Below are 63,784 nucleotides of genomic sequence, written 5' to 3' on the forward strand. Positions count from 1 at the left end.
GCCCTTCGTGCTGTGAAATGCGTAGTGCTGCAGTGAGAGAGAGAATGCAGCCACGTCTGAAAAGATGAAGCTGGAGACAGGATCGGTGGTGGAGAGGTAATGAGAGGGTCATGAAAAGCCTGTGCTTACAGCCTGACCGCACGAGGCAGTGCTCCTAAACACCAGACACTCCGTCTGCTCGCAAGCAGTGAGGAGTTACACTCACACCTGTGCATGTATGTTTGTGTGTTTAATATGAAAAAAATGCTGATAATACATCAGAATAACAACTCATTTAAAAATGTACAATTAGGATAAATAAAGGAAAACTTCAAATTGTAAAACAGTTAGTGGTCTACTATTCTGGCATACTGAATGAGAAGCTTATAAGACCATATTTAAAACTAACTTTTTTTTCAACATTTTAATATTGATTTACAAACTCAACGCATCATTGTATCATATATCACATTATTAGACAGGTTATCGCATATACCACTTACTCCAATGTTGTTCCGAACAGATATGACATATTAGAAAAGCAAATGTCTCAATTTGCACTTTCTTTAATCTCACTGCTATCTACAGAATATTTAGATGTTAAAGAGAAGACCCATTTGTAATTCTACTTTCCAATAGTAACTCTTCAAAGAGCATTTGTAATGAATACACACTTTGTAATTTAGAGCTGGAAGAAAGAGAGAGAGCAATACTGTATGGCTCGGACATAAGTGGCATATAGCTTTCATGATGTTTTATACACTTTGTTTGTCCTTGTGTGTCTTTTAAGCATTTCTAAAATTACTCTCATTTTACTTTAAAACACATAAGTGAGCCTATTTTCATAAATTTCCTGTGCTTTCTCTCTCACTTCATCTTGCACAAGGCGAAATGGAGACATTGAGCTAAAAGCTCCAGTAGGAGAGATTGATCTACTAAAATATTCAACACAGCGCGTGCACAGCAGGAGGGCTCTGTCAGTCACTCCCCTGTGACCTTGGTGAACGTACATGTAGGCAATGATCGTGAATCGTATTGTTACTAATGGATCTGTATACAACAATAAATAAACCCTAGTGAAAAAGAAATATGCTAAAATGTGTTTGAAATACATTTATTTCATGCTAAGTACACTTATGGCTACTTAAGTATATCTTATGGCTACTTAACAAAAAAAAATATTTGCGATATACTAAATTGGTCTTCTAAACTGGTACAACAATTTTTTTACTCAATATACTTTAATTTAAAGCACAAATAGTGGCGAAGTAAAACTTAAACCCCGTCTACACCGAACGCAACTGCCACATCCAGTGTGGACAAAATTTTTGTCTCTGTGCATCGCGCCGCCTCTGGTGTAGACACGGTGTATAGATATAGTTAAAAGTATTTGATTGTGCTAAAGTGGAACTATTGCAAGTATACAGTACATCAGGTACATAATATATATCTTGCATTGAAAGGTTAATTAAAAACATCATAAAATCCTTATCAAATGTGACATTAGCACAGATGTTTATTAAAACACAGGCTTAATATAAAGAAATGTGCATTGTGTAAAAGTAGTACTCCAAATAAAATAAAAATGTATCAGTAAGTCGTGTCAGTAAATACACTGCTCAAAACAAAAAAATGAATCATCACAGTTTAACAACAAGTCAGTTAACCTTCAGGAATATCAATCAACCCGCTAGGAAGTATAAGTGATTGTGAACCATTCCAATTGGCCCAGCCCTGTACTAACCACACTTAACAGAACTAATAGAACAGTATCCACAGTATGTAGTATGCACAGTATACCAAACAACTACTGCCGCTTCAAATACCATATCCCACAATACAATGATAGGTGCACATACCATTTCCTAAACCAATTATCCAATATCACTATATCAAAGTATATAGATAAAAAATCATTACATTTTATAATACATTTACGCAATCTTTATGCAAGTTTTCTACAAAGATGGTAACTGGGTAAAGGGCGGAAACAAAGGATCTGACAGCGTTGCATCCTACAGGTACTACAGTTTTGCCAGTCCATACTGCATTCTGCTAAACACGCTACTTTAAAAAATATAGTATGCAACAAGCAGTATGCTATTATTCCATTTCAAACATAGTCCACGTCGCACTAATATGCTTTTACCTATAAACAACCTGTGGTTCTATTGCTTTGTACAGAGAAATGCCATTGCTGTGCAGTAAGCCCTGCCAATTAGCCAAACCTCACCCTGCTTCTCTCAAAATGTCCTGTGTTTAAACAAAAAGCACTGGCTGGCCCCTCTTTCCCGTATACTTAGCGACTACTCCAAACGTTTCACATTCAACATTATGTACACATAAACATTCATATTTCCCCCTTGAACACACACACACACATAAACACAGTATGGCAGTTATATTTGGGTGCTTCACATTGTCCAGACCGCACACTGTCAAAGAGTGAAATGAATGGCTGTTTATATTAGAGCCCTAGTTTAATGAATTAACCAGCTGCCTGGCCGTGTCAAACCAGAGGCTCATACAGAACAGACACCCTGAGCCAAGCCCCTTCACCTCTCCTCTCTCTCCCTGCAGACAGTAGCACACCGTGATTGCGTCCTCGGGGACCGGAGAGAACAAGATGCCCAACGCCCCTTCGAGGATTCACGTTCATAAAGGCGAGGGCATCTGGCAAAGTGTTGCCCCCCATCACTACTGCTGCATTCTTTCCGTCTGCCTCTGAGCCTGCCTCCATTTTTCAGGAATTGGCATATTTAAACAAAAATATGTATACAAGCAGGGGGGTCCCAAGGCCGTCTGCTCATTGCACCAAATTTAGATATTTTCTATTTGCAACAAATCTGCTCTTTTAAGATGACTGTGCCACATTAATATCTACCCATCCCCAAGCAATATCCACCCATCCCCAAGCAATTAATTTCCATCTTCTTTATAAAAACCCATGATAAATATCCATGGTTAGGGCGTGTGTGCAGAGTGGCGGTGGTGGTTGTAACGGGTGGCTTTAGGGAGGAGAACTTCATCAATGGCCTCAGGACAGACCAGAGGAAACAGATGTTACGCACTGGAATGATGGGATGGTTCAAAAGAGAGAGTGTCAAGTTCATTATTCCTTAACATATCGGCCGATAATCACATTTTATGACTCGATCGGTTCTTACTAACTTGACCGATCTCACGAACCGATCACGTTTTGATGACGTCACCGTGTGCTGACTTCCGTGTGCTGACGTTTCGAGAAACAATGAAAAATACACTGCAAATTGGAAATTGTTCAAAGAAATCTCACGTGGAGGAGCATTGTCCAAAGCGGAAAGGGCGCATGTTTCCCATTCATTACTCATGAACGTCTCGCCCATTCAGGAAAACCAACGCGGGATCTGAGGAGACTCGCGGTGTGGAGCCAGGCACGTGTATATAAACAGTGAGCGGCAGAAGCAGCACATTCATAAGCAAACAGCAGCTTTAAGTTACTTGTAGGTGAATTAATAAATTATTAAAAACAGCGTTTGCAAGCACCTGTCATTGTTAATGACTGGACATATGATTATAAACATTTGTAACATCATTGTAAAAACATTTTATGTCGGACAACAAAAACATTAAATATGTGAACGACTTTCACTTTATTGGGTTTTCAGTTCAGAGACTAAACGCGTGTACATAGTAATGATGTCACAAACATGCAAATTAGCACGTAACATCACCTTGCACCATAGTGATGGGTAAACAGATTATGACCTTTCAAAATGACGGACTATGAAAAAGTCTAGCGCAACCTCTATGCCGAATACGAAAAACTGGCAACTGCTAAGCCAACGGTTAGTAATGTTACTCTCACTCCGCCATCCATTACATTACATTTTTCATAAATCAATTTTGTCCAGCTCAAACTTGTATTGGACAATGTTTAAACTTCATCAGACTTCCCCATTTTAGGAGATTAAATGTTTTTTTGTCTTCCACAGTTTTCTATTGGACAAATCTTGTATGTTGCATCAGACCGGTCCATTTTGTGTCTGTTTATATTGTCTACATTAAGTAACCTGACATGGATATTGCTTTGAATATGTCTAATTTTAAAGTCATATTAAAATAATCACTGTATAATGAATCTTTTTTGTGATTATTTAGTACTCTGTTAAAACAATAGTTAATATATTTATATTTAATATATTTATACACATTAATATATATTACATAATTACTGTCAAATATAACACAATTATAAAAGGCAACATCTATAGTATGAATTTAACTGAAAAAAGGTTAACGGTGATCAGAGAGCTTACATATCAGTTATATAAAGCTTGAAGCATCGGAATCGGTATCGACCGATCACGATGACAAGAAATCCTGATCGGAGCGTCCCTATCAGATATCTTGTTGTTTTCGAAACTTTTTTTGACCCATCATTGAAATATGCCTTCACCACCAAACCAGAAATGTCTATTTATATAAATTATGCTGAAAGTCTTTTTTGAAATCAATAATGTTAATACAATGTATAATTTTACCAATCATTAAAACTAAATCCAATCTACACTATAGGTGACACTGTACAAACTGAAATATCCTACACATCTTTCACAATCACAACTGATTCAAACAACTGAGGAACAGTAAATATGTTATAAATATCAAAATGAGAGAAAATGTATTTAATTTTAAATCCTATGACAGCCACAGACTTTAAAATCATAATTTCTGTTTTACATAGACCACTTCGCAACACTTCCGGTTTTATGTAAAAATGTTTACAAATAAATTCAGTTACATTCATATTCAGTTATAAATGTCCTGTTAGTTGTGTTCTGTTCAAATGTTTGAGCAATGTTAAAAAAATAAAAACAGGAAGTTCTTCCAGACCACCATTGGACCAGCATTGTTAATACGTTTTCCGAAGTGGTCTATAGATTTAGGAAATCAAATCAGAATAAGCACAGAAGTTACACAAGATCACAGTACTTACTGAACCCTGCCAAGTACCCCCGGTGTTATTTTTGGAAATAACTGAAATGGGTCGCTTGAGTTTTAAGTGGTTGCTGGTCAGGTCACTTCTGCACGTGGGATTTTTTTGCCTGTTTTGTGGCGTTCCAGATAAAAATATAAAGTAATAATTCAAAGTAACTATACAGGTCTCCTCAATAAGCTGCACAGATACATGCTGAATACTTTGAGTTAGTGAAATGGACAAACCATATTACCCCAAGTATAAAAATCGGTTAGCCTTACACTTAGTAGCAATCAAGGGAAAAGTCAAAACTTTAATACAAAAGCATCTGCCTAAAACACATATGTATTTTGAACCTTCATTTTATCAGAAATATTACATGTAAATTGCTCAGGCTCTCGACCAGTTTCAGTAGGCATCCATGTTTTATCTCCACCATGAACACACACTTGTCTACCAAATGCATCTCCAGCATTTAAGCGCTGCAGCATCTCAAGCATTTACGCGCTGCAGCATCTCAAGCATTTATCTAAATGACCGATAATAGCCAGTTACTACATTTAAATCTTTCTGTTCAGTCTTCTTTGTTTTCCTTTACAGTGTCTTCTGTGTACTCCTGCCCTTTCTTTCCGCCTCTGCAGACTCCTGCAGGGCCTGGTTTCCTTAGTCCTGTTGGGCTTTGTGTGGTCCAGACTGGCATATGCATGTGCGTGTGTGTTTGGGAGGGGGCTGAGATTGCTGTAATTACACAGACTTACCTGTTCATTAAGCGCACAGTTGGACCCTCGCTCATAAGCATTTAGAAACCAATTGAAGCGACGCGGGCCATTAACAACTCCTGTAATACAAGAGATGGGGAGCGAAGAAGAAAAAACGAAAATGAGTCAACATGATGATGAAAGATAAATGGCATAAAGACATTGTGTGCTAATTACGCAGGCCACTTCAAGTGATGCTGGATGCAGAAGAGAAAGTCAAGATGGTGCAAATACAGGGGAGAAGAGAAGACGGGGAAGGGGAGAGTAGAGTAGAGTAGAGTAGAGTAGAGTAGAGTAGAGTAGAGTAGAGGAGAGGAGAGGAGAGGAGAGGAGAGGAGAGGAGAGGAGAGGAGAGGAGAGGAGAGGAGAGGAGAGGAGAGGAGAGGAGAAGAGAAGAGAAGAGAAGAGAAGAGAAGAGAAGAGAAGAGAAGAGAAGAGAAGAGAAGAGAAGAGAAGAGAAGAGAAGAGAAGAGAAGAGAAGACCAAAAAAAGAAGAAAAGATAAATGACAGGAGGATAATGAAACTTACAGGAGGAAGCTGATGTGTGTGAATGAGAGTGATTATGACACAATGGCTCACGGTGTGCTGTCTGATTACACAGGTATCCTCTCATCAGTAGGGGGTGGAGCTCAGCCCACAGGGCCAGCAGAGGGGGGCTCACTTTCACACATATGATACAGAGAGACAATTACATGATTCCTTCTCCAAACAACTCGCAACTCAACTCTTAAACGCTTAAACAATAGGCAATGATTTCATACTACATAGACAGCCGCATGGAATCATTTCTCTTTTCTAAAAGCTAAGAAAAAATATCTTAGCTTTGTCTGCTGTCTTATAGAGGTCAAAGTTTCATCTGTCTGCCAGTTTCAATTTTGCATCAAATAATACAGAGTGCCTGGATGAAGGCTGGGACTAGAGAACTAGTTATCCAGGCTGATAAAAAAACAGTATTAGCAAAAAAAGCTATAAAAATGTTCTCATTCACATAGCTATTCATATTTTCCATGTTTTAACAAACTAGGTAGATGCAGAGACAGAAAAAAAGCAATGGAAAAGGAATCTATAGCAAAGTAAGTTGTTCTGTAAAAAAAAAATCAATGTGAGGTGCAGATGGAACTTAACCCCTTCACAATCCCATAACGCCGCCATAAATCTGCAAAGAGCAATTTGATAAAACTGTAATTATGAGAACTGTGTGCAAAAAGCCGGCATGATAAAGAACATTGTCTGTTTCTTACCCCGAGGTTTTCTTCCTTTAAGACCTCTGAATTCACTTTTTTGATCAAGTTGGGCTTTGACCTATAGGTCCTATAGGTCCACAAGTCGAATGGCACTTTGGAAAAAGTCCCTGTGCTCCGTGCCAGTCCATCCTTATTGCTTTGATCCCATTGTGATTCTGTCAAAACCAGGTCATGACACATATGACAATAATGAACCTCGTGACATTTATAGAAACGCACATGTATAGGGAAATACATGCAATTGACTGCATAAAATTAGTTCTTCGGTTTCAGTTTAAAAAAAATCCTCAAGGGATGTTTATGAAAGTAACAAAACATCATTATAGGGAGGAAAGTAAGGCCGTTAATAATGTGCCACAGCTTAGAGCGGAAACACAACATGGTAGAAAGAAACTTTGCATGGCAAACTTTTCAATCACGCATCATCAGTCCTCCTGTGCCATCTTTAATACGTCTCAGATAATGGCCTTGGTAATTGGTCACAGCGCGCACGATTGGGAGGAAACACGCCGCGCTATTGTACCCGTCCCTTTTGTTGTTGTTAAAAAGAGGGGGGAAATAAGATGCAATTTAGGCACTTTTAAGAGGTGATCATTTCTCGCGCTTTTTTCCTCTTCGCCGCCAAAATCACAGTGAAATTGCTGCATCAGGAAGACTGTAATTAAACTCAAAGTGGCTCTCCTCTGAGGCGCACGCCAAGCTAAAATTAACAGGGCCCTATTAGCGCCGAGACGCGCAACGCCATCGCTGGTGAGCGCCTTTGGTTAAAAAACGTCCCGGTTATGTGACTTGCTGTGAGAATCCCGACAATAACACGAAACGCTCTAGCTGCTAATGGTTAGGTTAGCTGTTTTAACGCTAGCTGCGTCAAGGGTTTGATTGCTCTCTCCGCAGTTAAGTAAAAGTCGCACATTAAGCGTAAGCTACTTAACTTTACTGCGAGGTCGACAAAACGTGCGACTATCCAAGGGTGTCAAAATAGCTCACACAAAACTGAAAGTTCTGTCATAACTTACCCTTATTGTACACGTAGATGAAAATTGCCGTGACGTCATCGTATACAGGACGCGAACGGTTGAACGCGCGTTACCTCGAGCGGGTAAATAACTGCTCTTCTGAAACGAAACAATTTCGTTAAAAAACTACTTTTAGCTAATTTAACGAAAACCAAGAGGAAAATTCGTGCTAAAAATTACAACATGGCTGTCGGTTTGTCAGCAAATATACAACAGCAAGAGCCATACACTGATCTGAGACGAAGGGCAGGTGCACATACAGGTATGCTTCGTTCGCAGTACAGCGAAAATATGAAGATTTGAGGCAGACATGATCCTAATTTATTTTTGAGACCAATGTCCAGCCCGTGGGTATTTAAGAGCTTCAGGACTTTAAAAGGTACATTCTCGTTGCCTGCCCTTATTCTGATGCTCAGGCTGATCTGCGCATGCTCCTGATACAAACCAGCAGCTGGCAGATGTTCACCACATCAAATTCAGAAGCTGTCAGATTGTCTTTATAAATATATAACAAGGTGCCTTCTGGAAAAATCAAATCCTACTCATATATATATATATATATATGATTTGACTTTTCCAGAAGGCACCAGTGTGGATATTCACGTTGATACTCTTGTTCTGCAGTTGTGTATCACTGTCTCCACCATGAGGTTTGTTTGCTAACAACATGATGTGTGCTCGTTCATTTAAACAGCTGTATTGATGTATTAGGATGATTGAAAAAGAGTAAACACGGCTCCCTCTGCTGGACAATGTAGACGTGAAAAGACATGCGTTAGAAGTAACATAAGCGACAGTCAGTAAAAGATAGCTTTATTTAGTCTGGGGCAAATCTGTGTTACATCAACTTGATAATGTTATAAAATACCAACCAACATTTTGAAATAAAAGCAATGTTGCTTTGAAATTTGCTGTTTAGCACATCACTTTTAATAAATACTCTGTTTATACAAGAACAACAATTGCTAACAAGTATGCAAAAAAAACATTATTTTAAAAGTTAGATGACACAGAGGACAGTAACCACACATATAAAAAGCAGTTTAAGACAGCTGGATTAATGCTTCTCATTAGACTAGTCATTATGTTTAATGTCAAACGTCATAGTAGGCTATTGCACCATCTAAGATGTTGACTACTACCTAATACTGCAGGAATCAATGGAGTGGTTCAAATGGATTGCTCTGTTTAATTTCAAGTGCAGCTCACTGGGGTTCGTTTTGTTTGTCATTGACCCTTGAGGATATCACACACTGAACTTGCTTTTAAGAATAATTGTACCTGTCTAAACTGAAACTCTTTTCACCTCTATGATTAGTCTCAAGAGCCATCAAAACTGGAATGTGAAGCTAATGCTGTGAATGTGTTTTATTTAGTTCTTGGTCCAAGGGTTGGTGTAATGGTTACATGTCTTGCACACACTTGCACGCATTTCTTTATTTTAAAGGGGACATTTGTGCTTGCCAGGTTTGAAATGGAAACTTACGTTTTAGTTTAAAGCTACATCGTCTAAAGTTCCTTTAACCACCAAATGCTGTTTGTGGGTGTTTTCCTCTTCAGCAAATGTTTTGTTATTTAAGGAACACTTATGGAGTCAGCACACATTCAGTTCAGACATGTACTGTACACCTTCATAGTTGCAGGATAACAACCAGGGCAAAAAATATATTTAGGACACATTTTAGGAGCCCGCAGGTCCAGGAGAGCATACAACATATGGCCCCTCTCTCGAACAGCTCTAATCCTCTGTGATAAAAGAATGACAAGATAAAGACATACAAATTAACAGTTAATGTAAAATCACATAAAAAGGTTTAAAATATATTAAAAACAGTGTTTAAAGGGTTGTGGAGACAACACAAGACAACAGAAAGTGAAAATGTTATGCCTCGTTCTTTTCATTCAATTTTACACATATTATATGAAGTGTTATACATACATATATTGAACATATATGATCATTTGGTATTCACATAAAAATTTAACATTTCACTCTCTCAACAAAAGAGTTTGACATCAACCAATATTAAGGTTATCCCATTTAAACACAACCACATGAACACCTCTGGCGACTGAGAGATTGGTCACATTCAGAACTTGTACCTTTGAAAGTCTTAAAAGCACCTCACGTTCATACACACTCTGTACTACTATGCACACTTCTATGTCTATCATAAGACAAAAATATATTTTTATATTATATCTCACAAATCTATTCTGTAGCTCTTATGGAAAGAAAAGGTGCAAACATCCAGAATGATCAAAACTAGTCTATTGTAAGTGTAACAGCAGTCTTCCATGTCTATCACAACACTGTCAAGTGTTACATAATGCAAAGACATTAGTTAAAATTCGATTTTTCAGTCAGTTAGTTTTTTATCAAAGAACAGGCAGTAATTCTTGTCATGTTAAGTATATACGTATATATATATATATATATATATGGCGAACACGATTCCAGTGGATTCAATTTCCCATAATTCAGAAGCCATTCAAGGCAAGGAATCTGTGTTGGAAATGATGGTGACCTCTTCACCCATAAAGTAAATCAATTTGCGCGTGTTTCACATCGGTTTCCCGAACAATCCCAGGAATGCGTGCTTGATGGGATACATGGCAAAGTCTTCCGCACAGATAACAGATATATGTGGTGTAACCAAAGCTGGTTTATCCCATAGAGAATGTTAGAACAGGCTCAGTTAACACTGTGATAGAGCGCTGATCTGTGTTTTAACAAAGCCTACTTATGTTCCTCCTGCATTCTTAATGAGCTGAAGATGAACACCGTCACGTCCCTGCGTGTAGCTGAAGATGGAAGATGAAGATTTTGTTTCCTCAGACAGAGAGGCACTGGATACGTCTCGTACATGCCGGACTGGATAGGGCTTGGGGTGCTGTCAATCGGTTTGAGTGATGGCATAGAGGGAGATGAAGCCCGAAGGCATGTTGAACACTTGAAAGTGGAGTATTGGAAATGTGTTCATGCTAACCTGAGGAAAAAAATCTCACACTTTGGTGAGGTGGTTATCACCACTGTTCTGCAGTCAACACTGACGTTTATATTAAATAATTACATATTTAATAATTAAATCTTTCGAATTCATTTTCCACCCAGCAAATTGCAGGGAGTTAACTAACAAAGTCTTCTGAAATGTTACAGCAATGTTAATCATTCCATTAAAAATCTGTGCTATTTTGCATGCCGCTTGTCATTTTTTATAAATCGCAAAGGAATTTGCTTTGATTCCTCTCGTGTCCTTGATAGGAACATCCTACTGGCCATCGCTGTGCTCGAAAAACAAGCAATGAAATAAACAAAGTACAGATGTCCTTTACTGCCGTTTGTCCATCTGAGACACGTACACAGCTGGTCATCTGTCGGCCCAACAGTCCATCCATTTTGGACATTCATGTACTTATTTCTCCATGAATAAATACTCTTGGATTCCCTCAGCATGTCTCTATGGCTTAGATGCGACCGTTGCCATGGCTACTGCCACGTCTGGTGGACAAGCCATGGGAGGTGTACTGACCATCAGAGGTCAATGTCAGGCCACACGCCTCACAGGCTAACGCCAGCTGCCTCAAAGTGTCCAAAGCATCTATCTTAGCACTGCGCAGGAGATCACACTGCCCCTAAAACAAAGAGATATGAATGATCGTTCAGAATTCTTCACTCATTCATCTGGTGATTTTCAATTAAACTAATGTTACGGGTTTCTGATTTCAGAGACCAAATTTAACTGACTTCAAGTATGCAGTCTGTCTGTGAGGTGTTTACATTACACAGTAGCAAAACAAATCTGCAGAAAGGGTTACCAACAAAAGTCAACTACAGTATTATGAACATTATTTTACACAGTATACACTACTATCTGTCTATCTAGGTATTATTTTTATACTTCAAAATCAGTACACAGTACACAACAAAATAAAAGCTACAAAATGTATTACTGCAGTTATATATGAATCAGTGCAAAAAACAGTTTTTCCAAAGGAAAAGGTTTTCCACATGCTCTTAACAAAAAACTGTGTAAACATCAAATTGAAACAGAACCTGAAATCACATTATATTTTGATAAGGTCAAACAACAGAATCCAAAAGCGGAATGAAAACATCATTCAAAAACTCAAGGCTGTTTTAAGGGAGGTAAGAAAAGCTCACACTATTTACCTTCAGCACAGTGATATTCCAAGTGAAGCTTTCCAAAACTTTACACTGTTTACGGCCTTTAAGATTTTCCTTCTCCCCTAACCTGGGCAGGTCTTCATGAAACACCATGCCTGAGAGGACATAATATAAAACATTTTCGTACAGTAACATGGCTTTAAAATGCCATTTATGGAGTGAACGGGATTCTGTAAGAACATAGCAGCCAAATAATAGATGCGTGTACTGGTTAAGAGATATTGTGCTCCTCTTGATTAATTCTGTCAAGGCCTGTGCAATGCTCTACATTCAAAAATGGTAGGTATGGTTTTCAACATCAATGTGTCCCTTATAAAGACATGAAAACAAAGTATTTTCAATAAAATGCAGATGTGTGTAAATGGGAATGAATAATGTGAATGAAATTCCTCAGTGGTTTCTAACAAAAGAGCCACCATAAGTGAAATCATTACCCACGATATGGTTCCTTATATTGTTAATTGAATAATTCATTATCATTTTACAGAAATCACTAACTAGGGAAGACTAGATTAATCGCATCCAGAATAAAAGTTTGTGTTTAAATAATATACCGTAAGTCTGTTTACTATGCGTATACACTTTGTATTTATAAAATGACCAGACACATGCCTATATTTAAGAAGAAATCTATATATTGACATTTATATGTTATTTAAATTATTGGTAAATATAAACAAATACTATAGCTATAATACTAGCTATATTTTCACCAAAATACATAGTAACTGTTATGTCGTTTTGAGCTCATGCCAGTACCTTGAAATTTCTGCGTACAAGTAATAATACAGAAAAAAAATGATGTGATCTTCGTATTCAGCATGTTAAACTTCATGGAAAGTACAAATTAAACACAACTTAATTTTTTTTATTTGTGTAATTTATAAACTGTTTCTGATATCGACACATCCAATAGGGACTAATAGTGGAAAAGTGGAAAGACTAAAATGAATCATACCCCTCTCATCTGCTCCCACCTCCACTCACCTTCCTTTTGCACTTGTGCGATTCTCTCCTGCACTCCATCTGCGTTTTCAATCAGCTGCTTGTTGGCAGAGATCATCTGGGGAGGCCACATACATGAACAGGATTATTGTCTGCTTACAATGCACAGACAATTTATGGCAATCTGCTTAAAAGCATCCAAACCCACAGGAAAACAAGAGATCCAATTGTTTCTTGTAGACAGCGATCCAATTAAATAGCAAACCTTACCGATGCTTTTGTGTTTCAATAAGAACAAACATCCTTATTAATGCCAACAGGTTTTCCACTAAATGCTCGAGCACATATGGATTCTATTCACTTACATTTGTGTCTATTTTTATCTTTCCTGCATTTTTCTGAGCATCATTTGAGACCACATTTGTGTCTATTTTTATCTTTCCTGCATTTTTCTGAGCATCATTTGAGACCACATTAATACTTTAAGCGCAACTGTGAACTCAATTTCAGCTCCTGGACCATGAAAGTGGAAATTTTTGGAAATACCCTTGTTGCCCTCTCCCACAGTAAAGATATTTATAAATTGTCCTGCCAGTCAGTGCTGTCGAACCCTACCCATCCCAAACACCCAACAGAACCCAGAGTCAGAGACCTACTGTATGCCAAAAAAAGTCAGAAAAAGTTGTTTAAGACCCAGAACATGTTCCCTCCATGTGCTGCCTGTCATTTAACCCCCTGCAACAACAAACTTTGATTCAACATTACAATTAAAGGCGGGGTGTCCGATTTCTCTACGATGTTTAAATCACCAAACAAAACACACCCCTACCCCATCTAATGTCCGTCCTGTGCACAGTGCACCTCACTGCTGATTGGCTACAAGGTTGTTTTGGTACTCGCCCGACTTTCTCTAAACAAGCGTAATTTGGAGATCGGACACCCCGCCATTAAATCTCACTACATTGTGTGACTTGCATAATGCGTAATAATCTCTTACTGTGTCATAACCATTTAGCAGTTTACGCGTGACGTCTGTCAAGTTTCCGAGGGGTTCCAGGTATGGGTAACCCTCCTTCAGTGTGAGTGTGGCTCCTGGGGGTCCGTCTGGACTCTGCAGCCGTGTGGCTAAGCTCTGAATGCACTGCTTCAATGTGGCCACAGGGGGGAGCCCACACTGCTCTTTAAAAGCCACAGTGGCACACTAAAGAAAGAGGAAGCGTGAACAAAATAGTTACACTGGGTAACCGCAAATATTTCAATAACAGCAAGTGTCACCAGTAAAGGGAACTAATACTGTATGGAAAGTGCGAGACAATTATTAAAAAAGAACATGCGGGGACTTTCTAATTTGTTACATATGTTGACAGTAAATACATAACCTGTGAGTTATTCAAATCAACAAACAAATCAATTGAGAAAGAGAGGCAATTAAAAGGCAACAGCAAAAAATGTGCTTACCACCTGTAAACAAACATACATTTGCATTATGACCGTTTTTGCGGGCTGAAGTGGCTGATTTGTGTGCATATCTGTGTTTATATGTACGCAATAGACAAGCTATGGGGGTGTGCTGAAAAATTAGTCAGCGGTGAATGAAGAGGACACTGCTGTTGTTCAGTAACACCAACAGACAAGTGTTATACAGGAATAATGCAAATGCAGGCCTACAGTTGGACAAAGGAGAAAGTAAAATGTGGAAATTCCTTTATTTTTAAGTGTGACTTAATGTAACTGGGGGGGACTCACTGTATGCATGCACTCATATTCCTATAGAAGGTCTTTGTGAACACAGTCATTTTGGAGACTCTTTCTCTCTTGTCTGTGTCTCTACACCTAACACATGGGTGGCATCTGATCCCAACCCCGTCACCTGACCCCACAGATACTCTACCCCTCAATATCTTCCTTACCCATCACACATCCATCCCAGAGTTTCGACCAGCAGGACATTTGTTGCTTGTTTTTATTTTAAGTTTTTTTTACAAAACAGCTGAACAGCTAAGTAAGCAGAAAAAGTAACCAGAAAAAGTAAAACCCAGAAATTGTTATTAAAACTGAGGTTTGCCACAATGGATGGGAATGCTCCATGGCAATTGCGGAGGTGTGCTCTGCGTCTGGTTCATACTTGTTTAAAACCGAGACTTAAAAAAGAAAACAATAAATATACTTCCAACAATCCAAATACTTTCCCACTGTAATATTGGTTTTCAGTGTCTGACATGGTCATGTTATTAAAGTGAGGAAGTTATATTCACCAAACCAAAAGTAATCAGGTAGAATCACCTGGTTGTTGCTTGCCTAATATTGGAACAATGACATTACAATTGTTCTTTCTCGCTGACGTTTAAACTTGTGACGCATCACCCTCCTTACCAGTGCATCTTCTCGCAGGTCCGTAGCCTCTCGTAGAGGTCCGCCAGCGGGGCGGAAAGCGTCATCCAGAACTTTGATTCCAGTGTTACGGAGTGTGACATACTCTCGTCCACGCCGTACCCCTCTCCTGACAGACAGACCCCGTCTCTGAGCCTTACCCCCACCTCTGCGGTTAGTGATGGCCACATGTACAAACAGGCTGGCGTGGGGCAAAGGGTCTCCAGCAAGGCCTAACAGGGGTACATTGCGGTAGCCAGGCTGCAGGCAATCGAATGCAATGGTGTACTGGCCAATGAAGTCATCACCTATGTAATCGTCATCCAGAACTACAAAACGTAGCAGGGCTAGCTCAGGCATGTTAACCTGAAAGAAGAAAACAGAATATCATATGAGAATTATGATATTTTTAGGTGTGATTTGCAACACTTTTTTAACAGCAACAATACAGTATATTAAACAACAGGTTGATTCAATACATTAAAGGTCATGAACATGAACATAAACATATGACCAAACCCTTGGTTAAGCATTGTGCTGCATGCAAAATTTACTGCAGACCACTGAGCCAAGCATACCATTATTTGGACACAAAATATGCATTTTAATTTGCATAAAGTGCTTAATGCGTATAACTTGAACATGGAAACAATTTTGCATTGACGCACACATCATCACTTGGGCATCTGGTTATCTAGGTGAAACACGCAAATACTGTAAGCAAGGACACAATTAAACACACAATCATAAATCCTATACAGCAGGAACACCTGAGGGACTGGTATATAAAAACTTACCCATGTATGTTCAGACACTTGCAAAATTTGCACAACACTTTATAAGTTCCAGTACCTATTGTAAGACATGTTTCTGTATATAGTTAACAGACCTAAATAGTGACAAAACAGACAAAGGTAATGGAGATGAGAAGGAAGTCTATAAGTCTTTACGTGAGAAAAATGGGAACAGTTGCACCCAATAAATCTAAAACCTAAAATCTAAACTCGGACATCATTCCCCCATTGACTTCCACTGTATGGACAAAAAACCACTGTGAAAAATTCTCCACAGAAGAAAAAGTTTTAACATATACAGGTTTTAACGATGTTTACTAGATGACTATCACGCCAAATAACTACTCATTTCAAAATCTTGACAAGTCAAAAATGAGTTATTGAAGTGCAAACATATTCAATGTATCCGAATGCATGGGTATATATTATCGCAATATGTGCCGACACACATTTCATGATATAAAACTAATATGTTGTCCCATTAAATATACATCTCAAATAAAAGATAATGCCTCAAAACATGTAAACAACATTAATATTCTGTACCATTGTATTATGTCTGATACATCACTGTAACACGGTAACATGACAGTACTTTTATGTGGGTTGCACAGAGAAATACACCTATGACCAAAATATGTCACACACCTGGCAGAGACGCTGATACTGGGGCATCATTAGGGGCACATGTCTCTCAGTGACTAATGCGTTCAGTGGAAAAGGCCACAGGAAGAGACGCAAGAGCATTCTATCAGATCCCACCAGGGGATGTACTCTTTCTCCTGTGTATGCGTGTGTGTGTGTGTGTGTGTCTAGGGCTCAATCTACCCGTCAAATCTCCTCCCATGACATGTTATTGTATGACGTCCTCAAGCTCCAAGCAACAAGACAAACAGATGCAAACAACAAGAGGAACTAAATCCCAAAGGATCAAGAAAGTGTGTGCGTGGGAGATATATTAACGATTTCACTGAACCCCACAAAACCTGTTCTTCAGATCACCATACGGTACAAGCCATAGGTTAAATCCTAATAGCAGGTATTAATACAGTACTGTAAAATACAGTAAGGCCACGTCTTACATGTTTTACTGTCCATTTACTGTGCAGATGAATTAAAAAAATAATGTCGAAACATCCAATGTAATATTTCCAAAGTGCTATAAACCATTATTCTTAACAATACTGCCATTTGTTTTACCCTTCAAAGGACACACTCAAGCATACACATCGCGTGTCACAGGTAAAAACAAGTGTCCACCTGTAGCAGGAAACTACCTTCTGCATCTCTTTCTAAATTTGGCTTGCAAACGTAATTAGATTCTGCTGAATGAAAGGTCAGCTCATTGAAAAAGAGCCAAGCTGGGAGAAACTGGCACCCACTTATAGTGGCAACAAGTAACCTAGACTGTAGTCTAGAACTACAATCCAGGGCAAGAACATTACTTTTAGCAGGCCATTAAGTTTTGACGGAGATCCTAATTACAGATCTAGGAAGGGGTGTAAATTGCACACACCTGCTTCACCCCATTGCATCTATGGAGACATACTGCATCCATTAACCTCATTCTGGTTTTGGATCAAAGCTCAGCAGTCCTCTAAGCATGTATGTTTCATGTAGAATACATGTATTGTATGTTATAGTGGCCAGTTCTGTTTGGGTTGGTAATGAAGACAAATGCAAGAGTTAACTTTATACAGAATAAACTCGGAGTTCTCTTGAAATATGCTTCCACCTTATTGACAATAGGGGTAGATCTACATTTACTTCAACTAATAAGAATTAATTTCTTTTTACAGATTTTTAACGCATCATGCTATTTTTTACAGATTTTCCAACTATTCCTGAAATACGGTAAAAAATATTTAATAACAGAGAAAGACAAATTTACAAGAACAACATGTAATTTTATGTAAAACTGTTAGATAAACACACATATAACTATAACAAGTTACTTATTAACATGCAGATTATTAGAATACTGCCTGTTATAAGTATTTATAAATCACATAATCTGCATGACCATATACATCCCTAATCCTACCCAATACCTAATCTCACAACTGTCATTCTAACTATAAATAGGCACCAAATTAAGAATTTTTGAGGCAAAAGTCGTAGTTAAGGGTTTGTTAATAGCGAGAATTGGACCTTAAAATAAAGTGTGATCAACTGTTATTGTCCTGTCTTTTTTTATGCCACAGAAGAGCCAATTACAGTCTTGTTTTAAAAAATCTAAATTAAGTGTACATGTAAAAATATCCGCCCATGAATGGGTTTAGAAAACTACATTTGAATTAAGTTTGACCTCTTTATTTTACTTGTTTTAAGCATAAACGTGCTTAATTTAGTTAATTTACTTATAATCGATTATTATAACACAATAGTTCAAATCTTAGCTCACTTTTCTTGTCAAGTAAATGTGTCTTGATGTAAGAATTTTTAGATATTCGTACTGGAAAACAAGACAAAATAATACTTTTTGTAATCCATAGATTATTTTTATAGCTTTCAAGCTCCTGCTTTTAATAAGTTGTTTTGCTCTTAAAATGTTTCTGCCAGGCAGAACAATGTTTTTGTTAAAGTCACAAAGTAGTCAAACATCAGTAAAACATCACAGTCTGTGTTTGTTTGGAAGCACTCGTCTGAGGGAGGTTATTGAGTGTATGTATGTGTAAGGATATGAGAAAGGGGGCTGTTGAGCTCAGTGTTAATATTGCATGCAGAAGGTAATCAGTGTGCCTCGAGACATGGCCCAGCTAACTGTTTTTATGGACTGAAGCCTTCTGATTAAGACATAGGAATGGACATTTGCCCTTAAAGAGATAGTTCACCTAAAAACATTAATTATTTTATCATTTATAAGCCCTCAAGTCATTCCAAGCTTGTATGACTTTCTTTCGTCTGCAGAACACAAAAAATATATATTTTGAAGAACGTTGGGAACCAAACAACATTGGAACCCTATTTTCTATTGAGTCTATTGAATATAGCAGTCTATTTTCAGTTCCTCATAATAGCGATGGACCAACAATGTGCCTGAACACACCTCTTTTTTAGACCAACACGCTTAAACCCTTGCACCGGGACCATTGACTTCCTGTGGCTCAGTGGTTAGAGCATGGCGCTAGCAACGGCAAGGTCATGGGTTTGGTTCCAGGGGCTTGCACATAGTCAGAAACAAATGTATAGTACAATGTAATGTAAGTCGCTTTAGATAAAAATGTCTGCCAAATGCATAAATGTAAAAAGAGTCATAAACAGGTTTGGAACGACATGAGGGTGAATAAATGATGACAGAATTTTAATTTTTGGGTGAACTATCCCTATAAGACTGATACGCACACATAACCTTACCTGAAATTCAAATGTCTCATCAAACAGTGGGTCATCTTGGTTCTGTGCAGCGGTGCGGGTTCTCTGTTCAGCGCAGTCTGCAGGTACACCATGCAGTTCCAGCACCACATAAGGGTCGATGACCTCACCTTTGGCACCCGATCCCTGTGGTTTGGGCAGGCTATGGGCACTGATGACTTTTACCCTGAGTGTCTGCGGAGGCACACCAGGTACACAGCCTTGCGACTGGGCACTAAAGTAGGAAACCTCCTCCCGCATGACTGCCGGACGCAAGACATACCCACATCGTCCATTTTGCATAAAACGGCCACGGGTCAGGTCCAGCATGGCACCTGGTGTCTGCTGGTTTAGTGCCACTAGCTGCACACCTCCTTTCCAGTAGCCTTGTGGGTTTGGGTTGCTAGAGTCAAGCCTTACTGAGCTGGGCCTCACACGGGTCAGGTTGCGTTTGGTAAAGCTCACCAACTCTTCTGGGCTCTCGCTAGCCAGCCGGCCGGCCTCCCCTTCCCCAAGAGAACACATGGTCCAGTAGGGAGAATCAAGGGTAAATGGTGTTCCCGGTGTTGAGGGAGTGGATGGGGGCGAGTGCTGCTGAGATGTCTGAGCACTTGCGCGGTGAGCATAAAAGGTACGACTTCCAGTACGCGCGATTGCAACTAGATCAGACAATTCGCGACGTAACCTGAGGCGTCTTGGCTGAGGGGGTGGCGGAACCACAAGCACTACCCCAAGCTCCTCCTCCCCAGGAATAGTCATTCTTCGGCCAGCCAAAGGACCACCACCACCAATTTCCTCATCCTCCTCGGACACCTCTCCTTCCGAGTCCTCCTCCTCTGGGGGTAGCTTCTTTCCAACAAGGAGCACCCTACCCTTCAGCTGCTCCGGGGATGGCAAAGTGGTAGCACGACCACCAAGACTGACAGGGAGAGATTCAGGGGTATAAAGTTTCTGTCCAAATACCTTCTTAAAGTGTTGTGCAATAGTACGCTGTTGAGAAGGTGAGCAACGCTGGCACAAATACAGCAGCAGAGGATACTGGGAGGTGAGGAAACCATACTTGTTCACTACTTCCAGTGCACTTCGCAAGGTAACAGAACCATGATGGTGATGATGGTGATGATGGTGGTGATGTTTTCCATCAGGACCATGGTCTACACCCAAGAGCGGCTCACCTTCTGGCCCATCGGTAACCCCGAGTTCCAGACACCGAGAGCCAACTTGCAAGGCTCGAATTAGTCCACCAAGATCAGCCCGGCCGTGCACTTGATCGTCCAGCAGGTAAGAGCGGTACGATGCACTGATGTAATAATGCGATAAGGGCATCTTCATGTCCTGACACACTTGTTGGTGCTCAGGGTCTAACAACTGACACTCAGCTGACTGTAAGTAACGAGTGAAACCATCCAAACCCAGAAGACCTCGCTCACGTCCAGCAGCGGAAGGCTCAAACAGCCGAAGAAGCTCCAAGCAGCCCTCAGTGGTGGACAATGACAGACCCTGCTCCGTCTCCAAGAAAAGACGCAGGTCCTGACCATCAAGGCACTCTCGGTCTTTAGAGAGTTGCACTAGTAGGAAATAGACATCAGGACGTGTGCACAACTCGCAGAAGGCCTCCTGGAACTCCTCCAGCGTAACGTGAGATGTTAGTTTCTCTTTGCTCCTCTGAATCTCCTTAAACCGCAAACGCACCTGAAGAGAAGATCAAAAAGATTTGAAAAGATCATTTGTATTTTTCCACACACGTAAAATTATAAATGTCAATCAGAAAATTATGTTTGATATTAGTTAATAGCAACTGGTTTAAACTTTATTTGGAAAGAATGGCCTTCAATATTAAACTAACATTTGCTCTCAAACAAGCCCAGATCTGAACACAGAAATAGGTTTATGTGTGATTCATAAAATAATGTGTATGCTGTCAATCCCATTGTACAAATGATCAGATGCTGATAAATGTGGCAGCTGAAATAACATGACCAAATAAGTATTTAATATAAGAAAATACTTTTTTATTCTATTGAACATAATTATAAAACAATACTGTAATATACGGTTTGGTAATTTTAGTATAATATAAAAAATTATATTATAACCAAGCACAGACTGGAAGTTAATGTCGGGCCATAATGAACTGCTGTTAAATGCCAAAATAAACAGTATAGTTTTTTAACCTTACCATAGTAAATATTAAATAGTTGATCAATTAACTATAGTTAACACTACAGAATTCTTTCATATTTACACTAGCAAGTGTAGTAGTCAGTCATTCAACAGTATACTTCAATTTACTACGGTACAATTTTAAATGTGGTCATTTTCTTTTTTGTTTGTTAAATTTAAACATGAGCAGTCTTTCTATTTCTCCAGTTTTTCTTGTCAGAAAAAGGGTAAAACATTTTAAAAGCATGCATACACAAGTTGAAACCTGACGTGAGATTTGATCACAGCCACTGCTCATGCCCGCATTGATAAATGCTAAGCATTGTGTGAAAACGACCGCATGCCCAGTTTTCTCTCATCAGTAGTTTCATAAATAAGGGCCAAAAAGATATGGTTACTGATGACCAGTTCTACATTCCGTGGTTATTATAAACACATAATATTAAATATTTTAAGTATAAACTGTCTACACAGTTCTATATTTAAGACATGCAGTGTAAAAAGCTAATGGGTGCGGCTTCTTGGGTGAACAATCCAGAATTAGATTAAAAAGTACACAGAGCAAAGGCAAATCAAACAAGCAGCTTGCAGCAGACAATAAACTCAATCTTGAAAGGCAAATGTCACAAGTCATAAACACAGCCACAGTGGGTCTTCATAGAGCCTTGGCTGTGTCTTGCATATTTCAAAATCCAGCCACGAGCAAGGTGAGTCATGCCTATTCAGTCAGATTCTCTGGACTGTCTTCCGTGTTTGCTTGCCCTTTTTGCCTTTGCTTGTCTTAACAGACACATGAAGCAGATGCCTCACCCGCACTGTCACAAAGACTTTTAGACCTGGCCCTGTGGCTGCTTCCTGTCCTACCCCTGTCCCCAGCTGTCCAATCCAAACACAAACACTGGCACATGAAGCTACTTTGACTGTACCAGCTGCCAGATACAGTACCAAGCTCCAATAATTGCTGTGCATCTCAGTAGGTTGGCTTAAAGGGATAGTTTATCCCAAAATGCATATTTATTACCCTCATTTCAGTCAAAACCTGTATATGACTCTTTCTTTTGAGGAACACAAAAGAAGATATTTTGTCTGGTTTTGTGTTCGTATAATGGGAGTCAATGGGGTCAATGTTGTTTCGTTATCAACGTTCTTCAAAATATCTTCTTTTGTGTTCTGCAAAAGAACGTTTTGGAGGTTTGGAATGACATGAGGGTGAGGAAAAGATGGGGCATTTAAAAATGTTTGGGTGAACTATTCCTTTAACAAGGCTGGTAGTGAAACCTTTTAAAATATACGTTGTGTTTAATGTTTTAAAGTGCATTATATCAAAACATCTTACCTTTGCTTCCTTAATTCCAGGGCAGAGTTTGCAGATGGTGGCTACCGCTGTGTCCTCAGACACAATTCCATGTCCATTTTCATCAACCAATGCGAACTCCACCGCCAACCAGTTTTGACGCATCTTGCTCCCAACACTACCCTCACCCACCCCTCCCTCACCTCCACTCCCCCCACCAATGGAACCAGGGTGGGACAACAGGTATCGCAACCCGGTTATCCAGATGTTGGCCACGTCTGCAGAGAGAGCAACCAGGTCCAGGGACTGATACTCTTCACCGTGAATAATGGAGAAAGCTGCTTCCTCGGCCAGATGATCCGATGGGCCATTATGCAGGAAGGTTTCTGTGCTCTTTCCAGTGCGGACCTCGCGGATGGCAGAGATGTCGAGTCTGGCTCGGTCACTGTCTTTCTTTGAGGGTTCCCAGCGAAGGCAGGCCTGTTCAGGGTCCAGGGTGTAGAATCGCGAGTAGATGCGCGTGTTGGGCCGTACCTTCTTCAACTCGCAGCCGCCCTGCATGAAGGCAAGGCAATCGCCGGCGCTGCTCACCTTCTTTTCTGATGGCATACTGCTGAAGGAGACGGTTTTCTTCCGACTGCCGCTGACCTTAGCCACTGAAGGGTCCTTGAAAAGAGAAAAAATGAAAAGACGACATCATATAATTCTATTCAAAGCTGTTCTTTCCAGTAAGTTTTGACTTGCATAAAAAAGCTAAATGGGCATTATTATAGTGATCAGGCACGTTCGTAGGCTTCAATCCAAACACACAAGACACGTTTCAGCCTGAAACTACATGATATTATCCATAACCACAGAGCCACAGTGTGAAAATTAATGACGATTTGTGTGATCTAAACAAACTGAACTGTGTTTCCCTTCTGCTGGTCTATACAAATTAAACAACCACATCCTGCATGACATCCCTGTTGATTTCTGACCAGCAGCACTGGACCGTGTATGGGCATTGTAAGAACTTCCATGACACTCGTAGTGGCTTTCTTTTCTTGTTTTCATCTTTGCTGCCCTTAACGCAGTACTTTTTATTGTTAAATTACTGATGTCTACTTGCATGACTCCATGGGAATATACTTGAAAATATTATGCAATTTACAAAATAATACATTTCCATATATTGGAACTAAGCGACAGATCCATATGTATTATTCAGCATTTGTTTATATTGTATACATTAATAAAGTATTATTCTATATAAAGAGTTCAAAATCAAAGTGCTCTTTGAAATTCTCGTTCCTTTTTTTATAAATGCTATTTTTTACCAGGCTCATATGTTTAGGTTCAGTGATATCACTTTGATTGCAATGAATATGTCCTCTTTGCCATTAAAGTGAAATAACTTTTAATATAAACATCGGAGCCAATGTCAGATGTCAGAGGCTTTTGCATTTGAACTCTTCATACAGACTAATACATACTGTAAACAATGTTACAAAATATTGAAACATATATACATGCATGCATGCCTACATGTATATCCGTTTTCTTCTTTCATTGTGTTCTTATGTCTTATTTGGTTCAGTTCTATATCGTTTGTTTCCTTGTTTCTAATGATTTCATATTCAGTTCAGGTGTGTCACATTAGTTCAGTGTGTTTAAGCCCTGTGTTCGGCTCAGTTCCTTTGTCCTGGATTAATGTTTTGTGCTGTGTTTATGGCGTCATGGGTTGTGCCTGTTTGGTTCTAACCCTGTCTTTATTATATGCCGTCATTGTGCGTTTATTAATACTTAGCATTCCGTGAAACGGACACATAATACATATTTTCAAATATATTTTATAAAGATTTAATATAGAGACGGTTAATATAGGGAAAAACATTTTCGGTGCTGACGTGTAAGGCCGACTTTTAAAAGAAAACATCACTGTGTACTATTTGCATAAAACAAAAGTGCGTAGCATTATTCTGCCATGTGTGTAGGTTGCTCAATACTGCATGCATCCTTTATTTTTAAAATGGCTTTCAAAATAAAAACGCAAACAAAGTTTAACATCCACAAAAAGAACACTTCTAGCTAGCTTCTGTGGATAATAAAACGCAAACTGCTTTAAAAATGGACAAATACGAAAATATAGAAAATAATGTAAAAAAGTACAATAATGAATTGCAAGGACACACCACCATCATCTGTTCTCTCGCTAGTGACCTTGTGAAAGGGTTCTAAGCCGTTATAAAATACCCCCGTAACCAACTGCTTCTTGGGCCTTCTGGCTTATAAAGACAAAAAATGGGGACAATGTTTTTGTTAATTTCCAAATTACAATTCTTTGTGTTTCTTTGAATACACAGTGTACTGTAAGTATATTCAGAAACATGTGCTCTTAATAATTTGTTTTAAAGCACTTGACCTCAAAGTTTAAGACTAATGCTACAAAAAAGCTTTTTAAATAACAGCAATAGCTAATTGTTTGCAGATTTTACCCACTTCTAATAACAGAAAATACAAAAGGTTTGTTTTCAGGGAGTGTTACTGGTTTAATTTTAAATACCTGAAGCACTAGCCCACGGTACTGTACTCTGTCTTAATATCCAAAACTGAATCCATAACAAAGACTCCCATAGAAAAACTCATTATGTCGCTGCAGTAATCTGGGATTTCCACCCCAAGCCATTTGGCACAAATCACACTGACTCATAACAGAGACATAGCATCTGCATGAAGAAGCAAATGAATCTCAGAAGTGCCAAATATCAAAGACAGGCATAAATGCAAGCACGACATAACTAAAGCCCCAGTGTCATGAGTCTAGCAATGACCAAGTATCCATCCGTGATTAACTCCCAAGACCACACCACTGGTAACCATCCACAACAACATTGTACATTTGAGTTCAATGCTGTTTTCTGTGATGCCAACATATAAAAGAACATTGAATAGAAAAAACATTGCTTAACAAAAGAGACCAGATAAGCACTGAACTATAGTCAAGTTTGAGAGAACAGCGTACAACTGAAAACTGAAAAAATATAATTTAATACTGAGTCTGCCTCTTTATGCACCCGATAGACACCATTTGAGCTGCCGCTTTTTTTCGGGATGGCCTGATAAATTCAAGTCAAAAGGTGTTCCAGTAGACTGGCTGATAGTGGAAGACATCGGTGTGATTCGGGCAGGACAGAACGAATAGAGGAGGCTCAGGTTAGGCATGAACACGCAAGTCTTAAGCCCAGCATCAATGGTAAGGCTACCAAGGGCACCCGAGAATAGGCAGGTAATTTAAATGTCTATACACCCATCAGCCTTCTCCGGATTCTGGCCTAAAAGAACATCTTTCAGACATAATCCCTCTAAGCGCCTTTTTAAAAGAAAATCACTGCAAAAATTCTGCCCAAAATATATTACAAACATATTGCAAATATTAAGTAAACAGCATGACTGAATGAAATGTATTTTTTTTTAAATGTAACACAAATTCTCTATTTAAAAACACATTTTAATATAAATTCACTTGTGTGTGTGGTCTAAAACAAACTAGATTTTCCCATATTTGTTTATCAACCTTAAACGTATATAAAACGTATATACGTATATAAATATATATAATATAATATATACTTCAACGTATATATTATACGTATATAAAACATTAGATTTTCTAGATTCTCTTCTTGCATGAACGACAAAATTACCCAGCAGAAGAAATAACAAAAAACACACCGCTGAAGAAATAAAAAATACACATATTTCTTCCTCTAAAAAAATTACAGCGACATTATGAACCATTTCCCTCCATCAGTCTGAGAAGCATAACAATAGTACAGCAAGGGGGTTCTGTGAAATGAAGTGCGGTTAAATTTAGTCATGCTCCCATCTCCACTTTATCAAGAGAAAAAGCAGGAGAATGAAAGGGAGGCACAAGCACTAGAGAGAAGCTCATAAAAATTGAAGGGTGGATGGATCGACAAACGGGGGAGGAGTAGGACAAATCTGGAAAGAACTGCTGAAAATGAAGAGCGAGATAAAAAAGTTAAAAAAATGCTAAAATGCTTTAGGGAATAAGCGTTGGTGACGGCTTAGATGGAATGACCTCTGTCCTGTTTCTACCGGCTGGTTTTAATAAGTGCCCAATCCCTGCCCTTTAAGGGCCATTTTAGCCAGTGATTTAGCAACAAACACTTACAATGACATCAGTCTCTTATACTGAGAACACACTAAAACTTTTCAATGCTTTACGGCTGAACAAAACTACCACTGTGTGAAGGGCTTCCTTAAAACAAATTAGTTTACTAATCATTTCAGGCAATAACGTATAGAGAAATATTTGGAAACACATGATATCTGTTACTTATGTTTGCTTTAAGCCAAAACAAAAAATCTGAACTGAAGGAACAAAATCAGAGTGGATGCATCAGTTGACTTTATTTACAATGTTGCAGGGCCATTGTCTCTGTGGGCTGAAATCTGGGAAATTAAGAAAGGCTGTGTTACACCTGGTATAGGATAACAGGGCCTGCAAATTATTGATGTGCAAGGAGCGGTTTGTGTTGAGCTTGGCACAATATGTTGGGCAAGTAAACAAAGAGCCAGTGACATGGCAGGCTGCAGAGGAAAGTGACTTAATTCCCCTGAAACTCGTCGGAGAGCAAGTTTCGATGAGATCACAAAGACATGGTATTATTTTGCTGTAATTTAAAACAGACAACTAATGTACCTAATAAAAAATAAAACCAAGCCATCCAACACTGCAGCAGCAAAAACTAAATAAGCACAGAGGCTGTCAAGCTCAAAATGACATTTAAAGGTGCTTTGTGTCATTTTTTGGAGGATCTATTGACAGAAATGCAATGTAATATATATATAACTATGTCTTCAGAGGTTTTAAAGACCTTACATAACGTTATCTTTTTATTACCTTAGAATTAGCTATTTCTATCTACATACCCTTGCATTGGATTTCGCCCTACACGGAAAAACGTAAATATGTTATCTCCTTCAGCAAAGAAGTGAAAACCTGATAACATCTTAGTCCATTGTCAGCAACCGTGATGCTTCGAAAGGGAGGTGCGAGGGGTGGAGTGAGCCATTGGTTGCAAATGCAAACCAACCACTAGATGCCGCTAAATTTAATGGACTTTTAATTAAGTCACAAAACATTTGTATGGAAAACTATATGTATGAACAAAATATTGTGTGAACTTTTAAAATATTTTGATTGTGTTTTGTGTCATTTTGGTGCTTGACAAGCTCAGATCTCCTTCACTTCTATTATATTTATAAAAATTGCCAGGATTCTTTCAAATTCCCTTTGACAGAATAAAAAACGTTTCAATTATACTCAATGATGCCAAATTTGCTTGAATATTGGCACACCACGATCCCCTGACACCAACGGCCTTAGTTTTCCTCCATCAGATCATTTACCCACTTATGACAACATCCACCAACCCCACCTCAAAATACCACATCATCCACTTTCATCATCAGCTGGAACAACACCTGGTGCTGCCTTTAATCCATCTCTATTCAAGCCACATAGCCAGCTAATGATCCTCGCTCTGAGAAAGAAGTAGATTAGTGCCGCCCGTCTCTCTCCCCCGCTAAGGGACTCGAAGGGTAATCCGTGCCGGATGGAGAACTGGTGACTTAGAAGGGTTAGAGGTGGATTAACTGACAATGAGTTTAGACGGCCGTCAACCCTTACGTCCAACTAATTGAAAATGTTGGTGTCTGAGCCAAAATAGAATTATTCAGAAATGTGAGGCAGCACTGATCTCCTGACATTGGGCTTGCCTATAAACAGCCTGATGGATGAACGTGTAGTTAAAGCAAATATGCGTACAGCAGACAGAGATTATAAAACTGTTGTGGGACAGAAGAGAAGGTTATGTGTTACTATTGTAAACATTGCATACAGTAAATACTGCTGGATTGATGCACTGTGTCAGGGTAATAGTGATCATTTAATTGAATTAAACCAGTAGTCATATGGCTTTATAATATTGAGCAATAATTAAATGAACTTCCGCCGAGTGTGAAAGGAAGAGGTTCCATTACAGTTTAAACAATTCCAACCTAATAACAACCAGCAGCTACTGGGGTTTTTAGTGACCCGATTCATCACCAGGAAATTGCTTTATAATTAAACATGCATCATAAAACGTACAAGGATTTAATACAATTAAACTCACTCAACATTCTCTAATACACTGTAGGTTTATCCTGGAACCAAGAGTTTTATTGCTTTCCTACCAGAGGAAAGATTAATCTAATCGAAGTTGCCCTATAATGCATTTAATTTGATCTATTTTCAATTTCCAAGGTCATTTCCAGTTTTCATTATCCAAACTGCTTCATTTCATTCTCTTTCAGGCAAATGAGTTCTTCAGCATCCCATTTGAAAGAGCTCTTGAAACAGGGAAGAGCAGCACACAATTGCAGAGAACAGCTGGTCTCACACGATCAGGAGTGCTGCACTTGAAGCAAATGCTGACCATTTCCACAATCACTCTCCTCTTATCAACGTTATTTCACAGCCTACATAGCCTACACATTCATCAGCCTACACAGTTTCTGAGGATCCGTTCTAAAAACAATCAGTCCTCGGGCTCTATGCCCGGAGCGAAGCTTCGATACGGCACATGCTTTAACAACCGATTGCCCTCTCTTCTGCTCGGAGCGCTTATCGTGTGTTATTAATTTCCTAAAAAGTTTTTTGTGCTACAGTATAAGTCATACAGGTTTGAAATGACAAGAGGGCGAAGCCAGTAAAGGATGACTGAAGATTCCTTTTTAAAATATGCTGTTTACTCTAAAAATGCTATTTTCAACTCGAGGTTGGGTTAAAAAAAGACAATCCCAATTCTTGGGTTATAGATTTACCTGTGCTGGGTTGTTTTAGCACAAAATGCTTGTTTCAACCCATTGTTGGGTCAAATGTGGACAGTTTCCAGGTTAATGTAACTCGATAAACAGTTGTGTTTGTTCCTTTTTAACCTGAAGATTTTTTGTGTATACATCCCTGATTTGGCTGTTATTAATGCCTGTGCAATGATTCATACATTAATAGTAATAGATAATAGTAGATTATCTCTGATAACAATCAAAATAAACCCGAGAAGTACCGTAACTTGGCTAAACTTGTCTTGCCAATATTTAGACTTTAGACTCTGATACCAAGCTTAACCGCTAGATGTCAATGGATCATTTAAATGCGACCACACTATAAAGGACCCATTCAAAAAATTGTTTATTTAATAAAATGAACATACAACAAAATTCTACAAATCGTTTATCAAATACAATTATTATAAGTAAAAAATAATCAGAATTAATATTAACATATATTAAACACAATCGAAATAGTTATAATATTAAGACACTAGCTAGACAAGTTAACTGGGGTCAGGCGCGTGCATGTCCGATGAAACGGTCTATATGCACCTAAAATTGACCTGGACCCCTCACATCATCATCAAAAAATCTCAAATAAAAAACACCCCTCCTGAGACTCTTTACCTAGAACAAGTGCATGCTAAAAGGACACAAGGGCAAAAGCTTGCCGTTCTTAGTAACCAACTGCTGTGCCAAGTGGGCACAGGTGTCCACCCGGAGATCCAAGCTCTTGAGAACATTTGAGAAGTTTTCCATATAGTAAGAGAGAAGCAGAAAAACTCCAAAGGTTGACTCTCTGGAAACACACTGCCTGCGTGCAAAGAGCAATGAAACAATGCATCTTTTACAATTCATCGCTATGAAATTTGAATGAAATGAACATGAATGTACAGTTAATTGAAAGACAAACAAAGAAAATACAATATTAGAGTCTATATCAGGTGCCCAAGAACTCAAGGTGAAGGACGTGACTGAATACAAAAGTAATGGCTTCATTTTGCGTTGCATAACCTTGGCGGAAAATGCCTACTAGGGTACATCCGCAATCACCTGTGCTGATATTGTTTATTCACGATTGCGTACCTCTTAGGTCATGGCTGCCGTCTTAACATTCAGATAGATTCAAGGACTTGTGAGCTTTTCATTGGGATGCAGTTAAGAGGCTGTGCTGAGTGACTAAGCAGCATTGCTCTGGGTTCCTCAAACCCTGAGGATCTGTTCCAAGCTGGTAATTAGCAAAGCTCGTCCCAATCCCTTGCGTTAATTACAGAAGACGTGGGGGAGCAGATTAGGTCATGCTTGGAGAACTGCTTAGCACGTGCAAGGAGATTTATGCTCGATGTGGATGTAGACAGGGGAAATATCAATATTGAAATATTTTCTAAAATGATTCTTTGTTACAAGCACAAGCACAACGCTCCATTTGACAGCACGGCTTTTTGTCAACTCACACCCGAAAGTGGTCACACCTATTTCCTGTTTGACATGTTTTTCTTTCCCCATCGCTGGCAACACCAAAAGGGTTCAAATTGAAATGCTTGGCTGGAAGCAATCTTACATCTGTTAAAAAAGTGCAAGTCTCAGGTCCTTGTGGGCCATCGTAGCATGCCAAACAAGGTAGAAAAGCAAGTGCAAAAGAGAAGCTAGGGTCTGGAGTTGAAAGATAAGAGGAGAATGAACTCTCTGGACGGTGCTTACTCGTGCATAAATAACACGCTTGGTTGTGTAAAGAGAGAGCTAGACAAGAGGGTGAGATATACTTACAGAAGAGGAGAACACATTTGAGTGGTTGGGAAGAGACATTGACTAAAGAGGAAAATATGATTGCTTGCGGAAATCTAATGGGAGTGGCTGACATGCAGCAGAAATGGTTTAATACTTCAACTGACTTGTTTCCATGTGAGTACATTTATGTGTATGCAGAAGTATAATTGTATTGCTAAATTCTTCCTTGCCAAAACAGAAACTAAAAAAAATTAAAAAACATCAAAACACTTTGTATTAAGTTTTTGAAGACCAGATAAACATCAGTAATGTATAAATGAGTTTCTGAATCCAAGAATTTTAGAAAAAGTTATCTTGTAGTTTGAAAAAAATGGTCTAAATCAGGAGTTTTTAAACTGGGGTCCGGGGAACCCCAGAAAATAAAAAGATTTTAACTGTCTGCAGAACATTATTACAGTTTCAATTATACTTATTTCTTAGTGCCTTTATCTTGCTACATGCAAACTTTTCTGAATTGTTTATTCTTTATCCTTATAGTGAGTTTTTCTTAATACAGTTCCCTTTATTTCACGTTGTAACGAAGTGTTTGCAAAGATGTAATAAAAATTGGTACAGTCAATACATTTTAAATGTAATGTTTGTCTGTTCAGATTTATACATTCCACATTCATCTTGTTTTAGCCTATTCTTTAATATGTTGTCTTTACAATTTCACACTTTTTTATTTATATTAAACAGCTTAAACGTTACACAGGAATATGTATTTTAGTAAGGGGGTCCTCAAAAAGGTTTCATCATACAGCATTTGGGGTCCCCTCGCAGCCTGAAATTTGAAACCCCCTGGTCTAAATAATAATAAATGGTTTTGACATCTGAATGTAACTTTTTTTCCACACAGTACACAGAACTGTCATTTTAAAAGCCTTTTGTCCATATAAAACCCCTTTCTTATTCAATTTATAACCTAGTTCTTTGCATTTCAAATGTTTATCCAAAATGTAACTGATTTTCACACTTACGGAGGATCTCTATTTTCGATCATCCGCTATTTATTTTTCAACTGTTCTTTGTCTTTTTTGAATGCCACCCACGCCACCTAGTTCACAAGAATGAAAAACTAAACAAACAACAGCAGAAGCCATGAAATAACCCATATAACCCTCCAATGTTTTGCAATACATCCCTTTACCCCTAGTAATACAATTATTTTAGCAATAAAGTTCAGTCAGGTCACAAAATCTCCTCCAATTAACAAACTTGAATCATATTTTATCATTTTAAATGTGCAATACCAAATGTGCAATACCAACCAAACTCAACCTGCCGACGAACATATGAATAATCCACAACACATTATCAAGCACAATGAGCTAAATTACCATAAAGTAATGATGCCAGAGCTTAAAAACCTCTTATATTCGCCCTCTCCATAAGCTAAATGAGGAAAGTGAAAACCACAGGAGAGCGACAGATAAAGTCGCGAAAAGCAGGGAGAGAGGACTGAATGTGAAACAAGGGCATTTCTAAAATGGAAGCCAGACAGAAAGGTCGCTCAATGAAAGAGGTTGGTCCCCAATCACAACTATATCTCCTGTGGGACGGCGAGGCTTTTAGGAAACATAATTGATCTTTAGCTTATTCGTAAAAACAAAAACAACACGGGAAAATAAACAGTCCTGGTGAAGAAATAAAGACACAAGAAATGTAGAAAGAGAAGGACGTGAAAGAGAGAGTGAAAATGTGTAGAGAATATGGGGTGGCCTTGAACCTAGATGCCCAGTGAAGGGAGGTTTGAGGTCGGCCAAGCAGTGGACAGATGTTTTATTAAATTAAATTTTTTGGAGCCCCAGTGGTAGGCAAAGTCAACAAACAGGGAAAAACGCTTTACGCGGTTGTTTTTATTAAAGTTTCTGTTTAGCATTGTTTAGCACCAAAGCATCACAGGTACGTGTGTGAAAGTTGATGTATGCTTCAGCTGGGCCACTCTGTGTTTCTTTCTGTCTGTGTGTTTAGGACTGTTTGTCCACTGCGTGTTTGGCAGCTGCGTGTGAATGGCCCGGTGCCAGCTGGAATGGGGTGGCCCGGAGGGAAGGCACCTAAGAAACGCTGTCTGCCTCAGCTGGGATTGGGCTTGATGTGGTTAAATGCTAACAAGACAGCATGCTAAAATGACTGAAAGGCATGTGGGTGGTTGGGTGGCTTAAATGAAAAGTACGTACGTTCTGCTCAAATCAGGAATATCATAGCTTTATCATTTTTTTTAAATTATTAACCGAACCATAAGGCACAAACAGAACTGAAACAGAAGGCGAACAGTTTCACAACAGTTTTTTATTTGGGTCAATAATAGCTGTATTCTCCTGACTTGAAATACCCGCCCAGGGGCGTTGTCAACATGGCTGCTGAATGAACTTCAAAAAGGATTTGGACTGGGGATAAAAGATTAATTGAAGGGTCAAAGGAGAGAAAATGGGTGTGTCCTGACAAACAGAAGGACAGTTGGACAGATGAAAATATGGAGGAGGGAGGAGACAGACAGAGATTATGATTGATGTCATTGTTTTCCAGCTTTGGACAGCATCAAGATGAAAATCGGGGGCAAAGGATTGCCCAAAGGAAAGGGTCAGCGAAGCACGAAGGGTTCAGATAGAGACAATGTAAAGGAGTCGAAGAAGGCAGTAAGTCACATTCTAGACTGGAAACTTTTTTTATGCAAGAATCCTTTGCACATACATTTAGATAAAAGTCCCATCAGTGGGAATTAGTTTCGATCATTATTGATGCCTTACAAATGAACTGCATACACAGTATTTTATCAATTTGTGTGAAAAAGTAGAAGGAGGAAAAACTCACCCTTTATTAGAGAAGAACATATCCAGGGCTATATGTGTAGAGTGATATTTATAGAGAGATAGATATCTCTACTGTTAAATTTAGCCTGGCCATACACAGCCACGCACGTGGGCTGACAATAGATGCTGTGAAGAGTTACTGGGAGAAAGACAGAGAGCGAAGAAAAAGAGATAATATCGAAGAAAGTGAGAGAGAGAGAGAGAGAGAGAGAGAGAGAGAGCAGTGGTACCCAGCTGTGGAATCTTTTCCCATGTGTTAAGTATTCAAATACATCCCAACACACACAGATGGGTGTAAAACCACACGCATTCTGGAAAATGGACTCTGTGTGTGGGGGCACTGGGGCAAAAAGTCATAATGGTGAATAAAGCCAGCAGACAAACTCCAGCAGAAGTGTTTGTCTATCGTCCTTTGGGGAAAAAAGCCCTTACATAATATAATCTGCTTACGCAACATACGCGAGCCACAGCATCCTTTCTCCGCTCTCTTGTCCTGCTCTTTCTGCCTCTCTCTCCCTTGAGAGATGACCTCCTCTGAACGCATCACACACGCACAAAAATACACACAAACAAAAGAATGGCAGGACAGCTTTGCGGGTCAGTCCGAGATAAACATATGCAGACAACGATAAACTCTTGCTTTCTCACACACATCAACCATCACATACCTAAACAAAATGAAACAATGACAGAGGAAGTGCTATAAGGATTCATTTTGATTTTACACTAAACTCATTCCTTTCAAAAGTTTACAGCAAAGCAAACCCAACCTCAAATAGGTTCACATGTAAGCATTCAACGTGTTTTACCATTATTGTATACTCACAAGTCAAAGCTGCATACACATTCAGTAAGCCTGTGTTGAGTACATAAAAAGCACACTGCTGTTATCATTTAAAATTACTATATTAAGAGATCAAGGGCAATGCTACAGAAACATGAACATGTGCCTCTCCACGCCCACATTCTGTTCATGGTTTGAAATCATGTATCTCTCTTTCACACACACAGAATAGCCCAATACTCAGCTGAAGCCTGAGCCAGATGCGTATCTGAGTATGTGTGTTTGTGGGACAGACGTGGGAATCAGGACAGAGGGGATGCAGAGTTCCCAGACTGCACTAAACTACAGCAAACGGGATGACTTTGAAACCCTGCACAGCGCATGCGGTTCAGAGCTGCATGAGCTCCATGCAAATATATAAAGCGTGTCACACACCGTGGCATTTACATTTTACATTACATTTAGTCATTTAGCAGACGCTTTTATCCAAAGCGACTTACAAAGAATTCAGGGAGAAATAAGCGATATGTCATACAAGCCCAAATTTGAGCATATGAATCTTGGTATGGGTCTGCAAATTCCTCTCATGTTATTTCACAGGGTATCATTGGTCCAAACAAGCATGCACGGCATGAATGAATCCAGTTCACAAAACCAAGAGCATCCTTTCCTACCAGTAAACCACTGAAGCACCTCAATAACAAAGCGTGCTTTTCCACCACCATGACAAATCGTTCTGGTTGCTTCATCGTTCATGGCAAATCGTTCCACTGCGAGCCAGCCGGTACGTAAATGGTTTCATTTTCCAATTCTGTGCTGATAACGGAAATCTTTTGAATGTAAACACAAGCGCATTGCACGCTGCCTTGGTAACACAAGAGACTGAGCTATAACATCTCTGCACACATTCTATTAGCACGATTGGCAAAATTCAGAGCCGAGAACAGTTTGTAATCGTGACATGTCTAACCAGGCTTACGTGGAAACATAACTATAACTGTTCCAGGCCGAGATAAGAGTGGTTCGGTGATATGGTGGAAAGCGCTCATATACACAGACATATTCTATAGAAAAATTATAGCAAATTAGGAGAACATCAAGGAAAAAATATATGCATTTGATTTAGGATAATAGATATTGTGATAATATAACCGTCATGAATTCTTTTCGCCACAATAAGTAAAATTGTTATATCGTGACACCCTTAAATTTTCATTCATCTGAACAATACCTGTCATCTCACTGTAAAATGCTGCTTAAGATTTCTTAAAGTAAAAAGCTAAGCATGAACAGAGTGTGGTTGGAATAAGTTTGGTAATGTGTTGTAATGTTATGCCATACGAAACCGGCACTGACCATGCATTAACGGTGCCAGTGGGGCTAGCCAACGGGTTGGTGCATATGGTTGCATAGAGGTGTGATGCCACTGAGCTACCAGCAAAGCAAGTGTTGTTTTGGCTGTAACCACTAATCTGGATTAGCTAATTGACACAGGAAGTGGGGTTGTGATGACAGGTCCAGTGGAGGATAATCAAGAACTGACCAGTGGTGCGGAAAGAAGAAGCCACTGGCTGTGGTTGAGGCAGATGGAAACAGCATGGGCTGCCAGATGACCATGTAGCAATGCGACACAGCCAGGTCTGATCAACCTGCGGTGGGCCTCCCATGGAGGGTGTCTTGTGATAAAGGGCCGAAACACCCAATGAGGCTGAGGTGCACAACTGGCGATGTGTCGCATTGTACAAGGGCATTATCAGTAGCACCTGACTAAAAGGGATCTTATACACAGGATAATGGATGTAATGAAATTGGGATCAGACACACAACTCATGAGATGTCTCTCTGATAATAGCAAGCCAAGGTTAGTATAAATATGCTATGTATTTCTATAATCAATCATATATCCCCCAAACACAGAGGATGCCTACCCGACGAACCCAGCGAAATCTCGGACCTCCCTTCCTCTATTCATATTCTTGACTGCTCCCCCCGAAATGAAAAAGGCGTGGGAAATGTCCTATTGGGCAATTAAACTGTGCTGATATTATAATATATATGAAATTATGATTATTACACCTAGTCCTATTAAGCGAATCTTATAAAGAGTATTTATAATAGACAATAAAAGTCATTATGGTTTTCAAGTAGTCAACTTGCACTGTAAAAAAAACACTTTACCCATGGATAGCCATAATCACTGTGCGAAAGATCAGTGTGAAAAGCATCTTGCTGAGCCAATTTATATAACATCCAATTGTGTCTTTGTTTGTCCTGTTGATTATGGTCACTGCGTGAGGTCATCACCGAGCCCTCCGTAACCATATCGACCAGAGGTGACTGCAGCTGTGAGGATGTGCGATTGGCTAACAAGCCATTGTCTCTGTGGTGCCAGCGAGATAAGCATCAAAACAAGGTAACAAGCACATAGGCCGATGTGTGGATGGACTCAAAGGTTTGTTCAGTCGGGACTATCATAGACATTTGATGGCAGCTGAAGAAAATAACTGTCAATGTAATGAATTTTAAAGTCATAAAAATCACAATGCTTACTATTTTACTTTTAGATGTTTGAAGAGAATGAGCTGTGAAATAGTTGTAGTTAAAAAGGCATGTTAATCGGAGAATTTCTCTTATAAACTTGCATTGTGTGAGAAGACACTGTGGCAGACACTTAGTTTTTATTACTAAGGGTGACATGCCTGGCCCTTTTGCAGTAAAGGCTCATTGACTTTTCAAGTGTGTTAACATTTTCCGTTAATCAGATTTTAGTCCCATTATGTCTCGTCCTTCAGTTAACACAACCCTTGACCTCTGTTCTTTTAGCAATTTGCTTTCCTCTGTAGCACTATTCACTTTGTAAACCTGGTGAGGAGATCCATGCTGTTAAACAAATAACCAAAAGCCTGACTCGAGGCTACCGGCATTAAATGCAATACAAACTGCACCTTATTCTAGTTCAGAACAACCTAGTTTGACAGGAAGGTGTCTGACCTTCAAAAGTTAAATTCTGTCATTGTTTATACGTCTTCTGCCAAACACAAAATAAGACATTTTGAAAAATGTTGGTAACAGAAAACCGTTGTTCCCCATTGACTTGCATTGGTTTTGTGTCCATACAATGGATGTCAATGGGAACCAACGGTTTCGGTTACCAACTTTTTCAAAATGTCTTCTTGTGTTTTGCAGAAGAAAGAAAATCATACAGGTTTAAAATGACAACAGTTGGAGTAAATGATGACACAATTTCTTTTTAAAGGTGAACTATTCCTTTAAGAAGGGAATCAATGAAATTGCATTTGATCAAAAACTGTACATAATAAATCTGATGCTTTGAACTCTGCGAACTTTGATTCCAATGAAGAACGTGTTTGGATTTGATATTGTATATTGCTTCCCAGCAGACTGATAACAACCTCTGCCTTCCAGAAACAGTATGAAGTCAATCAGGTCAGAGCTTGATGTTTTGAGAAAGTTATTGCTATTTTTGAATGTGATATGCATTGGATGGTACAGTATATGAAAGTCTATGGGTGGTCCGTGCGCCGTCCAAGGCTGAAACTATAGAAAAATAATTTGATAGAAGAATCGGAAGAGCGTACAGGAATGCTTTGCTTCCTCTTCTTTCCTGTTCTTGTTAAGTTTAAACATGCTTTCCTGGCTTGGATTCTGTATACACAGACCATCAGGATGCTATCAGTGTAGCTAAATAAGGTCAGATGATTGACAGCTGAGTAATTGCAGGGGGAGAGAAATGTCCACACAGTTTACAGTGAAATTATAATCAAAATGAAAGAAAAAAGATTTGCCTGTACAAGCATAAAGAAGGCATAATGCTCTTCTGTCAAGTCTCTCTCTCTCTCTCTCTCTCTCTCTCTCTCTCTCCTGTCAAAATGTAATAAAGATTCTCACTTTCTCCCTCTTTTTCACCTCCATCTCTCTATTACGCACATAGACATACTCACTCACACTCGCCCTGTCAGTGGCAGACACACATGGTGAGGTAATGAGGACCTACAGAGGCTTCTGCAGGAGACACGCTTTCATCAGTGCTGCTGGGTAATAGTTACCATGGCAATGGGGGCCACGGCACATGGGTGCACAGATGCTCCGCTCGGACTAAATGAAACACAAAAAGCAGATTTATTCCAATCCAAACGCATATCAACTCATAATAAAGACCCTCCTAGTGAACAGATGACCTGCTGTAGCCTTCATGGATAAAAATCAATATGCGACTGATGTCATTTCACAAGGGCCACCCGGTATTGCCGCACATTACTGCGAATCCATTTCACATTCAAATTATCCCACACACACCTGTTTATTCCGAAAGAATTCATGGCATTAGCGTATAAGATTGGGGGGGAGGGCTGTTGAAACATGCAGCTATATTAATCCATTTTCCAAACCCGCTTCGTAAAGGATAGTTCACCCAAAAATGAAATTTCTTTCATCAGTTATTCACTTTTATAACATTTTAAACCTGTTTGACTTTCTTTCTTCCGCAGAACACTAAAGGAGATATTTTGAAGAATGTTGGTAAGCAACAACATTGCCCACCCTTGACCTCCATTGTATGACACTAAAAATCTTCTCAAAAAAAATCTTCTTTTGTTTTTCACAGAAGAAGGACTCGGCCACGTAAGGGGAAATAAATGATGACAGATCATTGATTTTTGGGCCTCACTTTCTATAGCTCAAGCTGCCAACCATGAGCTGCTGCTGCTCAGGTGTGAAGGTCAGCTGACTGTGTGACAGACGGACAAAATTAAGTTCTCAGTCAGGGTGTGAAGTGGGTGAGAAAGGGCCGCAACATATCAGCTAATAATACCAAAAGGTTAATAAAAACAAAGTCTCTGTTCCAAGAACCAATGTAGGTGTCTCTATCCACATCCACCCTAACTACAATTTAAAGGGATATGTCACCCATAAACAATTCATACACCATTTTTCCACCCTCATATCATTAAAAATCTGCAGAACACAAAAGATAACTTTATAAACGCTGGTAACCGAACAACACTAGTACAGATTCACTGCCAAAATAACAAGACATTTCTCAAACATCTCTTATTCTTTAGTTCCACAGATTAAAGATTCATCTACAATTCTCATACTTGTCAATCTCGCACCATAAAAACGGCTCTCAACTGATATTTTTGGTTGAGCATTTAACAGCTCATTACTTGCTCAGATAGTGTGGAATAGTTTGTACTATACTTTATTGAATACATTTAAAAATAACATTTTATGCAGCACTATTTCCAGGGCTAAAATTACTAGAGATGCACTGATACAGATTCCAAAAATTACATTTATATTTCTTATCTTTCTGAATGTTATTTATTCAATTTATAAAATAGAAACTATAAATATTGACCATCACACTAGTATTGAACATCAAACTAATATTGAACATCAAACTAGTGATGTGTTTTTAAATTTCCTACTGTATATGCAGAGCACAAATTCAATGCATTTCCTGTCCTCTTTTGAGCCCTGAATATCAGCTGTTTTTAAACTATGGGAAGATTGCTTTCATCAACCAATGGCGATTATTTGCCGATATACCGTCACGGTGCATCTCTATACAGAAGCTTCCCAAAACTTTGGCAAAAAAATTATATCTTAAGACTTATCTAAAAAAGAGGTGATAGAACAGAAACTCTGTTTTGAGAGAATTCCAGCGTGATGCCTGAATGACTTTGAAGATCAACACTGTTCCCCAGTTCATGGATCATGGAACATAGTTATGAATCTGGGCTGACAACTAAAAGGTTTACAAGTTACATGCTGGGTGATCCATTAACCGTGGAATCACATATAGCTCTCTCTTCCCGTTTTGCCCTTGGGATACAAACTCAAGTCAAGGTTGAAGCTCCTGGAAGACTGACCTTGGAATAACAGAACTTCAGCAAAATCATCTTCCAGAAAACAAGTAAAAAGAATGCTGATTCAAATAAGACACAGGACATCCCTTTAAAAAGCTGTTTTAATACCAACAGATTCAAAGGGTGCAAATGACACGACTACAGTAACATCATGACATTTACAGTAAGTGCAGCGATTGTATGCTCAGCGTTGTGTTAATGCGTTGCTATAACACCAATGTCGCATTCGCAAAACCTTTCAAACTAAATTAAACAAAGAGGTTTTTGAAGTCACGGTAGTATTTGCATTGTCATGCTCCATCTGTGTCTACAAAATAAACAAACTTCCCTTCTGTCTAAAGAATGGGGAGGATAAATACATCCACTTTTACACACGCATGAGCATAAACATACACAGCCTGACACGGTTCAGAACAGATTACATTCTGGATATACAGAGATGTAAGTTACTATAAATAGATCTGGACAAAAGATATTTCAAGAACAAATGTCAGCCTACTCTTGGATTAATGCTCCATGCACAATTACGTACAGTGCACTTAAGAGACATTACTAAGAAGTCTAGACACAGTCACATGATGGCTGGGTAACATGGAGAGGGGAAAAGGGCAGAACTGGAACAAAATGAGAAACCAGACAATAGTAGATGTTTTGGATATTTACATGGTGTAATGTGTTTAGGGTTAATGCTCTGTAGAAATAAATAGAAAATAGAGGAAACCCTTTCCTTTACTCCACGTTCATTCAAGGACATGGAAGAGTGTCAAAGGAGGGTGAAATGTTTCTTTCAAGGTGAAGTGTGTCCTTTCTGTGTCTGCAAATCAGACACAACTCATGCAAGTTTGCCAAACTGGAATCTCAGATTATTAAATGGATACGCCACCCAAAAAAGAAAATTCCCTCTTGTTGTTCCAAACCTGTATACATTTCTTTGTTCAGTTGAACACAAAGAAAGATATCTGGAAGAATGCTTGCAACTGACCATTCTGGGACATCATTGAAGAACAAAAAAAGATACAATATTTTTTCCTACTATTATAGTCAATAATGCCACAGAACTGTCAGTTGCTAACGTTCTTCCAAATATATTTCTTTGTGTTCAACTGAACAAAGAAATGTATACAGTTTTGGAACAACTAAGGTGAGCAGTAATTCATTTAGAAATGTCCCTTTAACCTCGGATAGAAAAAGGGATTTATTATACAAAACAATAAACACTTCGTCTTTAAAGTAATACAGTTATATTATTTGATTGTGACTACATTGTGAAGGGTTGTGATTTCTCAAACAGTGAGGGGCCAAGCGGGAGAGTGAGAGATAAAACCGTGAAAAAAAACAAGGCCAAGTTTGACGGGAAGGGTGGGAGTGAGTGCGAAAGAGAGAGAAAGTGAGAGGAATGAGAGAGAGGAGATGGACGGACAGGTGGGAGACAGCTCAATGATACAAGGAAACAGGAAGAGGCGGAGGGAGGACACATCACAGAAGACTGGGAGAAACTGGAGAGTGGAAATGGCAGACGGGGACGAGGTGACAAGAGAATGCGTGATATAAATGATTGACATGAGAACATTCTCCTGTGACTCATTTGAAGTTAAAGGTAAAATGTATCTAAAAATTGAAATACTCAATTTCAAAATTAAAAAAGAATTTACTTACAGGCTTACAGGTTTCTAGTGAACTGTAAGACATTTAGTGATCACTTGATTTGAGCTTTTTTGTCATTTTTAGGTGAACTTTGCCATAAATAGTGACAAACAGTTTTCAATTGGAAGCATTAGGCAGATATAAAAGGGGATCTGGAAGAAGGAGGGGACGCGTGGGCAAGGGTGGAGGGATGGAGACAGATAGCGAGTGTGCAGCCATATGAAATGAGATAGTGACAGGCAGAGACTAAGATGGAGAGGAACGATTAGAGAGCAGGCGGACACTGAGAAATACTTAATAAATCAGCCTGCACTGTGACTAAGTGTGACTGAAATGTTTATGATATGCCGCCATCATTGGATACCCAGAGAAAGAGACTGAGATGAAGGGAGAAAACTACTGCCAATGACTAATACCAAAGCAGACAATCTACTAAATGGCTTTAATAACTTTTCTGTATATTTTGAATACATTTTCAAAACTGTCGTTTTTTAGTCAAACACTTATCATTAGTATGGTAACAATCAAATAGATGCCCTTTTAATAACACAAAGCTTGCTGCGTCAATGCTAGACTGGACCCCATGTACAGTACTTCAGAAGTATTCTCTACTGTTACAGGTGAAACGTGTATGTACGTAACACTCCACACCAGATCCATCAGGAAAAGACACAAAGCCAACATTATTACCTGGCCTCCTTTTACCCCAAGTTCATCCGGCAATTCTACCCCAGCGTGAAAGCTCACAGTGAGCGGTTGACTGACAGGAGGGGTAACCATAGATACAAGGAGGATACTCTTTCAAAGACAACATAGACGATGACTGGCACACCGGGTAACCATAGAAACACAGAGTAGGGGTCCTATGCAAATACCTGAAATATAAGGGATGCAGATGAGGCGTCTAGTTAGTGGTTACTAGTCGTTTTACAGTTGCTTATCCTCAAGTTTAGCGGTTTGGGAAGCTGTAATGTTAATCTGATTTGAGATCAGTGGAATGCAGGTGAAAGGTAAAGCAGGCCTTATTTATATACAGGTCGGCTGATCCAAAGCCCCTACTTCTGACCAACTCTATAGAAGTAAGAAATAGAAATGTATTCAAAAAAACATAATAAAGGATCAAATGAAAACAAGTTTAATCAATTAGGCAATTCACAAAACACACATAAATCTGCTGGAAAAAACAGCTTTGCATTATCAAAATGAGTGAAATAAAAGTCGTTTTCAATAATGGAAAAGAACAGCAACCTCAATGCACATGACATTTGTAATGTACGCATAGATCGATCAAATCTAACATTTTGGCTGAGGGGGAACAGTGGTCGGCAGGGGGCATGGCACCCTGCAGTCCCAACGCTGATGTCAAAGATGATTAAGAAAAAATTCCCAATAACACTGAATGTCAGCAGCAAACCCACAGAACTCCTCTCGAGATATCTTATTACTCTTCTAAACACTCATTAGTTTAATTAGTTTCTGGTTGTGTTTAAATGTAGACCCACGGCTGTTTTTGTTTTACTGCAATTTTGATGTGCATTTGGTGGAAGTGGATTTTGCTGTGCGTCTCTGTTTGTATGTGTCTTTGTATCATCTGTTTCACAGGGGAGGGTGTCATATACATAGAGAAAACTTCCAATTTTATGTTTTATGTCAAACTGCACATCAGTCTGTTCACACCCAAGCAGGGGTATCTTGATTTACTTTTCACGCTGTGAACTTTACCCTGGGTGTTTAGTGGCCTACAGCAATGCTTTGGGATTATGCAGTGTAGAAAATTCCAAAAACGCCTCTGAATTAAATTAAAGGTGCCAAATATTGTCCTTTAATAAAACATTCTCTGACATTGTTGAATACCAAAGCAGAAGAGGCAATTTATTATTAGTTATTAATTCAATAAATGACGACATGGCTACATATTGTGAGCTTACATTTATGGATCTAAACAAACAACAAAGAAACTGGAATTCTTTTGAGATGTGTTGGGCATAAGTTTTGTTGAAGCTTCAGGCGACTACCAAAACACAGCAGGAAAATAGAAACCATTTCCTATCATCAGGCCTCCAACATAGCATACATTTAATGCTCTAGTGTTTTCTTTTTTTTTAAAAGACAACAAACCAACAACAACAATCACTCAGAAGACAAAATAATCTTTCTATCTAAGCAAAGTAGATCAAGGTACAGGTACCGTAGAAAAACAGAGGTAGAAGGATATATGGACAAAGGTACTGTAGGTGCAAATAACATGCAGAATAAAACTGACGGACCTGGCCTGGCCTTTGATTTTTGTCATGGCTTTTTGTGCTTGCTTGTCTACACCACCCTACACCCTTCAGACCATCTACTCTTGACAGTATGATGCACACAAAAATGGAAGCATTATCTTGATCTGGCAAGCTTCAATCTGATTGGCTATCTTTTCGTAGTGTTTAAGTGTTTAAATTCTACAGGTTCATCCAAAAAGCACATTTGAGGAAAAATCACTGGTCTTGCTGGCACCATAGGAGCAAAGTTAAAGAACAGTTCACCCAAAAATGAAAAGTCTCTTCATTTACTTGCCCTCAACTGTATCGATTTCCTTGTTCTGATGAACACGGCGAAAGATATTTGGAAGAATGTTTGTAACCTCCGCCAGTTCTTGGCCACTATTGACTACCATAGTGAGACAAATTGCTTTGTACACTTCTTTTGTTCTGTTGAACACAAAAGAAAATATTTAAAGCAAACTGTTCTGGGGCACTTTATTCCTACTATGGTAGTCAATTGTGAACAAGAACTGTTTAGTTACAAGCATTCTTCCAAATATATTTCTAGTTCAAGCAAACTACATTTATACAGATTTGGAACAACAAGAGTGTGAGTATGACAGAATTGTCATTTTTGGGTAGATTATCCCTTAAAATCAGTGAAATAGCCTGAATTCGGAATTCAGAAACGGCGTTTGCATTTACATGTCAGCCAGATGTACTTACTGTGGCTTAGTTTGGTTTCAAACTGCTTGCATGTGAATCACTATAGTCAGGTTTAGTCGGGATAGATAGGTGCGGCTTCGTAGCACTAACCAAAAACAATGATCCAAGAGGTAGCAGATAAAAAATACACAGAGAAATCAGGCAGAAAGTTAGATGAAAAGAGTAAGTTGTGATATTGGCAACAGTACTTGTAACGTGTTAAACAGCAGCTCTCACAGGAGTCTTCTTGGACAGCACAGAGTGTGCAGAGATGAAGATAAGACTATAGAGACACCACAGACAGCGAGTCTCAAATACAGAGAAAGAAAATGCCAGAAAAGTCGATATTTTCTATTTATTACTATGGAAACTGCCCAAACTGGCTCTTTTAAGAGTCAAAGATCACAGGGTCATTGGCCCTTTTAATCTCAGCGAAGCAAAGGAAATGCCTACTCTGTGTCTGCCCACCATCAATGATAGAGACAGAGAGAGAGAGAGAAATTGAAAGTTAATGAACGGACATCAGCCAAAACAGCGAAAATAACAAAGAGCCAGTTCAAAACCTCATGCCAAAATCAGACATGCATGAGAATCGTGGCATTATGGTTAATCCGACATAACAGTCAACACAGTTTTGTTTTGGATACGAGGACTGATTCGAAACAGGCTCTTTAGTGAGGTTTTGAGATGAGTTAGGAAAGAGATGGAAAGCATTTAAGACAGAGAGATCTGTAGAAAGAGCGTGATGACAATACTCAAGATTCAACAGTGGTTGCCATCATGTTTTCAATCTGTCTTCCGATTGTTTTATCAGTTCCAATGGTTAGGACAATCCCTAGCTTGCATAAACTAAACCAACCAAACAAAAACATAAAAGACGCTTCTTTAAACCATGCAACCAGTTCTGGAAACAATATAAACTTAATGGACGAGGAGATGATTAGAAGTGTAATCCTGTTACCGACACAGCATCCAGAAATCGCCTCTCATCACACGCCTTCTTTGCACCACTCAAACAGGCTGTCAGAAGACCAGAAGCCCACATTTATCTGCAACTGAAGGTGTGGTAGTGAGGATTTAAAGTAGGAACTCTGTGTTTGTGCTTGGAGAATCTCTCCGTCTGCTTTAATTCGCAGGAAGAGGACAGTTTTGCTGATGGCCCAAACTCGACGTGATCCCTGTAATTCTTCCAAAGAGAAATTTTAGCGAGACCACGCCAGGCTGTTCACAAAATAAGAAGCAAGAACATGTTAAGTAGACCTCGGCTGACACAGACGTGACCACACCCCAGACTACAAACCCACTTTCTGCATGTCAATGCACACTGAGGTGGATTGTCTCAGGCCCACCGGTTGCCATGGTAGCCCAAATGCACGGCTGTGATTTCCATGGCGAGTTGGAATGAAGTCATCGCAATCCACCATCCAAATTCCCTTTCTTGCTGAACTGTCCTTTTAATTCTTAAAGGAAAAGTTCACCTCAAAATCGAATGTGGTCAGTAAAAAATAACTCAATTTTGATTTTGAGGTTAACTTTTCAACTTGTACAAAGACTGTAGGCACAAAATCAGCTTTATTCAAGTATGAAACAACTTTTATCAGATTTTCATTGGCATAGTTTATCATTCCCTTAAAACATACAGATTTTCTGTCTTGATGTCTTGTTTACATCAAGATGGTCTATCCAATAGGATAAAGCTAAATAAAGTTTAAGTTTAGATTGGTTACAACAGATTAGACTCATTACTCTGACTACATTTACAGCTCTTTTTAAACAGTGTTAATCTAATATTGCCCAATGCCCATCCCAGGATGGCACTCATACCAGTGATGGCACAACAGATCACACATTTTATAAGACAATTTAAAATATTTGTCTCCTATTCGCTTCTTGGCTTTAGCCGTGCCCAGCGTGGCTGTCAGATGGGAAACCTCTTTGACAACAGAATTGCATAAATTAACTTAATTTAAGATGCAACTTCACAGGACAACATGAACAACCTACAGATATATATTCATCAAAAGAGAGTGTATGTAAATGTGTGTCGGAATGTGTCTGACTTTACCCAGAAACATTCAACACTACACAAACATCTCTTACAACCAAAGGCCACATCGCGCTGGGCTGTGGTGTACCGGGTGCAGTTCTAATTTGACACGCAGAGCTCCACCCTGAGGTACACCATGCACTCCAGTGACAAGCCCAAATCTACCATACCAACCATCCATTTTAACACCACCTTATTCAGCTAGCTGATATTTTCACACTATCATAATATCTGTTATACTGTACTTCCTGTCACCGCCCAAGCCTGCACTACTTTCCCCAAGTCACCACTGCTCTCTGTGAAATGTACAGTGTCTATGTCATACTTTGCCATTGTATTGTAAGTACATCCGTAATCCACCCTATACTGTCCTTGCCTGTTATGATCCCAGTTTTATTTTGTCCTCAATGTACACTTTCTGAACTAAGTAGGTGATCATTAGTAAGTAAATGTGTTCAGCAGACAAACCAAACATCAGCTGCGGGTTGGGTGTTACGAAACAGGAAGTTATAGGCAGACACCCCCCTCTCTGCAATCTCCCATCTTCACCTTTGCTTTCAATTTCACCTTTGAATTCTCTGCTTCAACTTCTCTGCACTCCATCAGTCTCGTAACCAAGGGATGATAACCGTGAAATGTTCCTTCAACAAAAGCATTAGCATCTGAAAGGTTGAGAAATGATGTTCTAAACTGTACAGTAAAAAACGTTTAACCAAAGCATTCTGTCATTTAATTTGCATTTATTCACAAGTCTTGAGAGCTGCTAAACAAGGCTAATTTTGCCGTCCGGTTATAGGCTGGCACAGAAAAGCAAGTTAAGAAAAGGAAAATGTTACGAATAAATTATGTTAATGAGACAAAAGTCGTAAGGATAAATGCAGGCAGGCCTTAGGTACTAGGAAGCAGAGGCACTATCTCTGAAATACACACAGGAAGAGGGCTATGAAAATGTCAAAATTTGCATCTGCTCAAAAAGGAATGTGTGTACTTCCCCTGACACACAGAAAGCCATAAAATATCTTTAGTGTTGGCCACTAAGTGGAGCCTCTATATTATAATTGCAGATTCATAGACCATAAAGATATAAACCAACATAACACAAATATTGGGGGAGTTAATTAATGTGGTTAATTGTAAAAAATACGCAATTAATGAATGGGTCCCACATGAACTACACTGTTTTTAATCTGTTTTTTGTAGGTCGATCTGAATAATATAGAGTTATGTTCAATACAACAAACAATATATAGACAATCTTAGCAGCAACAACATAAACAAACGTCATGTGGCCCAAACTTAACTTCCGGTAGACCTCCACAAAGAATCTATAACTTTTGAATAGCCTTAATGTAGTTTGATACAATTAATAAAGAATCAAATACAAATTATTGTCTAATATCTATTCAATGTTTGGCTTGTCTGCCGCAAAAATCTGTCAATTATCCTCATTTTGGGGCTTTTAGCAAAAACGTTGATTTTAAATTGATGTTCCCCTTCAGTCGGTCTCTCGACGTTGTGAGAGACTGACTGGGTTTGATCTTGAGAACCTACCTTCTCCGAGATAATTAATTAATAAAACGCCAATGGGCTTGGCGAATGGCACGCGCACGCCAGTCTCCGCCCCGTGCATACGGGTATAAAGGAAGATGGCGGCGGTCATTCACTCATCCTTTGTTCTTCGGAACCTGTGTGTTTGCTGATGCTACACGCGATACTCGACTTCGAGAAAAACCTGCTGGATTTATGACGCGGAGCAGCGGACTTCTCCTTTCGGTGGACTTCCCCTGGGCGTTTCGGCAGAAGGCTACAGACCTTAAGAGGTAAGTCCCTCCGGCTACGAGCATGTTTCGTAGCTGTATCCTTGGGTGCGACAGACTCATCCCGGAGTCTGACGGCCATGATTCCTGTGTCACTTGCTTGGGGCTCAAGCATGCTGAGGCAGGTTTTCACTGATGCAATGTCCCGTGTGTGCGGACATAGCAATCAGGGTGTTGCGGTCACGGTTGGCTACGTTCTTTCGAGCGCTGCCACCACCCCGTCTGTTTCCCAGGCGTGTTCAGCTGCCGTTTCGGCGAGGTTGACCGCTTTGGCGAGCGGCGGGGGTGATTTAGGGACGCGATAGATGTCGCTCCGTCAGCTTCACGCTCGCGGACAATCTATACCTCTTCACGCTCACCTGGTTCGTCCCCTACGAGCGGCAGACGGCCGTCTCATAGTGGTAAGACTTCGCACACGGATGATGACGCTATCTCTGTCGCTGCGTCGGACAGCTGCCTGCTGGCATCGGATGCGGAAGAGAGCTCCGGAGGAGACTCGGGCTAAGATGTCGGCCATGCTTTCCCGGGCAGCCGCGTGCATCGGGTTGCAGGGTGTAACAACATCCTCGCCGGAACGCTCGCGGCTAGATGCGCGGTTTCGGGGGCGTGGTCAAAAGCCACGCCCCGCTCCGTTACCATTTTTCCCGGAGGTGCATGACGAGCTCGCCAAGTCCTGGAATGCGCTCCTTTTGGCGCGTTTCAGGCCGGAGGGCTCTGTGGCTGTGACTTCCCTGGTTGGTGGGGCGGCTAGAGTCTATGTTGACGTTCCCCGCGTGGAGCGTGCAGTCGCGGGCCACTTGTGCCCGCAGACAGCTGCCACTGGGGGGGGCTCGACCTAGACTCCCATCCAGAGCACGTAAGCTCTTCGACACTCGTCGAAGACTTGCAGTGCTGCTGGATGAACCGCCTCCGCTCTCCACGCCATGGCGGTCCTCCGGGTTTTTCAGGTAAGTCCTGAAGGATTTGGACGACGGGAAGTTCGACCCAACTCGTATGAGAGCTACGTACTGCCACAGACCTCGCGCTACGAGCGACGAAGGCCACGGCACGTGCACTGGGTCGGTCGATGTCCACAATGGTGGTCCAAGAGAGGCATCTGTGGCTTAGTCTTGCGCAGGTGAGCGGCGCCCAGAACGTCGGTTCTGGATGCGCCCATCTCGCAAGCAGGGCTGCTTGGTGATACCGTGGAGGACGGCAGTTCTCCGCGGTCTGGCAGACTGAGGCGATCGAACAGATCCTGCCACGCGGCAACGTGCCCGCCAACAGGTCGGCATGGTCTCGGGCACAGTCTGGTTCCCAGCAGCCCTGCCCTCCCGCGGCGGCCCTCCGGTTAAGGAACCTCCCAGAGGACGACCCACCAGAGGTGGACCCCCGCAGAAGAGGGCATCTGTTCCCCGTCAGCAGCCCGCCAAGAGGCTCTTTAAAGCGGCCCTGACGGGACGAACCAGGGGGAGATTTTACTGGGCCCGAATCCCGGCCTTTCCAATGCCGGATCGGAAAAGGACGCTGCCTGCCGCGTTCCATCGAGTCTGGGCCCTTTTCAGGGTCCGGAGCCCACATACACTCAAAGAGACAAATCTCCCCTGGGTTTTCCTCCACAACACTCTCGTCCAGACGGTGTATGGGATGGATCGGGCCGCCGACCGCAATCTCCTCCGGACATTGCGTTGGGCCGCCTGAAGCAGGTAAACATACAGAGCCGTCAACCTCCCTGGGGGTCCCCCCTGTGCGAGGTGACCGTACTGTCAGCCACCGAACCAGCCTCCCCCGGCACGGTGAGGCAGATTGTCCCTCTGGTCCCGTTGTCACGGTTCTTGGGCGCTTGGTAGCGCACCAGCCCGTCACACTGGATAGAGAGGACGGTCCGTCTCGGTTACTCGATCCAATTCGCCAGGCGCCCCCCCCAAGTTTCGTGGCATTCTGTACACCTCGGGGCGAGGAGAGAATGCTTCCGTACTTCGGCAGGAGGTCGCCGCCCTTCTGGCGAAGGGTGCGGTCGAACCCGTCCCTATAACCGAGATGTCGTCCGAGTTTTACAGCCAGTACTTCATCGTGCCCAAAAAAAGGGCGGGGGGCTGCGGCCCATTTTTGGATCTGCGGCACCTGAACAAGCACCTGCACAAGCTGCCGTTCAGAGTGCTGACGCAGAGGCGCATCCTGGGCTCGGTACGTCACCAGGATTGGTTCGTGGCAATCGACCTGAAGGACGCGTACTTTCACGTCTCTATTCTCCCCCGACACCGGCCGTTCCTACGGTTCGCGTTCGAGGGAAGGGCGAATCAGTACAGGGTCCTGCCATTCGGGCTGGCCCTGTCTCCACGGGTTTTTTCCAAGCTAGTGGAGGCTGCCTTAGCTCCTGGCAGGGAGCAAGGCGTGCGAGTGCTAAACTATCTTGACGACTGGCTTGTCTTGGCACACTCGCGAGATGTGTTGTGCACGCACAGGGACCTTGTGCTTCGGCACCTAGACCGTCTAGGCCTCCGGGTCAACCAGGAGAAGAGCAAGCTCTCCCCCGCGCAGAGCACCTCTTACCTCGGTATGGAACTAGACTCTGTCCGTATGTCAGCACGTCTCACCAACGAGCGTGCACAGTCAGTGCTGCGTTGTCTGAGGTTGATCAGTCAGAATCCCTCGACGCCGCTGAAGAATTTTCAGAGGCTCCTGGGGCACATGCCGTCCTCGACGGGGGTAATCCCTCTCGGGTTGATGCACATGCGGCCGCTTCAGCACTGGCTACAGAGTCGGGTTCCCTGGATGGCGTGGCACGCCGGCACCAGGCGGATTACGGTAACGCCTCAGTGCCTTCGCACTCTCTTACCCTGGTCAGACTTGACCTTTTCTCCGAGCGGGGGTCCCGCTCGGACAGGTTTCGAGGCGTGTCGTGGGAACGACAGACGCCTCCCTGCAAGGGTGGGGTGCGGTGTGCAAGTGGGCACGCAGTATCGGGTCGGTGGACAGGTCCCCGACTGCGTGGGCATATCAACTGCCTAGAGTTGTTGGCAGTCCTTCTGGCACTGAGGAGGCTCCAGCCCCTCGTGCAGGACAAACACGTGCTAGTCCGGTTGGACAGCACGACTGCCGTAGCGTACATCAATCGCAAGGCGGCATACGCTCACCGCAGTTATCACAACTCGCCCGACGCCTCCTCCTTGGGAGTCAGCAGGTGAATCCCTGCGGGCCACGTTTCTTCTGGGCAACCTGTACCAGACAGCCGATGCGCTCTCTCGACAGTGTACTCCCCACGGAGAGTGGCGACTCCATCCCCGTGCAGCCGGCTCATGTGGGAAGCGGTTCGGCAGGCACAGGTGGACCTGTTGCCTCCCCGGACTCCACCCATTACCCGCTATGGTATTCCCAGACCGAGGGTCCCCTCGGCACGGATGCCCTAGCACACAGCTGGCCGCGGGACAAGCGGAAGTACGCCTTCCCCCCCAGTGAGCCTCCTTGCACAGGTCCTGTGCAAGGTCAGAGAAAGGGGCATCAGGTTCTGGTGAGTGGTGCCATACTGGCCCAACCAGACCTGGCTCTCGGATCTGGTAGATCTGACGACAGCCCCCCTGGCCCATTCCCCTGACGAAGGACCTTCCGTTGCAGGGGAAGGGCACGTTGTGGCACCCCAACGCAGGCCTCTGGAACCTCCATGCCTGGCCCCTGGACGGGACGAGGGCTTGCCCGTTAGCGGTCCGGGAGACTGTCTTACAGGCTAGAGCCCCGCCTCTAGGCGGTCATACGCTTATAAGTGGCGCCAATTGTCCTGGTGTTCTCCCCGGGAGGAGAACCCGCGGAGTTGCCTGATCGGATCAGTGCTGACCCGCAGGTAAGTATCCCCGTCAGCACAACCTGGTCACCAGGTTCCTCAGGAGCGCGAGAAGGGTGTGTCCACCCTGGCCGCGCTCCGTACCCTCTTGGGACCCTAATGGGGTCCTACAGGGCCTTGGTACGGCCCTGGTGAGCCCCTAAGTATTGCCTATCTTCCTCAGTCGGATGAAAGATGCACTCTTTGTGGCGCTCACCTCCATCAAGAGGGTGGGGGACCTACAGGCATTCTCTGTGTCCCAAAGGTGCCTGGAACTCGGGATCGGTAATTCTCACGTGGTCCTGAGATCCTATCCCGACAACGAGCCCAAGCTTCCCACTACTCCCTTCCGGGACCAGGTGGTGAACCTGCAGGCGCTCCCCTCCGGAGAGGAAGACCCAACCTTTCTATGTGTTGTGTCCAGTACGCGCGCTGCGCCTCGGTCTGGACCGCACACAGAGCCTCAGAAGCTCTGAGCAGCTCTTTGTCTGTTCTGGGAGACGGCACCCGGGGGGGGCTGTCTCCAAACAGAAGTGGCGCACTGGGTACCAATCCCAGGATCGCCGTGCCCGCTGGCAGTGAGAGCCCACTCCACTCGTGGGCACTGGCACAGGGCGCCTCTCTGGCAGACATTGTAGAACTGCGGGTTGGGCTACGCCCAGTACCTTCACGAGATTTTACAATCTCCACGTGGAACCAGTTGCAGCACATCCCTTAAACGCCTCCAACGTTTAGGGTGGGCTCCTGGTTTGGGCGTACGCCTGCGAAAGCGCCTTCTCCCCTCACCAGGTGAGACTAGTGCGCTATTGTAGCCTACCTACTTTCCCCTCTCGGGCGAAGTATAGGCATTCCATCCATCACTAAGCATTGCACTTGGTAACAGACTGGGCGGAGCCGTCTGTTAGAACCAGGTCCGTTACAGGTAGAGTCATCCCTGCTCAGGCAGACCCCTGTATTAGGACTAGTGCCCCATACGTAGTGACTCCCCTTTGGGTCGTCCCGTGTGTTGAATTCCTCACTCAGGATTTCCCGATTGGTGAATCTGTGACCTCCCCGCCGGTGGTAATCCCACCTGGATTGTCCCCCTATTCGGGCTAACACCGTTCCGCATGTTGTTCTCCCCGCCGGGGAGACCATGTCATGTCTCCACATGTACCTCCCCTCCGGGTAGGATGTGGCCTCCGTAGCACACTCTTCTAAGAGGAGAGCAGTGTTTCCCCAGTGTTCGGCTCCGGACAGCTCCTCGCTACTAGAGGCGTACGCCACTGTCCGTGAGGCCGTCAGTAGAGGCTTCTCGGTATGACCAATACTATATGACTGGAAGATTACGTCTCGCGGTAGCACTCTGGGACTCGCTAGCCCAGTCAGGGTCGCTCCGCTAGAGGTCGTGATATCGGTGCAAGCGCTGTGGCGTTTAAGATTGATCCCCAGTCAGTCTCTCACAACGTCGAGAGACCGACTGAAGGGGAACGTCTCGGTTACGTCTGTAACCTCGGTTCCCTGATGGAGGGAACGAGACGTTGTGACTTCATGCCACAACGCTGCACCGAATCACTGCAGTGAACGGGAGTGCCCTCTCAGGTTCCTCAGTACAAAGGGTGAGTGAATGACCGCCGCCATCTTCCTTTATACCCGTATGCACGGGGCGGAGACTGGCGTGCGCGTGCCATTCGCCAAGCCCATTGGCGTTTTATTAATTAATTATCTCGGAGAAGGTAGGTTCTCAAGATCAAACCCAGTCAGTCTCTCACAACGTCTCGTTCCCTCCATCAGGGAACCGAGGTTACAGACGTAACCGAGACGTTAGTTCTATACATGAAGTAGCATATCATATCAAATTAGATACCAATTAACTTATTCAAAACGTGAAAAATAAACATACACACACAACATGACCCATCATCACAAGCAAGACCCCAGTGCGTGTATCTCAGGATAACATCACTCAGCGGACTGCGGCACCAGTAGCTGGTTGACACTAGAGGACAGAGACCTCAGTCTGCCTTCAGAACACCGACAAACACACACAGATACTCACGCAACAACAAAGCCAGTCACACACTCGGTGTTATAGCATCTCCATTATCTTTGTTCTTGACCAGAAGCCAGACACTTTCTAAACAATCGCTGTCCAGAACAGAGCACAGCGCTGCAGAATAGCGTTTACTTTTAGAGAGACAGTTTGAAGTATGGCAAAAGACTAATTCAGCAAACATTACTGTTTAATGGATCAAAGAAGGGTGGCCTAAGGGTTTTCCCCATTGCAGTGTTTAATCTTACGATAAAAATCTGATGCTTCAATTCTGCTTTGACAGAAATTACATGCGTTGATTGAGGTTTGTTATTTTTCGACATGAAACGTAAACAAATTAGTGAGACAAACCCAAGTGAACTATTCAATTTCTAGAACTCCCTACCACACAAACAACACTCTGGGTGGTAGACTCATGTTTAAATTAATTCCAATAAAGTTTGCCAATGTATTTTTCAACATTAAAAGACGTAACACGCATAATGTGTTCTTTGTTATTTTTATATATTTTTATTTTATAGCTGTAGATTTTGATTTAAAAAAGCAGGGTTTCAAACTATTAATCATGATCATTCACATCCAAATAAAAAAGGTTTACTGTGCATATTCATTTAGTATTTATAAAAACATACACATACATGCATATACTTAAGAAAAAGACTAAATCCAAAAATATACATATACATATATACATAATATTAAATACAATTATAGGTATATTTAAATGTGTAAATAAATATATGTATATGTTTCCTAAATATCTATACGTGTTTGTATTTATAAATACAATGCACACTACACTTATCACATCAACTAAGATGCCCTTTTTTGCGACACATGGAAGTGCACCTACACTAACGTACAATGCTGTTTCCCTATTCAGCTGACTAGGAGCAGAACTATTGTGTCTTTTAGCAAAAGAGTGCCAGGAGGGGACAGAGAATGCAAAAGATAAATGGGAGAAAGGGAGTAAAAAGAGGGACAAAAAATGTCAGAGCAGAAAGAACAGGAAATGAGAGACTATCATGAATTACAGCAAATAAGGGGAAATGAGAGGGAGAGATTTTGTGGAACACTGTATTGGACATAGAACACCGAGCGGAGGTCACACAGCACTGATTAAATTGGAAGTGCTCATGCGGCCGAAAAAACAAGTGAACTGCGGCAAGATGATCTCCGGGACTGTGTACATGGGCTTCCCCAATTTGTTATTCTCAGATATTCACAACCAACAGATTCACTGACAAATCTACAGGAGATTCTTATAGTTTCCCATGATAATCACAGAAAGATGGCTGTTGGATTGTCTACGGATCACCAAACTAATAATCTGAGACCTATTTTATCAGGCCAAGAGAAATACAGCATCTTGCACCGTGGTCACCACCTTACCAAGGACGGTAGGAACAAATCAATAGATTTTTACAATCACTTCTGTGCAGAGTATGAAATATCATTCTTACAACACTTCATTTTACATGCAGTGCACTGCGGTGACGTTTATTCAGAAAGCCTCTCTATGTCAAGGTCAGGAGGACAGTACAGTACAGTACAGTACAGTACATCTGCCAGGGAGAGTTTAGGTCATTGTCGATTCAAGGATGCTGCATATTCAACTCTATTGGCACTTTACACTTTTGTACTCTCGTGCATGCACTGATGCATACTAGATGATCTACCGATAAAAGACAAGCAACACGTTTTACCGGCTGTATATATGGGGTGAGTTCAGTGGGAGGGTTCAGTTCTCCAACAAAAAACAACAATGATGCATTGGCTAAGCGAAGGGAACATTACTCACATTCTGGATCTGAAACAAACAGAACCAAGAACTCAGACTGGGTCACATGAATGCTGCTCACCGCTCCATTGACGGTGCCTGTCACTGACATCACCATCATCTTTGCCATCTGTCAATTACCCAGTGCCACTTCCTGCTCACTGAGCTAAGCCCGCTTTTATGAAACAATACCAGCTTCAGGAAACCATTTTAGAACGATCTCATACAGTTTGCACATCCCAGAAAGATCTCATACGGTTCGTACCATGACTACTGCATGCCATCAGAGCTACAATATGATGTTCACTGCCGGTTAAAGAAGCCATGGAAAGTTGGCATTTTGTTTTATATTGTTGAAGTTTATATACATCAATACACGTACAGCAGCCAGCTCCCAGATGCCACGTCCCTATGGGCCTCTCAGATAGAGATAGTCAGAGAGGCTCTGGAACATTGACCCCACTGACCTGACTGGTAACCTGTCCTTGCCAAAACCCAAGCAATAAAAAACTAAACATAATTGGCTGACCTTCACTTCAAAGAGTTACAGTTTTTGCTGTCTTACTCCATAACACTGGATCAATGATTATCTATAGCAGGGTTACCAAATATACACTTTAGGACCCACCTATACAGTTATAATCTTTCTCAAGACCAGCCAAAATATTTTAAATTTGAAATATAGGGGAAACAATAAACATTATTTTATCTTCCTGGTCATTGTATGAATAAAATGCTAGTTTAATTGCATTTGCATTTAATTGCATCGCTTATTGCTCCCCGAACTCTTTGTACGTCGCTTTGGATAAAAGCGTCTGCTAAATAACTAAATGTAAATGTAATTGCGATACCAAAACACAAAGGATAATGTCATTGCAAGTCAATCATTGAACAAACATTTTTGTTTTTGGGGTGTATATAATTCCCCACAGCGCAGCCCAGCTTATCCCACTGTCCAACCTATTTAAAATGCCTGATCTGTTAGAATTATTAACTCATGGACCCATGTAAACGGAATCCATGTCAACAGAATTGTTTCAAATGAACCCTTAGGTCGGTGGCCTTACAATTTAAATAATTACTTTCTGGAAAATGGCCCCTGGCTCTTTTCTTTTCACCGTGTTTGTGCTATAAAGGAGATCAATTGACTACGATTAGGTTACCTGATACCTGATGACTAGTAATCATTAACTTCAATCATTTTGCCAATTACATAATTTGGCAATATTATTGAAGATAATGATTACTAGTCATCAGATAAAAGTTGAAGGCATTATCTCCGGGTTATGATAGAAACCTACCATGTAAAACCATTACCAGTTAGAACAGATAAACTTAAGACACTGTGAAGGTGTGATTGTTTGATCATTTTGTCAAACCCCCAAACTATGCCATTGTGCATGTCTTGCTTTTGGGCTCCAGCTGTTAGCCTCCATACCAGCCTACATTTCCAATCGGTCCATCTGGTTTTGCACCTTTGGAAGTTTAGTCATACATAACTCATACATGCATATGATATGAAATGTACATTTCTGAGCAATTGTATAATTCATTTAATAAGTATCAAGGAAGGTTAGAATCCTGTTATCTTAATAGTCATGATGCTATATAGTCTAATGGTTAATAGTTTAACACTTAAGGGAAGGAAGATGAAACTGTAATAAATGAACAAGTAAGCCACAATCTAAATGCATGGCCTAATTTTAGTTTTATGTTCTACAGACAGTGTCGAGTAAGATTATTAACTTGACAACTTGAATACAGATGTATTCCAAGTGCGAAAACCCAACATTTGCTGCCGTTACCTTAATGATGCTGCTCCGCCTCGGTGCTGCTTTCACCGACTCCAGGATAGCCGACTCATCGCGCTCCAACAGCGGCATGACTCCACTCCGCCTGCCTGATCGAAGTGCTCTCGGTGGGATGAAGTCCGGGGCTCCATCGCCGCTCACCCCGTCTTCATAAGAGTCCGACATCTCCGGGGTTAGTTGATTTCGAGGTCAAGCTAAATTTACTGTAATAAAAGTGTACGAATTGGATGCATGTATAACCCAAGAACAGCCACCTCTAACTCTTCTCACGCGTTCTTGGATAGCTCCGGTGGTCCAACTGAACCTAAAAGCGCGTTCCGTTTGTCACGTAGAGAATAAATATCGTTCCGTTAGAGGAGTCTTTGTCGTCCATTCTAAAGCCGCCGATCAAACCCCTTGAATGTACAGATATCAAAAGAACGAGTAACGAGCTCATGAATCATTCTCTTGCGCAAGAGGACACTTGCATCACCGCGCAACAAGTTAACAAGCTCCGCCGGCTCTTATACTTCTGCATTGATCCGGTGTGCATCAAAGCCGCTTTGACATGTGCAAAAACGCACATTTGTTTACTGAGATGCGAGAGAGCACAGGGACTGTGGGTCACCAAATACTACTATAACAACCGAAATGTGCGTATTCAGTTCCCAAGCATTAATATATTGATCTGTATCAGCATGATGGAAAAGATAGGTCGGAATATTGGTTGTAGATGTTGCTCACCTCATCTCACAAGTGTGTTGGTTTGGAAACTCGGCTTGGTTTGTCAAGAAAAGCAAGAGAAACGCCACAGACACTGGCACCACCTCTTAGAGCCGATAAGCCCTCCCCCGTGTACTTGAGCTCTTGATGGACGTGATTCCTGACCAATCGGATGCTCTCATGGTGAATACATTCTAATCACTCGAGTTTCAAAGAGGAGGAGCCAGGCGAATGGAGACTCAGGAATGTTACTCATTTGAGTTCACCAGATGTTTGGAGGGAAAAAATCTCGGGGTATCGCTTTTCCGTGTTGTGTAGGACAGACAAAATGGGGATACGAATATAATAATGACAACATTTGTGGGATTTGTGTTTTTTTGAGGTGCCCAAAAACTGCACAGGCTACACTCGGCCTACTATTTTGAACACATCAATGAAATGTTTAATAGCTTTAAACAACATTCAATTCAATGAAAATCTCAAAAGATTAGCTTGAACTAAGATTGTTATTTTGGTTAGTAAATCTGACAATGGGAAATAAAACCAAAAACTATAGTTTCCACAGTTAAACCGTGCAAAAACTGTAATTTTACAGCATTCTTCTGTGAGATGTTTTTATGGAATTTTGTGTATTTTTGAAATACGATCAAATGGATAGAATTACAGAAAATGGGGAAAACTATTTAAAATATATATTTATATCCTCTAATTTAACAGAAACACATATTTTGCGGTATATTTCTGTTTTTCCAGTTTACAGAAAATGTCTGGGTTCTTTACGGAATTGTGAAGCTATGACTGTCCTGACAAATAAAGTTTCTTCAGATGAAATGTCTTTTGAAGATCTTTATTGCAGCTATTGCATCCCATTGTAAGATGTTGGTTATTTTTGTGAGACAGCAAGCAAAACTGACATCTCATGTGCGATCTGGATTGCCCTGTCGTCTACATGCCTGAAGTTTGTGGCATGCAAAAACATTTTGTTAAAGTCTCGTAGAAATGCAGAGTAATAGAAGATTGTGAAAAGCTTTTCATGAGGCCACTCATGCAGTTGCTCTAGTTAGAGTCCCTCTGTGAAATATAGACAGAACCTGAGGGTCATTAACGCTGCACTTATAACTCTAACACCTCTTTGCAGATTTTCCCCTCAAGGTCATGTTGTCATGGTTAAACTAAGCTCTTATTGTGAGAATGACGTTATTGGAATACAGGGAACTTTTTGGTTAGCCTGCTCAGCCAAAAGTAGACACTTGGTGTAAGATGTTGTATGTGTGTGTTTGGGTTATTAGCTTTATAGACACAGAGGTTTGAAAATTGCAGTATTTTTTATGTCAAAACTATCTTGCACACGTTAAATTTCGTTTTAATTAAATTATATTGATTGTTTAGACTTACAGTCTTTGACTGTGTATGCATTTCGCTACATGTAATGTACAAATACATGCATTTTAGGTTGTATCTTTAGAACTAGCAACAGTACCCTCTTGTGGTGTACATGGATTACTACATATATTTACAGAGCTTTAGCTCAGATAAGGTATATTCTTTGTAAATATCAGACATTTCACACCTGTCTGTATTTTAAACATGTTTTCTTCATATTTGCGTAAATAATCAATTAGTTATCATAATGATATCAATTATATCTGTGTTTTAATCTGTAAGCCTAAATAAACTATGTCTTGGCTGCACAGTACGGTTTAAATGTTTTATTAATACTTATTGTTTTCTGTTAAATGAAAACTATGTAAGTCTGTAAGTATTTAAACGGGTATGACAAAAACATGTAATGTTATTTCCCAGCAGCCCGTGTGGATGTGAGAGGCTACATGTGTGTCAGGGTTGTCCTTATCTCTGTGTCCTTCACTCCTCAGCTCTTATTATTTTGCTCCCTGTTTGAGCTGCATAGAAGTCTTCAAGTAATTACAGGAAACACCTGATATTTATTTTGTTAGTTTGAAATGATGTTATATGTAACTCTCCTCATTTGGATAAAAAGTATGTTTTTTGGAATCAACAATAATTGGAATAGGAACCGTCAGATTTATTTGATCACTAACTGTCAGATTTTCTGTAGTGCATATGGTGCTGAAAGCATTTGTTTTACTGAAAGAACAGTACTTCTTAGTTAAATTCTTTTTAGATACATTTGAAATACATTCCAACCAAAATCGAACAACAGAATGGTTATTTATTTGGCTGGCTGAACTGTCACTGTCCTGTCATTCGTGAAGATGTTTTTTTTCTAGTATGCTCTGAAAGGATCATGACAGCTTTATGTTCTGTTGAGCATGGGGTTTGGATCCTGACACTCTTCTAGCCCCAGTTCTTGTGTTCTGTGAAGCACATGGCTCTTGTTTGCTCTGTTTTTGTTTGTGGGCTGTTCTATTTTTCCCTGTCTTTGTAAGTTGTTATTGTTGTTGAGCTGTTTGCATCTGGGTTCTATCTGCAATACCTGACACAAATTTTTAATGTCTAGTGTGTGATTTTTCATATAGCATCAAATGAATATTACATATGTTATTTGAAGTCAATTTAATTTTAACTGACATTACTATCACTGCTTATTATATACATACTGCCCATGACATTGTATTTAGGCTCTTTTATTAAACAATTTACAGTGGTTCTAAAACTGTGAACGGCAGCCACATCGGCTTGAAGGCGAGATTTACAGCTCTACTATTTAGTGTTTATTCATATGATTTTCTATTGGTGGTACTTGGAACAACTCATTTTATTTAAGGTAGTACTTGATCTGAAAAGTTTGAGAACCACTGATCTAGTAAATTTGCTTTTAAAGTACTGCAGATCACAATTCAGGGATTATTCAACTGTTTAACGCTAGATGGGGCTATGTCACAAAACATATACAGGACGAGGGTTTTATGAGCCAAGATTTAATTCTTATTGACTGTCCATTAGGTAAAAAGTAAATGTGTCTTTGTTTTTTAAATAAAATGAGGAAGATACAGTACATAGATAAACAGTCAGATTTAAGCAATCGTGTACCTTTACAAGATTCCAAAATTGCAAATGCAATTTGTCGAGAATTGAAATAGTCCATGTAGTTCAGGGTTTTAAAATTCACAAGAATGTACAAATTAAATGGTGTTTTGATAAAAGGTCAGATTTAGGAAAAGGTTATACGATGTGGCACAGAAAGGGAAAAGAGGAGGAGCCTATGCAATGATTTTATTCAAATAAAGGTACACTTTTTTATCATCTGGTATAATCTCAAAAGAGTTCAGGAATAGGTTGTGATAATGGCGGGTAGAATCAGGATTATGTGTCAGTGAGTAATTCTCAGAGAGACACAGGACATATTTGCTTTCTTCCTCCTTGTTTCCTTCCCAGTATCCTCTGGGTGTGGCCCCAGAGAATGACAGTGGTTTCCGGTCTAGGACCCGGACATGTTTTTTAAGAGAAATGAGCAAAAAAAGTGTGATGGACTGGCAAGATTAGGTTGTTTTTGACACAGTTTGGATCTTTTTTGAAACATTTTGATCGAATATCAAAATAAAGCAACCCACAAAGCCACTGAAATGATTTTCCGCATGCATGCTATGAGACTGTTGTTCAGCATGGCTGTGTAAGCCAGGTGGGCATTGTTTTCAGATATACGGTTAACAGGTGGTACAGTTGCAAGCTACTTTGGTAGTTTCATCTTTTGTTTTTTTGCCTGGGTAAAATCTGATTCACACACAACAGTTTAAAAATAGACTAACATAATGCAAAAGTTGAAGGATTTGAGTTGTCTTTTAGCTTTCCTATACTCCCCCCTTTAGAGGCTTCCTTCCTTCCTTTATTGTCTATTGTTCTGTTTTATTAACAAAATGCTCTTATAGTTTTTTATTTGATTGAAGATTTGCTCATAGTTGCACATATTTTGTAGTAGAGCGTAATATATGTTTGTGATTAAACCTGTGAGTTTTTACAACACACAAGGTCCAGATGCTCCCTCAATGTAACATGAGTTAGTTTCGTTTATTTATCC

General features: G+C 40.7%; 1 protein-coding gene and 1 long non-coding RNA gene across 4 annotated transcripts; one reads left to right on the forward strand and one right to left on the reverse strand.

Annotated features, from left to right (window-relative positions):
• Positions 1 to 8,756: 8,756 nt before the first annotated feature.
• Positions 8,757 to 59,940, reverse strand: plcl1 (phospholipase C like 1). Of its 2 annotated transcripts, XM_079464546.1 has the most exons (9): positions 59,809 to 59,850; positions 59,080 to 59,288; positions 23,110 to 23,733; positions 19,614 to 21,302; positions 15,466 to 15,828; positions 14,090 to 14,293; positions 13,135 to 13,210; positions 12,133 to 12,242; positions 8,757 to 11,594 (listed from the first exon to the last, which is right to left on the reverse strand). In XM_079464546.1, exons 2-9 carry the CDS (start codon positions 59,248 to 59,250, stop codon positions 11,427 to 11,429), a joined length of 3,405 nt encoding a protein of 1,134 aa, XP_079320672.1. In that variant the 5' UTR covers positions 59,251 to 59,288; positions 59,809 to 59,850; the 3' UTR covers positions 8,757 to 11,426. The 2 variants fall into 2 exon arrangements, with proteins under 2 accessions (XP_079320672.1, XP_079320671.1); XM_079464545.1 differs by having other exon boundaries at positions 59,080 to 59,940.
• LOC306898776 lies at positions 31,499 to 40,339 on the forward strand. Of its 2 annotated transcripts, XR_013787145.1 has the most exons (5): positions 31,499 to 31,854; positions 34,249 to 34,358; positions 35,917 to 36,100; positions 36,832 to 39,855; positions 39,941 to 40,339. It is a non-coding gene; the product is annotated as an uncharacterized lncRNA (long non-coding RNA). The 2 variants fall into 2 exon arrangements; XR_013787144.1 differs by having other exon boundaries at positions 36,832 to 40,339.
• Positions 59,941 to 63,784: the final 3,844 nt, after the last annotated feature.

Source organism: Barbatula barbatula, assembly GCF_947034865.1.
Source record: "Barbatula barbatula genome assembly, chromosome: 9".
In the NCBI taxonomy this organism is placed as follows: Eukaryota; Metazoa; Chordata; class Actinopteri; order Cypriniformes; family Nemacheilidae; genus Barbatula; species Barbatula barbatula.

Excerpts from the sequence above, each read along its gene's own strand:
- plcl1 (XM_079464545.1), bottom strand. The coding sequence starts at position 59,250 with ATGTCGGACTCTTATGAAGACGGGGTGAGCGGCGATGGAGCCCCGGAC. Across the intron at positions 15,829-19,613 it reads ATGAGACATTTGAATTTCAG|GTTAACATGCCTGAGCTAGC; the intron begins GTAAGGTTATGT and ends TTCTTCTTTCAG. Across the intron at positions 11,595-12,132 it reads GGAATATCACTGTGCTGAAG|GGGCAGTGTGATCTCCTGCG; the intron begins GTAAATAGTGTG and ends TCTTTGTTTTAG.